At 48.0% G+C, this 72089-nt stretch overlaps 1 protein-coding gene across 3 annotated transcripts; it reads left to right on the top strand.

The window, feature by feature from the left end:
* The first annotated feature begins 16317 nt into the window (after positions 1-16317).
* On the top strand, positions 16318-35363 carry LOC138754836 (uncharacterized). Of its 3 annotated transcripts, none has more exons than XM_069919727.1 (3): positions 16318-16519; positions 25080-25205; positions 28661-35363. In XM_069919727.1, the coding sequence occupies exons 1-3, from the start codon at positions 16432-16434 to the stop codon at positions 32425-32427; spliced, it is 3981 nt and encodes a 1326-aa protein (XP_069775828.1). In that variant the 5' UTR covers positions 16318-16431; the 3' UTR covers positions 32428-35363. The 3 variants fall into 3 exon arrangements, with proteins under 3 accessions (XP_069775828.1, XP_069775830.1, XP_069775829.1); XM_069919729.1 differs by lacking the exon at positions 16318-16519 and adding an exon at positions 18962-21944; XM_069919728.1 differs by lacking the exon at positions 16318-16519 and adding an exon at positions 18962-24092.
* Positions 35364-72089: the final 36726 nt, after the last annotated feature.

Raw genomic sequence — 72089 nt, 5'->3', positions numbered from 1 at the left:
ACAGGGGGCTTGGAAATGAAAAGGGAATATGTCAGACAATCACTGAATCCCAGTGAATCGGCAGGCTTGGCAGGGAATTTACAAAAACAGACAGAGCCCTTCACATATTGGGAAACAATAAAATAGGGGGGTGTGATATTATGAGAGAAGGTAGAAATATGCCATCCTCGGAAAATACCCAAAATATCACTCAGATTAAAGAAACGAGCCTCCTCAGGCACAGGCTGATCAACATCAATGTAAACTCTGCCTTTGGAGGAGTCAAAATATTTCCAGGCAGCAACTTCCTTTTGGGTGAAAGGAATGGGGATCATGGGAATGCCTGTACCAGCATGCAAAGGGCCTACCTATAGTACAAACCCAAAAATTAGGAACATTTAATCGGTGAGCGTATGCATAGGAGACATGGAGAAAGGAATTGTCAGACAAATCTGAAGGACTGTTTGATGGCGAGGTAGACCACCAATCCTCCACAGAACTAGAATCCTTCTGCCACTTAGCAACAGGTGGAGCAGAGTTATTACAAGATACCAAGCGAGCTCAAAAACTACCATCACAGAAGTAGGGGGAAACCTCTTCAGTTGGTCCATCTACAAACAAAATATAAGACCCGACACTGGCAATAACATATCTATATAAGCTGCACTTGAGGCAGGTGACCGAGGACTTCCTTGATGTAATGCACCAGACTGTGTCTCCCACGGGCAACTCACTCGGAACGTCCTTGTTATTACAAATCCAATTGATGGCACCAAAGCAGCTGTTAAGCCAGATCACCAGGAGCGTAAAATGGAGAACCTGGAACAAAGAAGTCTGACACATGTCACTCACAATACCATAAGCGTTCAGTGTTTAAACAGACTAAATCATCCTGTCCCTCAATAGCTACCCATCGAGTGTTACCCTGGGCAGGTGTCACTATTTCTCCTTTAGCAGGAGGGCCACTACCTGGTGGTGCCACCCATACCTTTTGTCCAGCATTTTCTAGTTCAGGATTGGGGGGCAATGACTGTTTTTCCTCTGGAATAGGCTGTAGTTCAGAGGCGTGAGAAGTTGGTGGAAAGGTGTACCTCCTTTTAAAGGGCGATGATTTAAATTTTCGACTGCCTGCTGCAGCACATGACACCACCCCTTCAGGGTTCCCAGTGGTGTTAACAAACGAATTTGTTCCTTCAGTAAGTCATTCATTTGTTCAACTAACCCAGCAGCCTGTGGGTAATAAGGAATATGGTGAACCCATAAGATACCGTTGTCATTTGCCCAATCACATATTGCCTTCCTGGAGAAGTGCGAGCCATTATCAGACTGAATCTCTTCTGGAACATCATAACGAGAAATTAAATGATTTAGTCCTTGGATAGTACTAGCTTGGTCAGCCGTCTTGGTGGGAAAGGCAAAAACCAGGCCCGAAAAGGTGTCAACCATTACTAGGACGTAACGTTTACCCATACAGTCTGGCATGGGGCCTATGTAATCAATTTGCCAAACCGCAGCTGGGCGAGCACCCCGTTTTATTCGGCCATGAGGACCAGGAGGAACGACACGGGACTTCACAAGTTGACATTCTGGGCATGTACGCACGACCATGCGGACATCATCCTGATGGACGGGCAAAGCATGTGTTTGGGCCCACATAGCTGATCCCTTCTCCACAAATGACCACTCTGTTCATGTGCCCATCGAGCCAGGGGGACGGTATCAGCACGGCTGATGGTGGCAAGCTGATCTGCAACTGCATTATGTTGTGCCATGTTAGTCGCCACATTAGTATGGGCATCAACGTGATACACAGTTATCTCACGGTGGTGGGAAACATCCCACAACAGCTGCCACAACTCTTTGCCCCACACTGGGCGGTCATGTATCATCCAGTCATTCTTTTGCCAATCAGGCATCCATACTACAAGTCCATTAGCCACAGCCCAGGAATTAGTAAACAGACGAAGAGGGTGATCATGGGGATCTAATGGTAAAGTGACTGCCTTCAACTCAGCATACTGACTGGAGCCACCATCCCCCTCCTCTGATAAGTGTGTTCCTGACTTGGGGTGGTAAGCCACTGCCTTCCACTTTTGCTTTCCTTGCACCCACCGGCTGCTACCATCAGTAAACCAGGCATCCTCTTGTTCTGCTGGAGTGAGCAAATCATAGGGTTTACCCCACTGAACTGGTGAAGGGGGTAAAGGAGGGGGCAAGGCAGGTTCAACATCCTCATGACGAGACGGAAGATCAGCCACCTGTTCGTGCATGCGGCCCACCCCTTCAGGCCCTTTGGTTGCACGATTCTGAATATACCACTTCCATTTAACAATAGAAGACTGCTGCGCCCGCCCGATCTTTAGATTAGCATCATTAGCCAGAACCCAATTCATTATTGGAAGTGCAGGTCTCAATTGAACATCTGCATCTGCATTCTTTCAGTCTCCAGCAGGGCCCAGTAACAGGCTAGTAACTGTTGTTCAAAAGCAGAATAACGAGTGGCAGCCTCGGGCATGGTACGTGACCAGAATCCCAGCGGGACTCAGCGACCCTCTTGTTTCTGCCAGAGGCTCCAGCAGACCACATCATCAGTAACGGAGACCTGTAGTTCGTAGGGGGTATCTGGAATGTGGGGAGCAATGGGCAGGGCCTGAAGAATAGCCTGCTTGGCTGACTGGAATGCCCTTTCCTGATCGTCACCCCATACAAAGTCTGTTTTCTTTCGGGTAATCTTATACAGAGGACGTAAAAGCAATGCCAAGTGTGGAATATGGCGTCGCCAGTATCCCAATAACCCCAGGAAACGCTGGGTCTCTTGTTGTTAGTAGGAGTGGCCAAGTCTGCGATTTTATTGCGAACTTTATCGGGAACCACTTGTTCCCAGCCTGCCACTGAATTCCAAGGAAAATAACTGTCTGGGACGGGCCCTGTACCTTGGCGGGGTTAATGGCCCACCCTCTTTGCATCAGGGTATCTTGGACACTCTCCAAACCTTCCTGTACCATCTCTTCTGTGGCCCCTTGGATCATCACATCATCAATATAATGGTGAATTGGGGAACAACAATTCATGCAATCTGGACATGTGAGAGAGTAGAAAAATTTTGGGATGATCTCAATCAGATATTAAATAAAATAACAGAAAACAATATACCAAAGAATCCAGAGATCTTTCTCCTAAGTAACATAAAAAATAAAGAATTTGGAATTGACTTGGAGGATGCACAAAAAAGATTTGTTAAGATAGCCCTAGCTGTAGCAAAAAAATGTATTATGTCAACCTGGAAATTGGAAGATAATTTGAAAATACAACAATGGTATATAGAAATGAATAAATGTATTCCATTAGAAAAAATAACATATAGTTTAAGAAATAATATTGAAATATTCGAACAAGTATGGGAGCCTTACATTAAATACAATAGCGAAAACCTACCGGGAACAAACATTACCTAAGTTGATGGAAGGAGAAGAGAAGAAAAAAATGGACTCAGTAGAATTTCTGGTGTATTTTTGTTGAATGACAACATTGTCTAACTGAATTAATGCAACCTAGATTGTATAACTAAAATGGATGAGAGGGGGGAGGGATGGGGGGGTGGCTTGGGAGGAGGGAGGGGGGAGGGAGAAAAAGTCACTGTAAATGTGTGGAAAAGAAAAAGTGTATATCATGGCTATTGTGATTTATGGTGTGAAAAATAAAAAATTTAAAAAAAAAAAAAAAAAAATATAATGGTGAATTGAGAGGGAAGGCGATACTGGCACCGTCTCCAGGTCACGGGCAATTAGGCTGTGGCAAATAGTGGGAGAGTGTACATTACCCTGAGGGAGGCGAGTGAAGGTATACTGACGCCCCTTCCAGGTAAAGGCGAACTGATCCTGTGAGTCCTCAGCTATAAGGATACTGAAGAAGGCATTAGCAAGATCAATGACAGCATACCATGTTCCTGAGTTCCCAGTAGCAATGTTTTCAATAAGGGTAACAATGTCCGGAACTGCAGAAGCAAGTGGTGGGGCATGTTTGTTCAAAAAGCGATAATCAACTGTCATTCTCCAGGAGCCGTCCGGCTTCTGGACTGGCCAAACAGGGCTATTAAAGGGCGACGTTGCAGGCCTCACTACCCCTTCTTCTTGCAAAGCATCAATGGTGGCACTAATCTCTTCTTGCCCTCCAGGGAGGCGATATTGTGGAATGCACACTGGTTTCATGGGGGGTGGCACCATTACAGGATCCCACTTAGCCTGACCCACTACTAGTTGTTTTGTAATAGTCCGAATTCCAAATGCAAATCCCCCTTGGCTAGTATTAAGGGCCGTACCGGCCAACATATTAATACCCAGGATACACTCGTCAGTAGCAGCCACAAGGGCATGTAACCAGATAGGGGAAGGGCTATCACCCACCGTGGCATGGACTTTTATTTCCTTTACCAGGGTGTCTGCCCCTCCCAACCCCTCTATTCGAAAGGTCGGTCCAGTCCAGAGGTCAGGGTTACCCGGAATCACCGAGTGCTCCGCATCGGTATCGACCAAGGCCAAATATTGGCGGTCATTACCCCCACCCCAATGGATTGTTAACGGTATGTAGGGCCGTGGGTCCCCGTGTATCCGCTGTATCTCAATGGTGTAGGCACGGGAGCACTGCCCACACCTTCATGCTTTAGTAGGGTTCGGGGGCTTCCAGGCCCACATGCCACTATTATTCATTAGAGCCTTGTTAACCATTTGTTGTACCTCATCACAGGTAACTAGAGCAGGAAAAGCCAGCTCGATAGAAGCAGCAGGGGGAGCAGAGGGCACAACTGGACCAGGAGGACTCAGCAGCTGGGAATGATGTTCCCCTGCTTTTCTCTTATAAAGGGCATAAAGGACCGCAGTAGGTTTCCCATCAATATCACTTTTAGGTACGCCTAACTTTAACAAGGCTAGAAAAAGGTCCCTTCTTGTCGGTCCGTTATTAATAGCAGCCCCTCTCTTTTCATCCTGCTTGTCTGATTTAACCTGAGTGGATTTTACCTCCCAGTTCTAATTCTCTAAGCCCAGATAAGGCGTGCATCGCCTCAGACACAGGGTGCCCAATTAGTGGACTAGTTATAGACAGAACCAGCCCCCGTATAGTAGGTTGGGCAGAACGAACCAATCTGGTATGCATTCCAGCCGTGAATATCTCTTCATCAGGGCTCCCCCCATGTACCCACAGCCTCAAACACCCTGCATACAAGGCAGAGGCCAGGGCCTGTTGACGAATTACTGCTATTCCCTCCTCTGGGGTTCTCCAATTGTTCTGCAAATGTAAATCCCAATCTACTGGTGATGGGTATACTCGTAGCAGGGCGTCCCCTAGAGTAGTAAGTAAGTAATCCATCTCCCTCCCTCTACCCCGCAGCTCAGCAGTGACCCTGATATCAGTAGACAATGTTCCTAATCCCAATAATTCCTCAGGGGTTAAAAATACATTACCCCCTCCTTGTTCCCAGACGCGCAGAAGCCAGGCTGCCAGAGTTTCTCCTGCCTTTTGCTTAAATCGATCTCCAATGGCAGCCAGCTCTTTTACAGAGAAGTCATGTATCATTGAATGCTTCCGACCCCTGTTCCCACTTTGGCCCGCAGGGACCTCCACCCAGTCTAGGGGAAGATTCCGTGGCCATCCTGTAGAGGGAGTAGACCATAGAGCATAAGCAGGGGTTTGGGTATTTTCCCCTGGGTCCACTTGAGAGACCGGGGTATCTATCCCTTCAATCTCTACCCTTACATCATCTCCCCTTCTGTCTGTTTGGGAAGTCTGCTGCCTTATGGGGCGGGCGTGAATAGCAAGTGGTGGAGAGGGTAGTATGTTAGACACATGCTGAGGAGTATCTGCATTATTACTATTGTCATTCCAGATATTCCTATCCCAATCCTCAATTACATCAGGATCATTGCCATTCATTATCATGGCACGAATACGATATGGATCGGGTTCTACTCCTTGCCTTTCCTTATCTGCAAAGAGCTGCTGCTGGAGTTTAATATTACGGCAGACAGTTTGAACATGCTTATCTTCCAATTCTTTGGCTCTGTCCTGACTGGTGCAAACAATTTCACTCATCATGGAGCAGCGTTGTTGCATGGCTTCTAGCTCCTCCTCTAATTGCTTTCTCTTGCGCTGAGATTCGACTTCTCTTTGAACTGATTCTGCTTCACACTGAACGGAGTGGCGTAAGGCTGTGGCCAGCAACAAACAACCATCCGTCAGCGTCCCCTTTTTATCAGGAAATCTTTTTTCTCGGAGGAGAGTGGCAACCCGCTCCCCCAGAGGTGCACTTGATGAATCTAACTTCTCATCCCAACTAATAGGTGGTCCCAACAAAGCCAGGGTATTGGCCAACATGCCAAACCCATCGTCTTTGGAAGTCCATCCTGGAATCAAGAACTGCTCAGGGCTCACCTCTTTCTTTCGGCGAAACATCTTGAGACCAACCCTGCTCACTGCGCCAATTGTCTTGGGTAAACTTGTACCTCTCACTTTGTTCGTTTTAGATTGGTCACAGTGTTTGAACTACCGAAAGAAAATAGACACACACACCGAGAGCAGTTCAGATTATACAAATGTTTATTACAAATTCAAAAGCTGATTTCACACTACAATATGCAAGCCCTTCCCAACTATACTTATCAATGCTTGGTCTGGTCCCAACTGCCGAAGCGAGGCAACGACTGCACACTTGTAGTAGGTTGTCAGGGCGCCGGTAGCAGCTTCTCCACCTCCCCTGACCGGGACGTTGGCTGGACTTCAGAAGTTCTTCTTCTTCTTGCTGAGAGATGTTGCCACCTCTCAGAGAATCTCAAACTTCAGCAATGGGACCTTGCCTTTTATTACCCAAAAACTGCTTACCCAAGCACCTATTCCCAGCACAGCATGAAAGTTAAGCAAGCAAGCTAGCATGCTAGGTTAATTAACGAATAACATAATTTTCAGCTTATCATTTTTAATACAATGGTTTATTCTACATCAAGGCTAGGCTCTGACAGTCTGTCACCAAAACAAGCAGGAAGATTAAATGTTCTCGGTACATAGATGTCCTTTCTTCAGATAACAGCATCTCTGGCCCCTCGGTGAAATTTTGCTCATGTCTGCTGGGTCTAAAAACAATTAGGTTCTCAGCCTTGCAGAATCCAAAGCTGCAAGTTTAAACAAAAAGGGTTCTCAGCTCTACAGAACCAAGAACTGGAAATTAAGAAAAAAACAGGTTAACTAAAATAGGTTAAAATCTTCCATTACAGGAGGGGAAGGAAAAGGTGAGGTTACCCCCCCCCCTTCCCCCTCCAGTCTCCACTCCATCTACAAGAAAGCAGCTTCTATTCTCAAGGACCCCCACCACCCAGGCCACTCTTCTCACTGCTGCCGTCAGGAATGAGGTTCAGGAGCCTGAAGACGGAACATCCAGTGGCACAAGGACAGATTCTTCCCCTCCATCGTCAGATTTCTGAACGGACAATGACCCACAGACACTGCCTCACTTTTGCATTTTTAGTACTAATTTTCTTATATTTTTGATTTTTATACAATGTTTGCATAACAATGAATTTTGTGACATGTTCCTGCAATAAATTCTGACTCTGATATGGATGTAAATGAATAGAGGGTCATGGGTGAGAGGGAGGGAAAGGTTGGATTATTGTATACTATGTTGACATAGGTCAGCACACTATCATGGGCTGAAGGGCCTGCACTGTGCCAGAATGTTCCATGTTCTAATTCCAATGACAAAAAGGCACTTGGATCATTGGATAGCAGTAATGGTGGTGGGCACAATGCAGTCAAATGGGATTTGCGTCGTCTTCAGTCAGTCTGGGTGGAATGGGCAGGCCTCAAGATCAGTTCCTGCACTGAACAATTCAACTCACTCAGCAGCTATAAACAGAGAATGGGAACACACAGTAGGTACCTCTAAAACAGATGGGATTCAATTCAGATTATTGCCTCTCCAATGGGTTGCTTTTATTTTAGACGTACAGCATGGTAACTGGCCATTTCAGCCCATGAGTCCGTGCTGCCCAATAATACACCCAATTAACCTCCAATCATTGGGAGAAAACTGGAGCCCCCCCCCCCCCGCGGGGAAAACCCACACAGACACGGGGAGAATGTACAAACTCCTTACAGACAGTGCAGGATTCGAACCCCAGTCCCGATCGCTGGCGCTGTAAAGGCGTGGCGCTAACCACTATGCCAAATATGCCACCCTCTTTATTTGGGAAAGAAAGGGCTAATTTGAAAGGGTTTATTTCAATATGGTATACAGCTGGAACACAGAAATGGTTTTGGGGGGGAGGGTGTGGAGTTAAGAGGAAACTTGGAGGGCTTGTCTGCTCACTGCTAAACTGGATTTGGAGAACAAATAGAGAAGCAGCTGGAAAATACTGGCGTTTCTGGAGCTGCTGTAATGGTTGCGCTGCCTCTGGTGTGGGCCCAGGTGAACGGGGACTGGAGACACGGCACTGTTCACCCACCTGGTCCTTACTCCGGTGGCTTTAAACAGCCCGTTTGAAGAAGCCGAAGGTGTTTGAAAGTAAAAATCCTCCAACTGCAGACATCTGTCTCCAAGATGGCGGCACCGGTGCTTGACACTGGCCATGAGGTGTTGCAGACTCTGCGGGCAGCGCTGGACTAGGGCAGCAGAAACAGGGAGAACACCCCAACCCCCACTTTGACAAGATGACCTGACAGAACAGTGACCACAGCAGCAGTCTAGCCAAAGGCTGAGGGATTCCCCAGAGGCTGGGAACGACTTGCGATCAAGGGAACTACACAGGGTGCTGGAGACTGGCTTATAGGCACCAGGGCCAGGATTCGAGAGGGTGCTGAGGGCAAGAAAGGCTCCCGAAGGCCCTTGGGCATTGAAGGGTTGCTGATCATTCAAACAGGAGGCCTCATATGCACTGGAGGTGAATCCACGGGAAGGGTGTCTCAAGGGACTCTCCTTTGCTTTTCTTTCTCTTGTAATGTAAGAGGCATCAGGCAACACTAATGGTAACACTTTGTCTAACTTATGGTAGGGAAAAGGCAATTTTGTATAATGTTACACATTAGAACATAGAACATCTCAGTCTACACCACTCCTTAACGCTGATATCTGATAAAAGGTTAAAAAAAAGATGCTTAGCTATAATGGGACTGGCAAGAGGGAAACTATGAATTCCAAAAATATTTCTAAACTGTGCCCATCTTCTACACCTCATTTTCGGATTACTTGTTAATTTAGAAAAAGGGTTAAAAAGGACCCTAGGATTGCCAACACAGATGCATTTTCAGAAAAATTCAATTCCATTTCCCCCCAAGAAGGGCAGTCAACTAATTTATCAAATGTTACATATTTTGACTGCTCATCAGAATATGAAATTTGGAAGTGACGGTCCTCTACTCCTTTTATTTTTTTTAAGATGCGCTTTATTTAAACGAGGTTGTTTTCCTTACCATCTATACGTAGAAATAAGCAAATCCAGTGAAAACAGAAAGGATTTATGGATAAAGATTGGTATAGACTGGAAAAAATTATGGCAATGTCGGTAATGTATTCATTCCAATCATTGTGTTAATAGACAAAGGTGACCATCCCGATGATAATACTTTAACCTACTTAAATGTTGCAGGAAAATTTTCCTTCGATAAATTCTTATAACTTAAGATGTCTAAACTGATCACTCACTAATTTAAAAGGGAAATTGGAAGCCCCCTTTAGGGGTAATAATTCACTCTTATGCAGATTTAATTTATGGCCTGAAAACTGACCCATATGAGCAAATATGGTTAACACAGGTGGTATAGAAACCTCTGGATTTGAAATAAAAAGCAAAAGATCATCTGCTTTAAAGATCTTTTATGCAAAACCATTTTGCCTCTTTTGAACAATTGAGAGCAAAATTTAAATGACCTAATAGTCATTTTTTTCAGAAGTCCACAAGTCAGACATTTTGTTCTGTCTAAACTTTCTGATTTGCTACGGATTTCTGAAACAAACAATCTTGATTTACTTCTTGACTCTCAACTTTCTCATCAAGGCTCAATATCAATTATTTATAGTGATTTAATGGACTTAAGAATAGCTTCATTAGGTAAGATCAAGAGTGATTGGGAGCATGACTTGAACTCGTCACTTTCAGACAAGAACTGGGATACTGTTTTAAATTTGATTAATGAATCCTTCTGTGCTCAACATTGTTTGCTGCAGTCCAAAGTGTGCGTAGAGCACATATTTAAAAGTTCAATGATCTTGCTTTTATTCTGATATCGATTCATTATGTGATAAATACAAAATTTTCAAGGCTTCTTGATTTGGACCTTGGGAAATATTTTGGAAAAATTATTTTCAAGCACTATCATTTATTTTTAGGGTCACATTAGAACTGCGCCCCTTAATTGCTTGATTTTGGTTTTTCTCAAGAATGCAACTGACTTCATTTCAGAAGCGAACTTTAGCTTTTACCTCATTGATAGTTCAACAGGCTATTCTGATGAAATGGAAAGGCAGTACTTCACCTATTCTTGTTCAATGGCAACAGGAAGTCATATCTTTCCTAAGCTTAGAGAAAATATTAGATACAATGTTAAAGATGTAAAAGAGAATGTTACAAGACGTGGGGCCCATTCATGGAGTGTTAATTTAATGAATTAGGGTGCTTTGATGTTCCCAAACAGCGCTGTCTGGTTTCCGAATGTCATCTTTTATTTCCTAAGTATATTATACGTACAAGTAAATATTGTTTAGAGGGAGGGGTTTGATTAATAAGGGTGGGGGTCTTTTTTCCCCTTTTGGATTTTCTTTTCTTTTGAGATATTTTGTAAAATGGGTTTGAGTGAGAGGAGTACATACAATTTACACGTGTAAGATTTAAAAATTAATTTTTACTTCTGTCTTTTCTTATATTTCAAGCTATGCATTGGATTAATTGGTGTGTATTTTTTTATTAAACTCAATAAAAATATTTAAAAAAGGACATAGATTATTACAGCACAGTACAGGCCCTTTGCCCCTCGATGTTGTGTGGACCTATATATTCCTACCAAAAAACAAAGTACTAAACCCTTTCTTCTCATTATTTTTCTTTCATCCATGAGCCTCAAGAGTCTCTTAAATGTCACCAATGTTTCAGCCTCCACCACTGTTCCCAGCAAGGCATTCCAGGCCCCCACAACTCTCTGTGTAAAATACTTCCCCTGATGTCTCCCCTAAACTTCCCTCCCTTCACTTTGTACACATCCTCTGGGGTTTGCTGATTCTACCCTGGGAAACAGGTGCTGGCCGTCCACCCTAACTATGGCTCTCATAATCTTGCAGACCTCTATCAAGTCTCCTCCACAATTTAAAGTAGACCATAGGCTCACGTGTCCAAAGTCAAACAATCTTGTTTTTATGTGGATGTATCTCCTCGTTGTGACAAAGCACATTAATTAATTAGTTAATTAATTACTTAATTAGTTCACACTTCATTAATTCAAATGTTCTGGGCGTGTCAGAGTCTTGAGAAATATTGAATCGAGGTATTTCAAACTTTCTCTGCACTTTTTAAAGTTAATTTTAAACCAAATCCCTTAACTACTTTATTGGGCATTGTTGGAGAGTGAAGTGATAACTTTAATGGGATCTGAACTGCATGTATTAGCTTTTATTTCTGTTATGGCCAGGCAGGCGGTGTTGCTCAGATGAGGGATGTTACCCCGCCTCATCATGCTGAATGGCTACGTGGCGTAATGTTATGTTTAAATTCAGAGAAGATTAGAGGCTCAATTTCTGATTTGAATTTACATTTTCAAACTCTGTGGGGACCCTTTTATAATCTTTGATTTGTTATGAAGGTAGAAATGTTGACTAATTTCTCACTCTGATAAGAATTCCGTTTTCTTTTTTTGGCCAAGCAGCTTCTTTCTTGGTAATGGGTTTAGATTTTCCTTTTTTAAATACAATAGAATCTGTTTGATTAAAATGTGGGGAACCGTGGGTGAAATTATATGATTTAAGTGTAATGTATCCTTTTGACTTTTAACGTATGTCCACATGTACTCTGTATTTTTGGATGTGAAATTTCAATGTTAATAAAAATATTGAATAAGAGAAAGAAAATAAAACTGACTCGATGTCTTCCCTAAACTTTCCTCTCTTCACTTTGTACAGATGTCCCCTGGTATTTGCTACTCCTGCTTCTGCCTCTCAGAATCTTCTAAACCTCTATCAACTCTCCTCTCATTTCATCTTTCTGTACTCCAAAGAGAAAAGTCCCAGTTTTGCTCCATTCAAAGCAAAATCTTGGTAAATCTCCTCTGCACCCTCTCCATAGCTTCCACATCCTTCCTGTAATGAGGTGACCAGAACTGAATACAATTCTCTAAGTGTGGTCTCACCAGAGATTTGTAGAGTTGGAATATAACCTAATGACTGTTGAACTCAATCCCGTGACTAATGAAGCCCAATATCCCATAGGCCTTCTTAACTACCAACCTGCACAGAAACTTTGAGAGATGCATGGATTTGGACCCCAAGGTCCCTCGGTTTCGCCACACTGTTAGGTTAACCCTGTACTCAGCCTTCTGGTTTGACCTTTCAAAAATCCATCACCTCACACTTATCCAGACTGGAATTCTACCTGCCACTTTTCCACCTAACTTTGCATGACAATGAAGAATTTTGAATTGTTTTATGCAGAAACTGAAACTTCTCGAGAGTTCTAGGTGCTCATTATGGGAAGGAAATAAGATCAAGAGGCGACACTAAAACTGGATAACAGGTTCTTGATCTCTCCAATTCCTGTTCATTGAGTCGGCCCCTCGAGCTGAGGGCACAGTTGCCTGAAGAAATATGGAGAACCATGACTCAACATTGCGGGACCTGCTGAGTTTCTCCAGCATTTTTGTGTTTTAATTACAATCACACTGTCTGCAGACCTGCTTCACTCCATCTCCACACCCACTTGGTGCCAATTTCATAGGGTTTGAGAATAAACCAAGTCAAAGGATCATCAGGTAATCTGGAGAAAACACAAAGCACGGCCAACTAAAAACTGAAACAGACTCAACAGAGCTCCATATGACAACCTAATCATACCTCAGAGGCTGACGGATACACTGACCTTGCTGGGGCTCAGAACCCCTCTCTGCAACTGGGTCCTGGACTTCTTGATGGAAAGACCACAGTCTGTCCTGGGTTGGCAGCAAAACCTCAAGCTCCGTCACACTGAGAACCAGCCCAACTCAGGGCTGTGCCCTCAGCCTGCTGTTCACGCTGCAGACTCACGACTGCACTGTCTGGTTCAGCTCCAACAGAATCAAATTTGTGGATGGCTCCGCAGTCGTTGGCCTCATCAGCAACAATGATGAGTTGGCTTGCAGAGGGGAGGTTGAAAGGATTGTACTGTGGTACAAGAGTAACAACCCGAGTCTCAACGTGGACAAGACAAAGGAGATGACGGTGGACTTCAGGAGGATGAAGGACCACTCCCCACTACATGTCAATGATTCCATCTGGAAGTCCTAATCTAGAAGAGGTTTTCCATACCTTATCAAAAATTTTCAATCGATCTATACCATTCGTGAATTTGGACATGGAAGGCCATCGACCTGAAGCTCTGTAGATAGATCTCTGACCACGGATGCTCACCGGCCTAGCGAGGGTTCCCAACATTTTTAAAATTTATAATGACAAAATCTGCAGCATTTTGCAAATAAAATTCTTATTCTCTTCATTGTTTGGCTTCCAATACCTAGCAAATCGATTTGAAGAATTAAATTAAAAATACGTTAAAATATTGTTGGAGATTCCTAGCTGGGCCAGGTACACTCCAATCAACACCCCCCCCCCCAAAAATCAGGAAGAAGATTGGCCAGCACGAGATCACAACCTAATCAGGGAGAGTTTCTTTCCCCCTGAATCAACCTCACAATAGTAAAAATTAGACCATAAGACACAGGAGCAGAATTAGGCTATTCAGCCCATTGAGCCTGAACCGCCATTCAAATATCAGCTGATTCACTTTCTCACTCAGACCCCTTCTCCCCTCACTAAACAAGAAACTACCAATCTCACCCTTAAATGCACCCAATGGCCGGCCCATCCTCCACAACCACAGCAAATTCCGCAGATTCACCGCCCTCTGGCTCAGGAAATTCCTGCAAACTCTGTTTGAAGTGAATGCCCTTCAATCCTGCAATTGTGCCCTCTGGACCTAGACTCCTCCACCATGGGAAACAACCTTTCCACATCTACTCTGTCCATGCCTTTCAACATTCCAAATGTTTCAATGACATTCCCCCTGATTCTACTAAATTCAAAAGAATACAAGCCAAGAGCTGTCATACGCTCCTTGTGTGGTAACCGTTTTATTCCCTGAAATCATCCCAGCAAACCTCCTTCAAAACTTCTCCAATGTCAGCACATTCTTTCTTAAATGAGCCCAAGCACTCACAATACTCTCTGAGGGCTCACCATTGCCTTTCAGAGCCTCAAATTGAGTGGACTTTGCTCTGTATCAGCTGATCTGTCTGGAACTCTGCACTTTCATCGGACTGCAGCACCTGGTGATTTAGGTTGGCCAATTGTAAGGGTCACCTTGATGGCTTGGGGTGAGACTTTGACCTTGATTAGCAGGTAGTGTGTCCTCCGAACAGGAGCACAGCAGCGCCTCTCCATTACAATCATGTGGAGAACCCTGAGGGGGTAAGTTTAGTCAGCAAGACACTGAAGTGGCTGATGTCCTGGAACAACAAATATCTCTGAAAACTGACAAGAACCTTCCTGAGCAGTAACCATTTACCTTTCAAGCCTGGTGAACTTTATAAATGTTAAATTCTGTGCACAGTATAAGAATTGCCTGCAACCAATGAATTTGCAGGAATGAGAAGTGAGATTGGACTGTGAACCAAAGAACTTTTCTGAACTTACACATACATTACACAGAATTAGAAGGAGGTGAAGTTAGGTAAGTCAATAGTGATAAGTTAAAGTGTGATTCTGTTTTCATGTTTAAAGATAATTAAAAGCAGCTTTTAAGTAACCATTTGTCTTCGTGAATATCTATTGCTGCTGTGTTTATGGATCCTCTGGACTTGTAACAACACCAACACGATTGTTTGATGCCAAAATGATGGTCTGTAAAATTTTTGTGCAGTGCTTCAGCAGAAATTTATTATTTTTCATAAAAATATCCCTGTAGTTAGTTCTAACAACAAAAACATTTTCTGTTAACCCAGCTTACATGTATCAATACACCTACGAGGCTAAAACTCGATGGTCATTTACTTTTTGAAACTTCAATGTGCTCTGGTCAGAGCCGTCGTTATGACCCAACACTTTGAATCACAACACGAAAATCACATCACAGCTCGCGAAAACAAGCAAGCGCTGTTGTTTTTGTTGCTGCCAGTGTTTTTACAGTCGCTGATTTTGTTAAATTTTCTGGTGTTTTAGCTACAATCTTGTGGGAATTAGTAGTTAGGCCGTGTGCAGATACTGTAATTTACAGGTTTAATTTTAATGTTGCTGCTTGTTTATCTCACTACTATCGCCGTTACTTTCAGAGATCTACGCGAATACGATTTATGAGCAAATTAGTACAACAACCATTATCAAGGACCCTTCATGGTCTGGGAGGGCTCAGATCTCCTTTTACTTTCTCCACTGGGGCATTTATTCTGCGCCTAGATTTGCACAACTGGACTTCTTGGTGCAACAAAAGTGAAACTGACCGCTCAAATGGTGGCGAACTTCGGCGCGCTAAAATCCAGGCGAGAGGAAGCCGTGTGTCTGGGCTGGTGACCAGTGCGAATTAAATACCTCACAGGCTTCAGTAAGGACCCCAGGGTCAATGTCATGGGGGGTGGCATTCATGTACCCACCTACCTGCAACACGAGGGTCACCAAAGCAACCACACATTTTATGATGTTTTCGATTCCTGTCTCAAATTTAATGTCTCCATCAGGGGTGCGGTGCTGCCAGGGCTCGCCGGAGAGGAGCACCAGCACCTCACCGGGTTACTCCAGCTTCTCATTGGGGGCGACTACTTTGCCCACTAAAACCGGGCTGAGATGTGAGGGGCGGGGGGAGTGAAAGGGAAGGGAACTAACTGGGCTGAGATGGGGCTGGGCGTTGGAGCTGACTTGGGGGGGGGGGGGCTGACCGGACCTCCCAACTGTCGATCTGAACAGAGGAGCACAATTTATAAATCAATTCTGTGTTTTAATAAAACAAATATTTTACTCACAGATCTACCCTTTCGGTCGGGCCCTAACCCTCCTCTCCCGTCCCCCTCCCCCATGGACTCCTCCACTCCCCTATTCTCTCCCCCTTTCTCCCCCCACTGCTCCACGACTGTTCCGCTCAGTCCGGTAATGAATCAGGATTGTCGACTCTGGGTTTGGCTCCTGACTCAACCTCCGAATCTCTGATCCGCCAGGAATTGTCCTTAATTTCTTTTCCGTTGGGCATGAGGTCGATCTTTGTATTTCCCGGAAAGCAGCGATTCTACAACCGAAAACGAAACAGAAAAGGATATTTGGCAGAACCCACGCGGGGTGGGACCGGCGCCAGAATACACCCTCCCCGTGTTTTGTGAACAAGTGTGTGTGTGCTTGGGTGCACATGTGTGTGAAAGATTGTGTGTGTGATAGAGAGAGAGAGAGAGATTGTGTGTATGATAGAGAGAGAGAGAGATTATTGTTCAGTTTTCCACCCCTCTCTCTCGCTTCCTCTCTCTGTCCCTCCATCTCTATTTCACACGGCATGGTCTCATGTCCCCTCCCCCTCTCCCCTGTCCCGATCTCTCCCTCTCTACTCCTCTGTACCATTTTCTACTCTCCTTTCTCTCTCCGTCTCTCGTTCCCTCCCTTCCTCTCTCCCTCTTTATCTCCGCTTCTCTTTCCCTTAACCTCCCTCGTAAAATGTCTCTCTCTACCCTCGCAAACTCTTTCACCATCTCCCTCTCCCCCTTATCCCGCTCTCTTCCCCTCTCCTTTCTCTCTCCGTCTCTCACGCCCCCTCCATTAACCTCTTTCGTAAAATGCCACTCTACCCTCGCACCCTGTTTCACCATCTCTCCCCTCCTTTCCTCCACCATTCTCCTTTCCTCTCTCGCCCTCTTTGCTGCCTTATTCTCTCTTTCTCTCTTTCCCTTCCTCTCTCGCACCCCGTTTCCCCATTCACCCATCTCCTCTACCCTCTCACCACCACCCTCTCCCAAGCCAGAGACCCAGCTGGTGATTTCCTAGAAACTCCTCTCCATTCCCGAGCTCCGGCTCACCCCTTCTACTCAGCTCATTTAGTTGGGGTCATACTTCGTGCCATCGATGTGGGACAGTCTATTTCAGTTTCCTCGGAAAGGCTCCGACAATAGACCTGGGAGCGAAAGTGAAAGTCGATCTGACCCACAACCCACACCGCGGGGTGGGACCGGCGCCAGAAGCCCCCCTCCCCGTGGGCAGCTCCGCTTGCTTCGGGGTCAGTCGGACTTGTGAGGCTCAGAGTCTGGCATTCGTTCTGACCGTGCAGGACGGTTTCCTAGTGAGATCGCTCGTCCCATCACCCTTCAATCCCCCTTCACCTGTAAACCAACGCCACATCTCCCAGTAAGTGAAACAGTTTCATGTACCGACCATCGGTTGGGTGCAAGCATCGAAATAGCTGAGTGTGTGTGTTTTGTGAGCAAATGTGTGTGTGTGCATGCGGTTGTGCATGGGTGTACATGTGTGTGAAAGATTGCGTGTGTGATAGAGAGAAAGAGAGAGAGAGATTATTGTTCAGTTTTTCACCCCCCTCTCGCTTCCTCTCTCTGTCCCTCAATCTCTCTATTTCTCACGGCATGGTCTCATGTCCCCTCCCCCTCTCCCCTGTCCCGATCTCTTCCTCTCTACTCCTCTGTACCATTATCTACTCTCCTTTCTCTCTCCCTCTTTATCTCCGCCTCTCCCTCCCTTAACCTCCCTCATAAAAAGTCTCTCTCTACCCTCGCAACCTCTTTCACTATCTCCCTCCCCCTTATCCTGCTCTCTTCCCCTCCTCCTTTCTCTCTCCGTCTCTCACGCCCCCTCCATTAACCTCTCTCGTAAAATATCTCTCTCTCGCCTCGCACCCTCTTTCACCATCTCCCTCTCTCCCCTCCTTTTCTCCACCACTCTCCTTCCATCTCTCACCCCCTTTTCTCTCTATGCTGCCTTTTTCCCTCTTTCGATCTCTCCCTCCTTCACTTGCACCCCCTTTCCCCATTCACCCATCTCCTCTCCCCTCTCATCACCTCCCTCTCCCAAGCCAGAGACCCAGCTGGTGATTTCCCAGAAACTCCTCTCCATTCCCGAGCTCCGGCTCACCCCTTCTACTCAGTTCATTTAGTTGGGGTCATACTTCGTGCCATCGGTGTGGGACAGTCTATTTCAGTTTTCTCGGAAAGGCTCCGACAATAGACCTGGGAGCGAAATTGAAAGTCGATCTGACCCACAACCCACACCGCGGGGTGGGACCGGCGCCGGAAGCCCCCCTCCCCGTGGGCAGCTCCGCTTGCTTCGGGGTCAGTCGGACTTGTGAGGCTCAGAGTCTGGCATTCGTTCTGACCGTGCAGGACGATTTCCTAGTGAGACCGCTCGTCCCATCACCCTTCAATCCCCCTTCAACTGTAAACCAACGCCACATCTCCCAGTAAGTGAAACAGTTTCATGTACGGTCCATCGGTTGGATGCAAGCGTCGAAATAGCTGAGTGTATGTGTTTTGTGAGCAAGTGTGTGTGTTTTGTGAGCGTGTGTGTGTGCTTGGGTGCACATGTGTGTCAGAGATTGTGTGTGTGATAGAGAGAGAGAGAGAGAGAGAGAGATTGTTCAGTTTTACACCCCTCTCTCTCGCCTCCTCTCTCTGTCCCTCCATCTCTCTATTTCTCACGGCATGGTCTCATGTCCCCTCCCCCTCTCCCCTGTCCCGATCTCTTCCTCTCTACTCCTCTGTACCATTATCTACTCTCCTTTCTCTCTCCCTCTTTATCTCCGCCTCTCTCCCTTAACCTCCCTCGTAAAATGTCTCTCTATCCTCGCAACCTCTTTCACCATCTCCCTCCCCCTTATCCCGTTCTCTTCCCCTCCTCCTTTCTCTCCGTCACTCACACCCCCTCCATTAACCTCTCTCGTAAAATATCTCTCTCTCGCCTCGCACCCTCTTTCACCATCTCCCTCTCCCCCTTATCCCGCTCTCTTCCCCTCTCCTTTCTCTCTCCGTCTCTCACGCCCCCTCCATTAACCTCTTTCGTAAAATGCCTCTCTCTACCCTCGCACCCTGTTTCACAATCTCTCCCCTCCTTTCCTCCACCACTCTCCTTTCCTCTCTCGCCCTCTTTGCTGCCTTATTCTCTCTTTCCCTTCCTCTCTCGCACCCCGTTTCCCCATTCACCCATCTTCTCTCCCCTCTCATCACCTCCCTCTCCCAAGCCAGAGACCCAGCTGGTGATTTCCCAGAAACTCCTCTCCATTCCCGAGCTCCGGCTCACCCCTTCTACTCAGCTCATTTAGTTGGGGTCATACTTCGTGCCATCGGTGTGGGACAGTCTATTTCAGTTTTTCTCGGAAAGGCTCCGACAATAGACCTGGGAGCGAAAGTGAAAGTCGATCTGACCCACAACCCACACCGCGGGGTGGGACCGGCGCCAAAAGCCCCCCTCCCCGTGGGCAGCTCCGCTTGCTTTGGGGTCAGTCGGACTTGTGAGGATCAGAGTCTGTCATTCGTTCTGACCGTGCAGGACGGTTTCCTAGTGAGACCGCTCGTCCCATCACCCTTCAATCCCCCTTCACCTGTAAACCAACGCCACATCCCCCAGTAAGTGAAACAGTTTCTTGTAGCGACCATCGGTTGGGTGCAAGCGTTGAAATAGCTGAGTGTATGTGTTTTGTGAGCAAGTGTGTGTGTGCTTGGGTGCACATGTGTGCGAGAGATTGTGTTTGTGATAGAGAGAAAGAGCGAGTGAGATTATTGTTCAGTTTTTCACCCTCCTCTCGCTTCCTCTCTCTGTCCCTCCATCTCTCTCTATTTCTAACGGCATGGTCTCATGTCCCCTCCCCCTCTCCCCTGTCCCGATCTCTCCCTCTCTACTCCTCTGTACCATTATCTACTATCCTTTCTCTCTCCCTCTTTATCTCCGCCTCTCCCTCCCTTAACCTCCCTCGTAAAATGTCTCTCTCTACCCTCGCAACCTCTTTCACCATCTCCCTCCCCCTTATCCCGCTCTCTTCCCCTACTCCTTTCTCTCTCCGTCTCTCACGCCCCCTCCATTAACCTCTCTAGTAAAATATCTCTCTCTCGCCTCGCACCCTCTTTCACCATCTCCCTCTCTCCCCTCCTTTTCTCCACCACTCTCCTTCCCTCTCTCACCCCCTTTTCTCTCTATGCTGCCTTTTTCCCTCTTTCGATCTCTCCCTCCTTCACTTGCACCCCCTTTCCCCATTCATCCATCTCCTCTCCCCTCTCATCACCTCCCTCTCCCAAGCCAGAGACCCAGCTGGTGATTTCCCAGAAACTCCTCTCCATTCCCGAGCTCCGGCTCACCCCTTCTACTCAGCTCATTTAGTTGGGGTCATACTTCGTGCCATTGGTGTGGGACAGTCTATTTCAGTTTTCTCGGAAAGGCTCCGACAATAGACCTGGGAGCGAAAGTGAAAGTCGATCTGACCCACAACCCACACCGCAGGGGTGGGACCGGCGCCAGAAGCCCCCCTCCCCGTGGGCAGCTCCGCTTGCTTTGGGGTCAGTCGGACTTGTGAGGATCAGTCTGTCATTCGTTCTGACCGTGCAGGACGATTTCCTAGTGAGACCGCTTGTCCCATCACCCTTCAATCCCCCTTCACCTGTAAACCAACGCCACATCTCCCAGTAAGTGAAACAGTTTCTTGTACCGACCATCGGTTGGGTGCAAGCGTCGAAATAGCTGAGTGTATGTGTTTTGTGAGCTAGTGTGTGTGTTTTGTGAGCGTGTGTGTGTGCTTGGGTGCACATGTGTGTCAGAGATTGTGTGTGTGATAGAGAGAGAGAGAGAGAGATTGTGTGTATGATAGAGAGAGAGAGAGATTATTGTTCAGTTTTCCACCCCTCTCTCTCGCTTTCTCTCTCTGTCCCTCCATCTCTCTATTTCTCACGGCATGGTCTCATGTCCCCTCCCCCTCTCCCCTGTCCCGATCTCTCCCTCTCTACTCCTCTGTACCATTTTCTACTCTCCTTTCTCTCTCCGTCTCTCATTCCCTCCCTTCCTCTCTCCCTCTGTTTCTCCGCCTCTCTTTCCCTTAACCTCCCTCGTAAAATGTCTCTCTCTACCCTCGCAACCTCTTTCACCATCTCCCTCTCCCCCTTATCCCGCTCTCTTCCCCTCTCCGTCTCTCACGCCCCCTCCATTAACCTCTTTCGTAAAATGCCTCTCTCTACCCTCGCACCCTGTTTCACCATCTCTCCCCTCCTTTCCTCCACCATTCTCCTTTCCTCTCTCGCCCTCTTTGCTGCCTTATTCTCTCTTTCTCTCTTTCCCTTCCTCTCTCGCACCCCGTTTCCCCATTCACCCATCTCCTCTCCCCTCTCATCACCTCCCTCTCCCAAGCCAGAGACCCAGCTGGTGATTTCCCAGAAACTCCTCTCCATTCCCGAGCTCCGGCTCACCCCTTCTACTCAGCTCATTTACTTGGGGTCATACTTTGCGCCATCGGTGTGGGACAGTCTATTTCAGTTTTTCTCGGAAAGGCTCCGACAATAGACCTGGGAGCGAAAGTGAAAGTCGATCTGACCCACAACCCACACCGCGGGGTGGGACCAGCGCCAGAAGCCCCCCTCCCCGTGGGCAGCTCCGCTTGCTTTGGGGTCAGTCGGACTTGTGAGGATCAGAGTCTGGCATTCGTTCTGACCGTGCAGGACGGTTTCCTAGTGAGACCGCTCGTCCCATCACCCTTCAATCCCCCTTCACCTGTAAACCAACGCCACATCCCCCAGTAAGTGAAACAGTTTCTTGTAGCGACCATCGGTTGGGTGCAAGCGTTGAAATAGCTGAGTGTATGTGTTTTGTGAGCAAGTGTGTGTGTGCTTGGGTGCACATGTGTGCGAGAGATTGTGTTTGTGATAGAGAGAAAGAGCGAGTGAGATTATTGTTCAGTTTTTCACCCTCCTCTCGCTTCCTCTCTCTGTCCCTCCATCTCTCTCTATTTCTAACGGCATGGTCTCATGTCCCCTCCCCCTCTCCCCTGTCCCGATCTCTCCCTCTCTACTCCTCTGTACCATTATCTACTATCCTTTCTCTCTCCCTCTTTATCTCCGCCTCTCCCTCCCTTAACCTCCCTCGTAAAATGTCTCTCTCTACCCTCGCAACCTCTTTCACCATCTCCCTCCCCCTTATCCCGCTCTCTTCCCCTACTCCTTTCTCTCTCCGTCTCTCACGCCCCCTCCATTAACCTCTCTAGTAAAATATCTCTCTCTCGCCTCGCACCCTCTTTCACCATCTCCCTCTCTCCCCTCCTTTTCTCCACCACTCTCCTTCCCTCTCTCACCCCCTTTTCTCTCTATGCTGCCTTTTTCCCTCTTTCGATCTCTCCCTCCTTCACTTGCACCCCCTTTCCCCATTCATCCATCTCCTCTCCCCTCTCATCACCTCCCTCTCCCAAGCCAGAGACCCAGCTGGTGATTTCCCAGAAACTCCTCTCCATTCCCGAGCTCCGGCTCACCCCTTCTACTCAGCTCATTTAGTTGGGGTCATACTTCGTGCCATTGGTGTGGGACAGTCTATTTCAGTTTTCTCGGAAAGGCTCCGACAATAGACCTGGGAGCGAAAGTGAAAGTCGATCTGACCCACAACCCACACCGCAGGGGTGGGACCGGCGCCAGAAGCCCCCCTCCCCGTGGGCAGCTCCGCTTGCTTTGGGGTCAGTCGGACTTGTGAGGATCAGTCTGTCATTCGTTCTGACCGTGCAGGACGATTTCCTAGTGAGACCGCTTGTCCCATCACCCTTCAATCCCCCTTCACCTGTAAACCAACGCCACATCTCCCAGTAAGTGAAACAGTTTCTTGTACCGACCATCGGTTGGGTGCAAGCGTCGAAATAGCTGAGTGTATGTGTTTTGTGAGCTAGTGTGTGTGTTTTGTGAGCGTGTGTGTGTGCTTGGGTGCACATGTGTGTCAGAGATTGTGTGTGTGATAGAGAGAGAGAGAGAGAGATTGTGTGTATGATAGAGAGAGAGAGAGATTATTGTTCAGTTTTCCACCCCTCTCTCTCGCTTTCTCTCTCTGTCCCTCCATCTCTCTATTTCTCACGGCATGGTCTCATGTCCCCTCCCCCTCTCCCCTGTCCCGATCTCTCCCTCTCTACTCCTCTGTACCATTTTCTACTCTCCTTTCTCTCTCCGTCTCTCATTCCCTCCCTTCCTCTCTCCCTCTGTTTCTCCGCCTCTCTTTCCCTTAACCTCCCTCGTAAAATGTCTCTCTCTACCCTCGCAACCTCTTTCACCATCTCCCTCTCCCCCTTATCCCGCTCTCTTCCCCTCTCCGTCTCTCACGCCCCCTCCATTAACCTCTTTCGTAAAATGCCTCTCTCTACCCTCGCACCCTGTTTCACCATCTCTCCCCTCCTTTCCTCCACCATTCTCCTTTCCTCTCTCGCCCTCTTTGCTGCCTTATTCTCTCTTTCTCTCTTTCCCTTCCTCTCTCGCACCCCGTTTCCCCATTCACCCATCTCCTCTCCCCTCTCATCACCTCCCTCTCCCAAGCCAGAGACCCAGCTGGTGATTTCCCAGAAACTCCTCTCCATTCCCGAGCTCCGGCTCACCCCTTCTACTCAGCTCATTTACTTGGGGTCATACTTTGCGCCATCGGTGTGGGACAGTCTATTTCAGTTTTTCTCGGAAAGGCTCCGACAATAGACCTGGGAGCGAAAGTGAAAGTCGATCTGACCCACAACCCACACCGCGGGGTGGGACCAGCGCCAGAAGCCCCCCTCCCCGTGGGCAGCTCCGCTTGCTTTGGGGTCAGTCGGACTTGTGAGGATCAGTCTGTCATTCGTTCTGACCGTGCAGGACGATTTCCTCGAGAGACCGCTTGTCCCATCACCCTTCAATCCCCCTTCACCTGTAAACCAACGCCACATCTCCCAGTAAGTGAAACAGTTTCATGTACGGTCCATCGGTTGGGTGCAAAAGTCGAAACAGCTGAGTGCGTGTGTGTTGTGAACAAGTGTGTGAGGGTGTGTGTACATACAGTTGTGCATGCGTGTATGTGTGTATGAGAGATTGTGTATGTTTTCCACCCCTCTCTCTATCCCTCCATCTCTCCCATTCTTTCTCTCACTCACCCATTACATGGTCTCATGTCCCCTCTCACTCTCTCCTCCCTCTTTACTCTCCCGCTCTCTCCTCCTCTGTACCGTTATCTACTCTCTTTTCTCTCTCTCCCTTCCTTCCTCTCTCTCTTAATGTCTCATAAAATATCTCTCTCTCGCCTCACACCCTCTTTCACCATCTCCCTCTCTCCCCTCCTTTTCTCCACCACTCTCCTTGCCTCTCTCACCCGCTTTTCTCTCTATGCTGCCTTTTTCCCTCTTTCAATCTCTCCCTCCCTCACTTGCACCCCCTTTCCCCATTCACTCATCTCCTCTCCCCTCTCACTACCTCCCTCTCCTTATCTCTTGCCAGAGACCCAGACTGGTGATTTCCGGAAACTCCTCTCCACTTCCTCGCTCCGGCTCACCCCTTCTATTCAGCTCATTTATTTGGAGTCCTTCTTCATGCCGGTTTGTTGAGGCTGTCTGAGAGTATAGGTGTGAGTGTATCTTTGTGTGTGGATGAGTGGATAGGTGAGTGTGCATTTTTGTGCACGTCTGGTGTGTGTGTGAGAGTGTGTGTGCATGTATCTGTGTGTGTGTGTGTATCTACGTGTATATATCTGTATCTGTGTGTGCACGAGTGCATCCATCCATCTTAATTCTCTCTGTCCCTTCCCTCCCCTCTCTCTTTCTCTAATTCCATCCCCTCCCCTCCCACTTTCCCCCTCCCCTCCCACTTTCCCCCTCATTGCTACTCTCCCTCTCTCTCACCTATCTCACCTTACAGTTAATGTTCTAATTCCACATCTTCATTTTCAGGACACTGGTGTTCCCTGTTCTCCACTCTCGGGGCAACAATGAATGATGTCCTGCATCTGTCCGCGCTGGGCCGCCCTTTCCAGTTGGGAATTTTGTACGACTGTCGGTCGGACTCTCTGATCCCAGGTAGGGGAATGTCATGTGGTGGATGTGTGGCGTTAAGTGCAGGTTCCCAAACTGAATCCAAGGAGGGCAACCCAAGGGTTGCCTGGGAAGAAGCTGAGGACTTGACCAGCAGTTGCACTGATGCCAGTTCCTCAAAGGGAATGGGCCAACAGGCCAACTACCCTCTAAGATCTGGGTGCTATAATGATGCCAGTGGCATGGTTTGGAATCTGACACTGTCTGTAAGGAGTTTGTACATTCTCCCATGTGGGTTTCCTCTGGTCAGTGGATTAATTGACATCACAACCGAGGTGCTTTGTCTACATTGGAGAGGCTGAATGCAGACCCAGAGATCGCTTGGTTGAGCATCTTCGCTCTCTCCACTACAATAGCATGGATCTCCCAAAGGCCACCCATTTCAGTTCCCCATCCTATTGCCCCAGCAAATGTCACAAGACATCACAAGATCTAGGAGCAGAAGTCAGGGTGCAAAAAGCACGTCGTTGATTATTGCTCAGGAGTTGAAACTTATGAAGATAAAAGTGTCGATGAGAAAAACTGAGGTCCAAAGAATAATAGGTGAACAATAGGTGAAAGAAGCTGCAAAACAAAGAGGAGAAGGAGAAAAACAGGGAAGAAGAAGAAGAAATGAAGCTGAAACACAGAGACAGTTTGAGAGAGAACAAAAGAAAGGAGAGCTAGAATTGGAAGCACGTAGAGCTGAGGAAGCAGCAAAACAAAGGGAGATTGAAAGGATGAGAGTTGAAGGAATTTAATCTCTCGGTCTTTGTGAGAGTTTTATGTTTAGATGAGAGGTGAAGTTAGCTCTCCATTCAATGAGGCTGACATCGATAAACATTTTCAGCACTTTGAGAAAGTTGCTGAGAGTCTGAAATGGCCAAGAAACCATTGGTCCCTCGGGTTAGAGAATGTAATTAAAGGGAAGGCTCAGCAGGCGGACTCCACCCTTACAGTTCAACAAGCCACTGAAGATGAGACTCTAAAGCAAGCTGTGCTGAAGGCTTGTGAATTGGTACCAGGTTTAACAACAAAAATTCAGGAATGTAAACAAATTGGTGGATCAGTCTTCTATGGATTATGTCTGTGATAAGTTGTGTGTTTTGATCAATGGTGCACATCAAAAGAAATAAATGGTGACTATAAGAGACTAAAAGGGTTGAGAAATTAAAAGTTGTGTTCCTAATGACATAAAAGCATATTTAGATGAAAGGGAGTGACAACTTGGCAAGAGGCTGCTAAATTAGCAGATGAGTATGCGTTATCTCACAAGGTTAGATTTGTACCCAATAAAACATTCCAAAAGGGTAATTATGACATAGGGTAGAAAATAAATGGGGAAGTGGTGCTAGAGGTAAAGAAGAAGGGGGGCAAGAGAAGGAAACATTTTTGCGTAAGAAACCAGTCACATAATAACAAACTGTCCTGTGTTAAAGAGAAAGAAAGAAAGGAAGTAGGACCAGATGCTTGTATTCAAAGAGATGAAAAATGTGGAAGTAAAAGAAGGTCAGGTGCTGCTGGTAAAATCAGAAAGGAATTCAAACCTTCCATGTTAAAAGGATAAGGTTTAATTAAAGGAAGCGTCACCAGTGTCAGTAAAAATCTTTTAGCACACTGGAGCCGCCCTGTCACTATGCTTGACAGTGTTTTGGAGTTTGGTGATAAGATTGCCGCGGGTGAAATGAATTTGATTCGAGGTTTGGGGCGTGATTCGGAGTCGATATCTTTGCACAAGATAACGTTGAAATCAGAATTAGTTAATGGACTTGATAGGATAGGAATCAGATCAAGTTTAGCAGATGATGGGATTTTGTGGTTATTAGACAATGATTTAGCAGAGGATAAAGTTGTTCCTTCAGTGAAGTTATCAGATAAGCCAGTCATTGGTGAGACAGAGACAGATTTGGAAATACATCCAGTGTGTGCAGTACTGTGGGCAATGGTGAAAAAAGCGATGTGCAAAATGATTTTAAAGGGTCAGAGTTCTGTGCCAGTGAGCAGCAGAAATTAGGTTGTAGTGACCTGCCAATAGATTGGTCGTTATCTCGAAAGGAGCTTCTAGAGAGGCAGAAAAGAGATCCTGATCTTACTAAAGTGAGGGATAAAGCTCTCTTGGCCAACAAAATGGCCAGTTGGATATTATTTCAAGGAAGGCGTGTTGATGAGGAAGTGGAGATCACCTGATATCCCTGCCAATGAAGATGGAGCAGTTGTTCACCAGGTTGTAGTTCCAAAAGCCTATAGCAATGAGATTTTAACCTTGGCCCACAGTACACCTTTAGGTGGTAATTTTGGAGTAAACAAAACTATCTATAAAATTATGAAACAATTTTATTGGCCTCGCTTAAGAAAAGATGTTGGGACATTTTGTTGGACCTGTCACACTGGTCAGGTTGCTGGGAAATTTAATCAAGGTCCCTCAGTGGCTCCTTTAAAACCTATTCCTGCTTCTGGAGAAACTTTTTCTAAAGTTATTGTGGATGGTGTTGGCCCTCTGCCCAAGATGAAAGCTGGAAATGAATATGTTAACTACCATTTGTACAGCTTCCAGGATTCCATAAGCCGTAACACTTAAAAATATTAAAGTTAAGACGGTGTCAAGTGCTTGGTGAAATTTTTCACTTTAGTTTTGAGGATAGTGCGGATAAGTTTAGAGTCAAGTAAGATTTTATGTTATAGTTTGTTGTCGCACCAGGCAAGCAGCGAGCGAAACAACCATGCTGAGTGGAAAGTGAGTTGAACCAACTGACTTTACTAGAACTCTCGTACGCGCTTAAATCCCGCGGAACCACATAATGCTTGCGACTCCTGGGACCTTTATGACATCAGCCGCCAGGCTGTGGGCTTGTCCCACACCCAGACCCCTCACAGTTAGATCTTCCGAGGCTTGCCCGCGGTTCAGTGTGCTCGTTCGCCCGTTGCGAATTTAATACAAATTATTGTTCTGAAGATACTATTGTCTTGGTGATGTTTTATTGCTGCTGGTCTAGGTCGTAACAGTATGTTTTCCCGGTGGCTCTGGTTTCTTCCCACCCTTCAAAATGGACTGGGGGTGTAGGTTAATTGGGTGTAATTTGAACGGCATGGACTCGTAGGCGGAAATGGCCTGTAGCCATGCTGTATATCTACATTTAAATTTTAAAAAATACAATTTCATTCATAACTCAGCACAGACCTGATGATCAGTGGCAAATTTTGTTCATGCCACAGATATCGATCCAGCTTTACACTGGGACCAGGCGGGTGAGCAATTCGAGGGTCTGCCAGCTGAGCGTTGATAAGGAAAGTTCGGGATATGAAAGGAACCTGTCCCAAAGCAGAGAAATCATGAGTCCAGTGGGGCTTGTGTTTCTACTTTCAGTCCAAAACACAGCCTGTATTGAAAATGATTCTGCAGAGAAGCTATTCACTTGGATTATGCAATTTACCTCAACATTTGTTCCTATCTTATTCTACAGGCATCACCTTGTGGGACTTACAAACCCTACAGAGCAACCTCAATAGTCAAGATCAGCCCAGCACAGAGATGCACGTCATTGCATCTGACTCCATGGAGGAGAAAGCCAATGCGCTCAGCGTGTCGGGATCGTTGAAAGCGAGTTTCCTGGGTGGGTTAGTGGAGGTGAAAGGATCCGCAAAATATCTCAGTGACACAAAGGGCTCAATTCAACAGGCCCGAGTTACCCTTCAGTACAAAGCGACAACCAGGTTTGACCAACTGACCATGAGTCACTTAGGGAGGCAGAATATCACCTACCCGAGTGTGTTTGATGAGGGGTCGGCAACTCATGTGGTTACAGCCGTGTTGTACGGGGCGCATGCGTTCTTTGTGTTTGATCAAATGACTTCTTCAACGGAGAACCTACGGGATATTCAGGGTAATATGGAGGCAATGGTTAAATGTCTCCCAATGATTGCGATTCAGGGAGAGGCCTCCTTAAAAATGACAGATGTGCAAAAGTCTAAGGCCGAGAAATTTAGTTGTACCTTTTATGGGGATTTCTCACTGAAGAGCAATCCCACCACATTCCAAGAGGCCATCAATATATACACAAGCCTCCCAAGTTTACTGGGGTCAGATGGAGAGCATTCAGTGCCCATAACAGTCTGGCTCTATCCTCTCAATAAACTGGACTCGAAAGCCGTCCAGTTGGTGAGGGAGATAAGTGTGGGATTGGTCAATCGCTGCCAGGACGTCCTGGAACAACTCAGCGAGGCAGTGATGAGGAGCAACAATCTGATGAAAGACAACGTCGCCATTCAGTTTCCTGAGATCAGGGACAGGATACTGCAGTTCCAAGAGATGTGTCTGGAATACAAACTGGTTTTCCAGAAGACTTTAGCCAGAGTTTTGCCATCCATTCGGGGAGGTGGGTGTGAAGAAGGGTCACTGGTGGATATATTGAAGAACAAGGAACAGTCACCGTTCAGACAGCAGTCCCTGACCACATGGCTGGATGACAAGGAACGGGAGATGAGGATAGTGGGGTATTATCTCCAGACCCTGAAAGATATACCAATAATGCACTCAACAAGTGAGTTGGATAAGGAGCTGTTAGATCCAGGTTTAGACTACGTGGTGTACTTCACATTTACAACCTTGCAACAGGAGGATTTCTATCTGTCAGAGGCAGTTACCTACCTCCAATCTCACACAGCTCAGACAATGCAGGCACCAAAGCCGGCTGAAGGAACCCATGCAACAGGACCCAGCGAGCAGTGGTTTCACTCACCATCTGTAACCCAGAAGATGAGGGAGCAGGCTCGACTGTTCCTGGACTTTGCAACAGCGAACAGAGAAGGTGGGAAACTGAAATTCCTTGTTGCTTCTGTGCAGGGTGAGAGCAACACGGGAGCTTCTATTTACCTGTGGGAAGGAAGTTGTGTGAGGAGCCGATGCTTTGAACCCCCGTCACAGCCGGAGAGACCTAAGGCTGTTGGAATAACCCACGACTCCGTGACACTGCAGTTGCAGCCTCCCAGATATGGTGCTGGCGAGATTGTGGGTTACAAGGTGGAGTACCGCAGTAGGCAGCAGGAGGAATGGACATCTCTCTGTACACCTGAGCTATCCCAGACCTTTACAGTATCTGGGTTACAGCCACACCAGGAGTATCAATTCCAATACAGAGCAGTCACTAAGGTCGGGGTCAGCAAGGCGAGTGGTAGTAACAGTGTTGTCACACGTCCTACAAGCCCACCTGGTAAACCTATCTTCCAGGATTGTGCATCCATTGTTATACTTTCCTGGGTCATCCCAAGTCAGATTGGAGCTGATGTTAAAATAATTCAGTATAAGATTAAATGGAGAGAGGAAACAACAGCTTCATCCCACACGGAGGGTGGATTGTGTGAGGTGGTATGGACAACAGGCAGCCAATGTCAGTATAATTTAAAGGGACTGAAGCCGGATGTAATGTACAGAGTCCGAGTGTCTGCTCACTGTGGAAAAGCAGGGTCCAGTGAAGCAAGTGAAGAGGTTTTAATAAAATTAGATTATGATCCAAAGAGACTAGCAGTGAAACTTCTCATCAATTCTCAACTGGATTTCAAGGCCAATCCTTCCATTTTCCAACTCAAACTACAGAGGTCCATGATGTTAGATCAGTCCAAGCAGTTGGTGAAATGCTCCTTTGGAAATCCATCCAAAACAAAGAGAATGAAGTCAATTATGGTTCTGGGAGCTACAGGGTCAGGAAAGACGACCCTCATCAATGGGATGGTCAACTACATCTTGGGCGTGGAATGGGGAGACAACTTTAGATACAAATTAATACAGGAAGCGACGGGAAAATCGCAGGCTGAAAGTCAGACATCCTCAGTCACTGCCTACGAACTCCACCATCAAGTAGGATTTAACATTGAATACTCTCTGACCATCATTGACACGCCAGGGTTCGGAGACACCAGAGGGATAAGCCGAGATCAGTTCATTACTAAACAGATCCAAGAGTTCTTCACCTCCCCAAAGGGTATCGATCAGATCGACGCCGTGTGTTTTGTGGCTCAAGCCTCACTACCCCGCCTGACTCCCACACAGAAGTATGTCTTCGATGCGATTCTTTCTATTTTCGGCAAAGATATCGCCCAGAACATTCTCATCCTGGTGACATTCGCAGACGGGCAGAGTCCCCCCGTTCTGGAGGCCTTGAAGGTGGCCAACGTTCCCTGTCCCATGGACAAAAATGGTTCGCCTCTGCACTTCAAGTTCAACAATTCTGCCATTTATGCCCAGCGTCCAGGCTCTGGAAACTCTGCCGACCAGGACAACTCGGATGACAGTGAGGGAGAGGATGACGATAACTTTGATGCAATGTTCTGGAAGATGGGAACAAGCAGCATGAAGAAATTCTTCAGTGCTCTGAACAAAATGGAATCGAGAAGTTTATGTCTGACGAAAGAGGTTCTGAGGGAACGTCAGCAGCTGGAGGCTGCAGTGGAGGGGTTGCAGATGAAAATCCGAGTCGGGTTGAGCAAATTAGAGGGACTCCGGAAAACTCAAGAGGCCCTGAAGCAACACCAGACAGAGCTGGATGCAAATAAAGACTTTGAGTATGAAATTGAAATCACAGTTCCAGTGAAGGTCGACATCAGCAGGAGCGGTCATTACATCACCAACTGTCAGAAATGTCATTTCACCTGCCACGATGTCTGCTGTATTGCGAATGATGCAGACAAACATCAATGTGTGGCCATGGACTGTAAGGGGTACTGTACAGTGTGTCCCCAAAAATGTATCTGGAATGTTCACTTCAACCAAAAGTACAAATTTTCCTATGAAACGAAGAAGGAGAAGAGGACGTACGATGAGCTGAAGAGAAAGTACGAGAAGGCTTGTGGTGAGAAGATGACACAGCAGAAGTTCCTGGAAACCCTTCGGGAGGAGTTCGATGAGGTTCAGGAAGCAGTGCTGCAGTTCATCGATCAATTATCCCAGAGCATTCAAAGACTGGAGGAAATTGCTCTGAGACCAAACCCATTATCGACACCGGCTTACATCGACATCTTGATTCAGTCTGAGAAAGACGAGGCAAAGCCTGGCTTCATAGAGCGAATTGAAACACTGAGAAGAGTCAAGGATCAGGCAGAACTCATAGAAAATGTCTCCAAAAATCCAAATTGGGTTCCAGAGAAGTTAAACCAAGATCACACTCGGGGAAAGAAAGGTGCTGGTAAAAAAAACAAAGGGTTCTTTTCAAACTTTATGAATTGGATCAAACAATAACTTTGGACTCTGGGAAGCAAACTGCATCACTCAGACAATAACAAGTTACTTGTTCTATTCCACATCCTCTCCTCCCTCTGTGTGTGGGTGTTACCACATCTTCTGTCCTCTTTGCTACCTTCCTTCACCCAGTTGTTTTGAAATCCCCTCTCATCGGTGGAGTCACCACCACTGGTTCATGTAAATGTCTTTGTGCTCCAGTCCCATGCTGGCACCTCTCGACAACCCCGAGAATCTATTCTCTTGTGTTTCACAAATATAAGGCATCCCCCGGAAACACAATTTGAATGGAGTATCTGTTCACTCCATTAACTGTCTACCACCTTCCCCTCCTCCCCACCTTCCCCTCGAAAACCACTTTCTCCATACTTCAATCCACACCCTTCCCCATCCAGTGCCGGATGAGGAATCGTGTTCACCATTTCTGTGCTTCTCCCTGGTCCTTGCCTGATCCTCTGGCCAGTGGGAATTCATGGATGTATTTCCAGGACATCGAGTCACATCATGTCAAAACAAGTCCCTCAGCTCAAATTGCTCATGCTGACCAAACTGTCCCACACACACAACATGCACCTGCCTACGTTTGGCCAATATCTGTTTAAACCCAATCTAACCATTTATCTCTTCATCAGTCCCACATATACATGCCCCACCTGCCTGCGTTAGGTCCATATCTCTTGAAACCCAACATATCCGTATATCTGTACAATTGGCCCATCCTCACTAGTCCCACCTCCCTGCATTTGGTCCATAAAAATCTACATTCTATCCATGCATTTGCCAGTTATTTTCTGGAACATTGTCATAGTATCTGCTACAACCACCTCCTCTGGTTGCCAGATGAATATTCAATGTCGTCAGTTTCCCCAGCATGTTTGTGCGCTGTGCTCCATCCTACACTTTCTTGGTTAACTCCACTTTACTGATGACCTGGTTCATCCCGGCTCCCTCTCTTGAATGAAGCCAGCACACTTGCTCTCTTTGTATCATCCTCAGTATCTTCACAATGGAGATTGAATTAAAAAAATCTTCTGGCGATCCAGCAAACTCTTTCCTTACCTCCCACAATATCCAGAGATTGAACTCATAGAGATCTACAGACATCCTTCCTTAATACTGCAAAGCTATTTAATGCCTCCTTCCTCTTTTCGAGAACATGTGCTGTGACAAATTGTGCTCAGAGAAACTGTACAAGACAAATTCTGCAACAATCCTTTTCCATTTTGAACCCATATACTCATTTCAGACATCACTTCCACTGACACGATAATGGTCTTTACCCTTCTCCTGGTTACCCTCTGTTGTGTTGAGAAAGTATCAGGTGGATTTACAGAGAGAAGAATCTGGACACAAGGGCTTGCAACCACATGTGGCTTTTATAGGAGAGCATGGGAAATGTTACGGGAAAATGCAACACATTGATTCAAACAGGCAGAGTTGACATTCGCAAACTATAGCAGGGGTAATACGCACCCTTCCTGGAATCCTGGTCATCGGGAGGCACCCTTGGGACAAGTGGTCCCCAGGGGTATATGCATTCTCTCGGACCCTGATCATAAGGAGGTGTGGCTCTACTGCAGGTATCGATCCACAGCAGTTTCAACTATAGCGATACTATGGATCAACTTCAGTGCAATGCACATCTTATACTCGAACCTTCCAAGTGACGTCCACCGTAGCGAACGTGGCATTGGACAGTGTACGTGTCTATCATCACATGGAGAGAGAGAGAAAGAGCAATGTGCCCTGTTCTGATGCTAAATACTGCGCTCTAGCCAATAGTGACATTGAGTGATTTGAATTAGCCAATGGCAAGGTGTGCACTAATTAGTGGCCGGAGCCCAACTTTGATTGACAGGTGATGTGACTTCCAAATAAGTTCCAGACGAGGAGGATACATTACCACCTTCAATACACACATTCCAAAAAGGCAGGGGGCCATATTTCCTCCACACTCATTTCACCCTCTGAAGCCACATCCCTCTGAGATTAATATGACAATCAATGACTTAATGTGGATGTAATATCTATATAAAAAAATGATGTGCTCTTAAAAATAGATAAAAATGATACTAATATCCAAGTGCTCTCCGTTTGCTGGAGAAGCACAATCAAATTGAATGACGGCACCTCACCCGCACCCCCCTCCCTTGACCAAACAGAGTTGCTGTGTTAACGATGGAGCAGGATGCTGTGGAACCTGCCACAAGTGCCTGTGTTGGATCCCTGTAATGATAGCCAGGAGTCGGGACAGAAAGTGGGCCAATCTAGTGTTTTTAAATAATAGTTTGTTTTGTGGTAACAAACATTAGTTTTAATCTTGGAGTCCTTCCAATTTGAGATGTGGGTTAAAGTAGTTTCAGAATTGGTGGGGGGGGGGGGGGCTATTTAGAGATTTCATTTCGCTGGGCAATCTTGACAAAATCTCACTGCTGTTTCAATGTTCTGGTCTAAGCCAGTTCCTGTCTCCTTTCGAATGAAGTCTCACATGCGCAATACATGTTTTTAAAGCTATTAAAATAATTTTAAATTATGCATGCAAAGACTTATAATTTGGTTTCTTTTACTATTAACTGCTATAATCTAGAAGATTATAAAAAAAGTTTGTAAAATATTCCATGCTGATATTACTTCTGCGCAAGAGACTCGCATTCATAAGGAAGATGAGCGCGGGTTTTTAAAGTTTTGGATGGTTTTGCAATTCCATCACAGTCTAAAATGAAAGAGGTATTATCTATTTTTCTTGGCTTTTATGTTCCCTTTCTACATTTTAATGCGATCACAGATCTGACTGGAAAAATTTTAATAGTTACGGGTGCACTTTGTAATTAGAAAGTTGTTCTAATTAATATGTAAGCTCCGAATGTCAATGACCCATTAATTGACAGAATCTCTTCAAATCTGATGCTGCCCAATAAACTTGCTTCCTTCATCAATTTTTTGTTAATTATGGACTTGTTGATATATAGTGTTTTCTACACCTTAATGATAAAGTTTTTCCCCCCACATATTCAGCATCAATATTGATTATATTTTGTTCATAATCAATTAGTTCCCTTGGTAACAGATTGTACTTGCAGCATAATTACTCTTTCTGATCACGTGCCTTTGAAAGTGGGGGGGGGCAAACCAGGGGTGGGTGGAGGTGACCGGGTGGGCTAACCAGGGGTGGGTGGTGACCGGGTGGCGGGGGCTAACAGGGGTGGGCGGTGACAGGGTGGGGGGGGACTAACAGGGGTGGGCAGTGACCGGGTGGGGGGGGACTAACAGGGGTGGGTGGCGACCGGGTGGGGGGGTGGGTGGCGACCGGGTGGGGGGGTGGGTGGCGACCGGGTGGGGGGGGTGGGTGGCGACCGGGTGGGGGGGGTGGGTGGCGACCGGGTGAGGGGGGTGGTTGGCGACCGGGTGGGGGTGTGGGTGGCGACCGGGGGGGGGGGGGGTGGCGACCGGTGGGGGGGGGGTGGGTGGCGACCGGGTGGGGGGGTGGGTGGCGACCGGGTGGGGGGGGTGGGTGGCGACCGGGTGGGGGGGTGGGTGGCGACCGGGTGGGGGGGTGGGTGGTGACCGGGTGGGGGGGTGGGTGCTGATCGGGTGGAGGGGATGGGTGGTGACCGGGTGGGTGTGTGGTGACCGGGGGTAGGGGGGGTGGGTGGTGACTGAGTGTGGGGGGGACTAAAAGTGGTGGGTGGTGTCTGGGTGGGGCTTACAGGGGTGGGTAGGGCTAACAGGGGTGGGTGGGGCTAACAGGGGTGGGTGGGGCTAACAGGGGTGGGTGGGGCTAACAGGGGTGGGTGGGGCTAACAGGGGTGGGTGGTGACCGGGTGGGGGGGCTAACGGGTGGGTGGTGACCTGGTGGGGGGGGCTAACAGGAGTGAGTGGGGCTAAAAGGGGTGAGTGGTGACCGGGTGTAGGGGGGGTTAACAGGGGTGGGTAGTGACCGGGTGGGGGGGGCTAACAGGGGTGGGTGGTGACCGGGTGGGTGGGGGGGGGCTAACAGGGGTGGGTGGTGACCGGGTGGGGGGGGGGGCTAACAGGAGTGGGTGGTGACCGGGTGGGGGGGGCTAACAGGTGTGGGTGGGGCTAACAGGTGTGGGTTGTGACCTGGTGAGGGGGGGCTAACAGGGGTGGGTGGTGACCGGGTGGGGGGAGGCTAACAGGGGTGGGTGGGGCTAACAGGGGTGGGTGGTGACCGGGTGGGGTGGGGCTTACGGGTGGGTGGTGACCGGGTGTGGTGGGGCTAACAGGGGTGAGTGGTGACCGGGTGGGGGGGGCTAACAGGGGTGGGTGGTGACCGGGTGCGGGGGTGCTAACAGGGGTCGGTGGTGTCCGGGTGGGGGGGGCTGACAGGGGTGGGGGGGATTGACAGGGGTGGGGGGGATTGACAGGGGTGGGGCTTACAGGGGTGGTGGGTGGGGCTTACAGGGGTGGTGGTGGGGCTTACAGGGGTGGTGGTGGGGCTTACAGGGGTGGTGGGTGGGGCTTACAGGGGTGGGGGTGGGGCTAACAGGGGTGGGGGGGCTAACAGGGGTGGGTGGTGATCGGGTGGGGGGGGCTAACAGGGGTGGGTGGTGTCCGGGTGGGGGGGTGCTAACAGGGGTGGGGGGGCTAACAGGTGTGGGGGGTGATCGGGTTGGGGGGGCTAACAGGGGTGGGTGGTGACCGGGTTGGTAGGGGCTAACAGGGGTGGGTGGTGACTGGGAAGGGGGGCTAACAGGGGTGGGTGGGGCTAACAGGGATGGGTGGTGACTGGCTGGGGGGCGTGGGTGGTGACCGGGTGGGGGGTTGGGTGGTGACCGAGTGGGGGGTTGGGTGGTGACCGGGTGGAGGGTGGGTGGTGACCGGGTGGGTGGGTGGGAGGTGACCGGGTGGGGGGGTGGGTGGTGACCGGGTGGGGGGGGTGGGTGGCGACCGGGCGAGTGGGTGGGGGGGGGTAGTGGCGACCGGGTGGGGGGGATGAGTGGCAACCGGGTGGGTGGGTTGGTGGCAACCGGGTGGGGGGGTAGGTGGCAACCGGGTGGTGGGGGTGGGTGGCGACCGGGTGGGGGGGTAGGTGGTGACCGGGTGGGGGGGTGGGTGGTGACCGAGTGTGGGGGTGGCTAAAATCGGTGGGTGGTGTCCGGGTGGGGGGCGGGGGCTAACAGGGGTGGGTGGGGCTAACAGGGGTGGGTGGGGCTAACAGGGGTGGGTGGGGCTAACAGGGGTGGGTGGGGCTAACAGGGGTGGGTGGGGCTAACAGGGGTGGGTGGGGCTAACAGGGGTGGGTGGTGACCGGGTGGGGGGGCTAACGGGTGGGTGGTGACCTGGTGGGGGGCGGCTAACAGGAGTGAGTTGGGCTAACAGGGGTGAGTGGTGACCGGTGTGGGGGGGTTAACAGGGGTGGGGGTGGGCTGACCGGGGTGGGGGGGCTGACCGGGGTGGGGGGGCTGACCGGGGTGGGGGGGCTGACCGGGGTGGGGGGGCTGACCGGGGTGGGGGGGCTGACCGGGGTGGGGGGGCTGACCGGGGTGGGGGGGCTGACCGGGGTGGGGGGGCTGACCGGGGTGGGGGGGCTGACCGGGGTGGGGGGGCTGACCGGGGTGGGGGGGCTGACCGGGGTGGGGGGTGCTGACCGGGGTGGGGGGGCTGACCGGGGAGGGGGGGCTGACAGGGGTGGGGGGGCTGACAGGGGTGGGGGGCTGACAGGGGTGGGGTGGCTGACAGGGGTGGGGGGGCTGACAGCGGTGGGGGGACTGACAGGGGTGGGGGGGCTGACAGGGGTGGGGGGCTGACAGGGGTGGGTGGCTGACGGGTGGGGGGGCTGACGGGTGGGGGGCTGACAGGGGTGGGGGGGCTGACAGGAGTGGGGGGGCTGACAGGGGTGGGGGGGCTGACAGGGGTGGGGGGGCTCAGGGGTGGGGGGCTGACAGGGGTGGGGGGGCTGACAGGGGTGGGGGGGCTGACAGGGGTGGGGGGTGGGGGGCTGACAGGGGTGGGGGGGCTGACAGGGGTGGGGGGGCTGACAGGGGTGGGGGGGGCTGACAGGGGTGGGGGGGCTAACAGGTGTGGGTTGTGACCTGGTGAGGGGGGGCTAACAGAGGTGGGTGGTGACCGGGTGGGGGGAGGCTAACAGGGGTGGGTGGGGCTAACAGGGGTGGGTGGTGACCGGGTGGGGTGGGGCTAACGGGTGGGTGGTGACCGGGTGGGGTGGGGCTAACAGGGGTGAGTGGTGACCGGGTGGGGGGGGCTAACAGGGGTGGGTGGTGTCCGGGGGTGGGGGGGGTGGGTGGTGACCAGCTGTGGGGGGTGGCCGGGTGGGGGCCGGGGGCTAACACGGGTGGGTGGTGACCGGGTGGGGGGTGGGCTAACAGGAGTGGGAGGTGACCGGGTGGTGGGGGGTGACCGGGTGGTGGGGGGGTGGGGGGTGACCGGGAGGTGGGGGGGTGGGGGGTGACCGGGGGGGGTGGGGGGTGACCGGGGGGGGTGGGGGGTGACCGGGTGGGGGGGGGGGGTGGGGGGTGACCGGGTGGGGGGGGGGTGGGGGGTGACCGGGTGGGGGGGGGGGTGGGGGGTGACCGGGTGGGGGGGGGGTGGGGGGTGACCGGGTGGGGGGGGGTGGGGGGTGACCGGGTGGGGGGGGGTGGGGGGTGACCGGGTGGGGGGGTGCTAACAGGGGTGGGTGGTGACCAGGTGGGGGGGGCTAACAGGGGTGGGTGGGGCTAACAGGTGTGGGTGGTGACCGGGTGAGGGGGGGGCTAACAGAGGTGGGTGGTGACCGGGTGGGGGGTGGCTAACAGGGGTGGGTGGTGATGGGGTTTGTGTGCAGGTGTCTGGGGGGATGTGGAGCTGGGGGGAAGAGGGGGTGGTGGGGCTGGCTTGAGGTAGTGTGGAGCTGACCGGGGAATGGGTTGGGGTGAGCGGATGGCGGTAGGGGAATGGGTGGGGTGAGCGGAAGCGGTGGGGAACTGATATCGCATCCGTCTCCCACCCCCACGAAATCACCAAACTCTTTTCAAACGCCCCAGCCCAGCTCAGCACCCGATCAGCGAGGAGCCGGGCACATCAGAGGCGCCTGGTTTTGAACGGGGAGGACGGTCGATCCCTGAGTTCCGACCCTGCCTTGCCGGCGTCCGCAGGGCAAAGGGAATGTGGTTGAGTCCGGGACTGTGGATTTTGCCTGGTGCCGCCCAGCAGACGCGGGCGACGGAGCCAGTGAGCGCCAATTGTGTGCGGAGTCTCCGGCCCCACTGGCGGTCTGATGCACCGCACATGGGTTTCGGAGCACCCATCGCCAGCAGAGGAAGACGGGCCAGTGACAGCCCTGCCGCTTACTTGGGTCTCTCGCAGTCTGGCAAGTTTACGAGCCCCCCGGGGAAAATTGACACGGACCAGGACAGGCAGCGCGGGTTCCCGGAGGGGGTTCGAGAAGGCTGAAGCGTAGGGGCTTGGGCGCCCTTCTCCTCCGGGCCCCCAGGCTCCGCCTTCTGGTCAATGAACCACTGCCGGTGACCAGAGACTGCGGTCGCAATGTCCGCATCGAGCAGCGCTGTAGGTCGGAGAGAGGCGCGGCCACTTGCCCTCAGTGCCGAACGCGCCTGCCCCGCAACTCGGCCAGACCCAACCGCTTCGTGGTGTAGAACGTCTGGAAGCTGTCGCTGGACGTGCGGGAGCCGGAGCTCCACTGCCCGGTGCTCGTCGAGGGGCTGAAGGTCTTCTGCATCGACGACAGGGCACCGATCTGCGGGATGTGCGCGACCACCGGGGACCCTCCACCAGCCCCGTGAGACCATCCAGGTAAGAGGTTGAGGACGACCCTGATATTTTTTAAAAGGTGACATTTCACATCGTCCTGGACAACGCATATATCTTTATCTTTGCGACAGAAAGGACACTGACCTGCTGACTCTCTCCAGCGTTGCGTGTTTACTTTAACTCAGGTCTGCAGATTTTACTCCTTCAATTTCTGTCTCCACAGCATCTGGTCGCAAGGTGAGGTTTTCCAGTCCAGCACATCTGAAATGTCCACCTTCTTCCACAAACGTGGCTTCCCCTCCACCACCACTGACTCACCCCTCACCCACATCTCCTCCATTTCCCGTTCGTCTGCCCTGGCCCCCTCTGCCCCCCGCCCCCCCCCCCCCCCACGCAACAATCACAGGATTCCCCTCATCCTCACCTACTACCCCATCGGCCTCCAACGCACTGTAATTTCCACCAACTTCAACACCATCCCACCTCCAGGCACATATTTCTCTCTACTCCCCTCTCTGCCTTCCGTAGGGACTGCTCCCTCCGTGAATCATTTCTACCCCTTTCCGTTGAATGACATCTTTCCGTCAGCAGGGTGAACAGAACTGTGCACGGTACTCCAAGTGCAGTCTCACCATCATCTTCTACAGTCGAACAGCCGGGCCTGGAAGAAGTATTGATTTTAAATTTAGACACACAGCACAGTAACAGGCCCTTCTGTCCCACAAGCTCGTGCTGCTCAAATACTCCAAGTCACCTACAGCCCCGTATGTTTTGGAGGGTGGGAAGGAATCGGAGCGCCCGGAGGAAACCCACACAGACATGGAGAGAACGTGCAAACTCCTCACAGACAAACGTACAAACTCCTTACAGGATGTGAACCCCGGTCGTTGGCACTGTCACAGCGCTGTACTAACAGCTACGTAAACCATGCTGCCTGTGATTCGTTTATTGCCATATACATCATACAATGACCCTATGCACCAAAATATTTACTGGCTGCAGCCAAGCATGTAGTATATATGTAAAAAGATAACAATCGTGTACACAATATGTATTAAATGGAGACAATTCTGACAGAATTATAGATAGTGCAGATTTGGGCTTCTCATCTCAGGAAAGATGTGTTAACATTGGAGAAGGTCCAGATGAGGTTCACCAGAATGATCCCTGGAATGAGAGGATGATCACAAGAGGAGTGTTTGATGGATCTGGAGCTATTCTCCATACTCTCCACTATTTAGAAGAATGGGTGGGTGGGGGGGGGGAGGCGGTGGGGGGGGGGGGGGGTGATGGGAAATCTCATGAAAACCTACTGAACATTGAAATATGGGGAAGTCTGGGTCCAGAACACAATAATGTGCCTTTCGGACACTGATGAGGAGAAATTTCTTTACCGAGAGTGGGTTGAATCTATGGAATTTGATGCCGTTGGCGGCTGTGGAGGCCAAGTCCTTTAAGGCAGAGGCAGGGAAGGGAATCAAGGGTTATGGAGAGAATGGGGTTGAAAAGGATAATAAATTAGCCATGATGGAATGACAGGGTGGATTCGATGGGCTGAATGGCCTAATTCTATTCGTGTGTCCTCTGGTCTTATTCCGTCCAGGGGCCTGTTAAGGAGTTGTAATGCTCTGCTGTCATTCATGATGATTTTATTCCTTAATTATTTTATGTCATTCCCTTTTCAGGGCCTGTATCTATGTTGCAATGTGGAGTGTCCCTTTAGAACAGAGATGAGGAGGAATTACTTTACCCAGAGGGGGTTGAATCTTTGGAATTTGTTGGAACGGACAGCTGTGGAGGCCAAGTTACTGACTATATTTAAGAGAGAGGTTCTTGATTAGGAAGGGAATCGAGGGTTACGGAGACCTATGTCCTATGGTTGTACATTAAATATTGCGGGCTACCTGATTCAGCAAAAATAAAGTGATGTGCAGTAATGCAGACAGTTATCTTGTGGTGTCAGGATCAGTGTAACAAGGGGACGTTCAAGAACCTGAGAGCTGTTGGACAGAAACTGTTCTCGAACCTAGAGGTGCATCTTGGTACTTTAACGTGGAAGGAAAATACAGCAGTTGTTTGAAATCTGAATAAACATGAGGATGTCTCATCAGCATAATGGGTGTCCACTCTATTTATTGGACAAAAGGATTAAAATCTCTCCCCAAACCTGAAACTGGGGCTGCTAGACATTTCCAGATTTTTTTTTCTCAAAATCATCCGCTGCTTTTTAACCTTGGCTGCAATTTATTATTTATTGATGAATGTTTGGGTTATTTTATGTTGATTTTGCACAAAATCTGCCCAATGTATATATTTCGCACTTTTCTTTCTTTTTAAAATATTTTTTATTGATTTTCATACAGAACTTATACAGATAATATAATTCAATAAAATGGTACAGGTAATGTACATTAAACATTCAGTATAACAAAAACATACACAGGCTGTAAATCATATCCATGAAATGTATTCCAAATGTGGCACCATCTTGGGGTCCAGAAAAATCTCATCGCCCGGGAGCCCCAGGTCCCCGCATCTTCCTGGGAGTCTGATACCCGAGTCTAATGATTCATCGCATTATATCCGAATTTGTATTAACTTGGGGCACGTGAAATCGGGATTTCTCTGTATTTATTAAAAAGGAAGTAATGACAAACAAAATTGAGAGAGAAAGGAACAAACAAAAAAAAGAAAATAGTAAAATGGAAAAAAACTCCAATCCCCCACCTAACAGTGATGCCAGGTGTTGAGTAGGATTAATGTGAAAGAAAAATGAAGGTTTAAAAAATGTGAAAAATATTGGAAAAGATACGTGTCAGACAATTTATTGACATTAAGATGAAATGATAAAACAAGGAAATGAGTCATGATGTCCCCCGTAAAGTCTAAAATCTTATATCATTTGAATAATGAATGTTTTCTATATTAAAACAGGACGCGATGTCTCGCTACCACTGACCAGGAGTAAGCGGGACAGGATCCTGCTATTTAAGTAAGATTGCACTCCTCGCCAAAAGAGAGGCAAAGGTAAGGGTTCCATTATTGCCACCTAATGCTACATTTAGAATGTAACATGCGTGGAAAAGAGATTGCACATCTCTGAGCCAGAGATAGAGAAGAATCATTCCCTCCCATTGTGCCAAAGAGGGCCACCAGAGGATTCGGTATTAAATCTATGTTAAAGTATGGAAAATCTCTCTCCAGTATTTTTCAAGACTAGGTCAATTCCAGAACATATGAATTAATGATGTTTCTCCACTCTTACACCTGTCACAATAAGAACTCGTATCTGAATAGAAATGAGATAATTTAGCTTGAGACATGTGTGAACCACTTTAAATTGTAATAAACAATGAGAAGCACATAGTGAAGAGCGATTGACCATCTTAAGAATTGTGTCCCAATCCACATCCAATATAGTCAATTTTAAATCCTGTTCTCAAGCATTTTTAATTCTAACTAACAAAATCCGATTTTAAAAATATTTTCCACTTTTTAGACTGTTTACATACTGATAGTTCTGTGCAGAGTCTGAATATCCAAGAAACAAAAAAAAACCTAGGATAGTTAATAAAAGTCACAAAGGAAAGGGTTCAGAGAGTGAAACACGAAAGTCTGGAGCTGTCTATAAGGAGACAGAGATATTGCCGAGTATTAAGACTAGTTGAGCTCTTCCGGCATTTCGTTGAGTTCCCCTCCCCGGTACTAATTCTCTCTCTTTTGGCTTGGCTTCGCAGACGAAGATTTATGGAGGGTATGTCCACGTCAGCTGCAGACTCGTTTGTGACTGACAAGTCCGATGCGGGACAGGCAGGCTCAGTTGCAAGGGAAAATTGGTTGGTTGGGTTTTTTCTCCTTTGTCTTTTGTCAGTGAGGTGGGCTCTGCGGTCTTCTTCAAAGGAGGTTGCTGCCCGCCCAACTGTGAGACGCCAAGAAGCACGGTTTGAGGCAATATCATCCCACTGGCAGTGATCAATATGGCAGGCACCAAGAGATTTCTTTAAGCAGTCCTTGTACCTCTTCTTTGCTGCACCTCTGTCTTGGTGGCCAGTGGAGATCTCACCATATAACTTGCCATTCTACCCCTCCCACTAAACACGGTCAACAGCAAATTTTTTTTAAAATGGGGAGATAAGCCAGGGATTGAGTTTTGCCTCTGCACATCGAGCACTCAAGCCTATGTAATCGTATTGTGTTAGTAATCCATGAATGGGGCACATACGTTGTCGAATTCAATCATCATTTCTTTCATAGTTTATCTGATTTTCTCCAAGCTCAAACAAGACATGATATCTGTATCTGACATATGTGTGTTAGTGTTAGACCACCCTTACATTTAATCAAAGTTGTTCATCTGGTTATCAACGAGGTAAAGGCTACAACTCCTCTCTGAGTTCGGTTCAAGGAAATATTTTTCTGTTGTGAATAACCAATACAGGGTCAGGGATCTACCACGATCCTAAGGATCTACCGCGATCCCAAGGATCTACTGCGATCCCAGGGATCTACCGCGATCCCAGGGATCTACCGCGATCCCAGGGATCTACCGCGATCCCAGGGATCTACCGCGATCCCAGGGATCTACCGCGATCCCAAGGATCTCTGAAATGGGCTGAAAAATTCATCTCCAAATCTCTCTCAGTTTTGGACACTCCCAAACCTATGAACCAGTGATCCCTCATGAATTCTACATTTGTCACATGTTGGATCCATGTCAGAATAAATACCTTAGACCAGTGTATTCTATAAACCACTTGCAATTACAATAGACAATGTCATGCACAAAATGAGATATTCTTGATCAAGTCGAGCGTAGCTAAAATAGAGAGATTTAAATCTCTTTCCCATTCCCTTCTAATTGCATTGCCAGAACCCATTTTTAGATCCAACAGATGTTTAGAAATGGTAGCCGCCTTGAGGAAATTTTATAAAAAGTAAATCCAGAACATTGGTTTTGGGAACTCAGGGAATATTAGAAAGTTTAGATTGGGCAAAGTGCCTAATTTGTAAATATCTAAAAAAAAATGCCTATTGGGAAGACTAAATTTAACTGTTAACTGTTCAAATGATGCAAAGTTACCTCTGATATACAAATCCCTAAAACTCTTAAAACCCAGTCCAACCCATTCTCTAAAACCAGCATGCAGTATAAAGAAGGCTGACAAAGATGAATGTTAATCATAGGGCTGCATATGGAAATATTAAGAAGACCAAAAAATCTTCTAAATTGTGCCCATATCCTGAATCTATGTCTCATGATTGGATTGTCTGTTAATCTCAAAAGTGAAAAGGGGTAAGGAAGAACGTAAGACTGCCAACATAGCTAACGTTTTTGAAAAGTTCAATTCCGTTTCCACCAATCATCTAAAGTATCAAAATGTAATCATGTGGCGAGTGGTGCAGTGAATAAACCATCCCAGAAGTTGCCTGTGAGCTGAAGCAATGGAACTCTTTGATGGAATCTTCGCAGGAGTGTAAATAATTACATTTGGCGCCATCACCCAACCTCTGTACTCACGCACCTCCCAAAGTTCTTTATGCCCCCGGCCATCCAGCAGGGTCCCGCAACTACGGATGCCAGTTCGATAATGGAGTGGTGAGGTTCGCCACCATAACAATGACTGTCCAATAATAATAGCTAAAGTTTGGGAGAGAACGTTGACTTCTTCAAAGATGTTTTGTTTATAGCAGGTTGTTCGTCCTGCCAAATATAAGACAAAATAGTAAAATCTGACGTGTCAAAATAAATTTTAAGAACGAAATTAGATAAAAAATATACAAAAATGTAGGTAAAATGTTTTCTAATTGCATTGATACATCCAATCATTGAATTGCATCCCGACAACCCGTTCTTTAGTCTGTGTACGTAGGCCTGAAAAGTTTTAATAAATTCTTGTAACTCTTTGTCATTGTAATTCCCAAATATTTAAACTGGTTTTTAACTAGTTTGAAAGGGAAATTGGCATAAAACGTTAAAGATCCATTAATGGGTAATAATTCACTCATGAAAAATTATTTTATACCCCAAAAATGTACTAAATAAAACGAACAATGATAATATTATCAGTAATGAAGTCCTGGGGTTAGAAAGAAAGAATGAAAGATCATCTGCATATTGGAAAACTTTATGTTCAAATCCCTTTCTGAAAGTACCAATTTTTATTAAGTGGATTAAACAAATGTATTTATGCCCAATGGCTTCAATACGCTCAAATGTGCAGCAATCAAAAATTAGGCGAGCTCGGCAAGTCTGCCCGCTAAGCCCCTTTGCCTTTTGATCTTCGCCTGGAACCTCTAGCGGCAGCTTTGCGGGATAGTAGAGAATTCAGTGCTATTTTCAGAAAGTGATTTGAGCAGAGCCTGAACACCCAATGCTTTTGAGGAACCACACATCTTGAGGATTTTGTGCAACACTCAAAAGGGCTGAGGAAATTCAGCAGGTCACGCAGAGGACAGAAAGGGTAGCCAACATTTCGGGCCTGAGCCCTTTGGCCAGGTAGACAGCATTTCCTGTTTAACTCGGAGATTTACTGTCACTTTAATTCAAACCTGAGCCTTTTTATTAAGGTTCATCAATCCATTTTTGCATCTTAATATTCTTTTATTTCTAAAGCGAGGTGCAAATTTTCACAAACCCACAGCCATAGCTGATTAATCAAGGTAAAATGATCTTCCTGTTAAACAGGAAAGTCTGCAGATGCTGGGGTCAGGTGGAACACACTAATGTGCTGGAGAAACTCAGCAGGTGGCAAAGGAAGTAAGGGTTTGAGCCCGGGCCCTTTGTCAGGTATAAGCAAAAAACAGGCAGGAGCTTGAATAAAAAGGTGGGGTGGGAGGGGGCAGGAGGAGAGGGAGGGGCAGGGGGACAAGAACAGGGAAGAGGTTGGAATAAAACACGAGTCTGCGGACTCCGCGGTTGAAGCAAAAACACAACCCAGAGAAACTCAGCAGGTCAAATAGTGTCCTTTATGTAGCAAAGGTAAAGATACAGAACCAACTATTCAGGCTTGAACCCTTTGTCAAAATGTAGACAGGTGCCCGAACAAAATGGTGGGGGGAAGGGCAGGGGGAGGAGCACAGTCTCGAGGGCAGGAGGTAATAGGTGGGAAAGGGAAGGAGGGCACAACAGCCAACGGGGAGGAGGAATGGCTTCTATGAATAGAGAAGGAAAGGGGGTGGGGAGAGCTGAGAGAAGAAGACAAACGGAAAGGGGAGGGAGGGAGAATGAAGAATGGTCTAGCAGAAACTGGAGAAGACAATTAATGGTGTCTGGTTGGAGAGGGCCCAGATGGAAATTAAGTGTTGCTCCTCCTCTTTACAGGTGGTCTTGGTTGTCCATGAGGCCATGGACAGACATGTCAGTATGGGAACGGAGTTCAGAATTGAAATGGTTGGCCACTGGGAGTTCCCTGTCACTGATGCGGACAGAGCGAAGGTGCTCAGTGAGGTATCTCCCAGTTGGTGCCCAGTCTCTCTGATGTAGAGGAGGCCACAACGGGAGCCCAGGGTGCAGTAGACGTCTCTTGTGGGTACACCAGTGAAGTGTTGCTTCACTTGAAAGGCCTGTTTGGGGCCTAAATGGTGGTGAGGGAGGAGGTGTAGGTGCAAATGTGGCACTCTCTTTGGCCGGAGGGGAAGGTGCCGAGGGGGCAATTAATGGGAGGGGATGGTGGACAAGGGAGTGTTTTGTTAAGAATATCAGGGTTGGGAGATTCACAGAGAGACGAGTCTGGACTCAAGTGTTAGAATCACATGTAACTTTTATTAACACGAGAAACAAACAGGGGAGAACATCAACTGGTACACAATTACTAATTCATGTAAGCGACGATACAGACACTCACCTTGGACATCAGTTGGACTCTGACAACGGTAAACCTATATTCGATCCCGCTCACCTACTAGAAACAGGGACTCCTACACACAGTCTCGGTTCCCTGATCCACAGGGATACAGATGCACTGCAAGTATTGATCTAGCACAATACTCAGCTTCAGTGCAGTGCACGCCTTTCCCACGACATCCACGGTAGCGATCTAGCATGGAGCAGCGTCTGGGGCTTGGACATGAGGCAGAGAGAAAGAAAATGTGCTGTGTACTGGGACTATATAGAGTGCTAATCTATGCTGCAAGCCAATAATGACCCTAGGTGATTTAAATTGGCCAATGGCAAGATGTGCACTAACGGGTGGCCAAGTCCAACCCTCAGCACCTAATAGCCTGAATACACCTGGGATTGTCTGAACTCGGAAGCAGGACTGGTCAGTGCCTGGAGGGGAGACTACCAGGTGCTGTAGGTTTCCGTGAGGGGCGCTTGGACAAAATGGCCACACTGTCTGCCTGATGGTAGACAAAAGTTAAAGAATTTCATGTATGTTACATTCTTAAAAAAAATGTAGTGTTACATGACAATAATGGAACTTTACCTTTTACCTTTACCTTGATTGACAGGTGATGTCTGGAACTTATTTGGAAGTTACATGTGACCACCTGCAATACACACATTCCAGGTGTGCAGGAAGGCCACGTTTCCTCCATACATAACAGGTTGTATGTGGCAGAAATTACAGAGGATAATGTGTAGGATGAGGAGGCTGATAGGGTGGTAGGTGAGGACAAGGAGAATCCTGTATTTATTCCATCTGAGGGCAGAGGGGGCCAGAGAAGATGAGCTGGAAATGGACGAGATACGGCTAAGGGCTGAGTTGATGGTGGCGAAGGGGAAGCCATGTTGTTACATCTGAAGGGAAAGAATGAAGGTGGGAGGTAGAAGCGAGAAAAGGTGAGAAGTGATGGGGAAGGGTAGCTCTCTAATGGGAGGGGGAAACAGAGGGACAGGGAAAGATAGGCTTGGGGATGGAAGGGTTAACGGAAATTGGATGTTGATGTTAATTCCGTCTGGTTGGAGAGTGCCCAGACAGAATAGAGTAATAACCCCTATTATCTGGAATTCAAGCAGCCGACAAAAAAAATCACAGAAAATACATTGATAAAATATACAGGTTTAAAATTGGTGAGACTCACTGTGAATTCGCCAATCCACACAATCACGAACAACTGGAAAATTCACTGATCAGGCATCTACCAATTCCCACAGGTGCCGGATACCTGGGGTATTGCAGCAGACGGAGCGAAGGTGCTCAGTGAAGCAGTCTCCCAGTCTGCGTCCAGTCTCCCTGATGTCGAGGAGACTACAACGGGAGCACCAGATGCAGTAGGTGACACCCACAGATTCACAAGTGAAGTGTTGCATCTACTCTCTCCCTGCCTTTCAACATTTGAAATGCTTCAAGGAGATCCTCATTTTCCTAAATTCTACCGAGTACAGGCCAAGACCTGTCAAACGGTCCTTGTACGATAACCTTTTCACTCCTGGAATCTCTGACCCCTCTCCAGCTTCAGCACATATAAATGAGGAGCCCAGAACTGCTCACAATCCTCCACGTGAAGTCTCACCAGTACCTGATGAAGCCTCACCATCACATCCCTGCTCTTGTGTTCCTCTTGAAATGGACGCCAGCTTTGCATCTGCCTTCTTCACCACCAACTCAACCTGCAAGTTTACCTTCCGACTATCCTATAAAAGAATTCCCAGTTCCCTTTGCATCTGGATATTGTCAATTTTCTCCCCAATTAGAAATAGTCTGGCCGATAATTTTTTTTCTCAACCAAAACGCACGACTGTACACATTCCAACGCAGATCTGGCCATAACCCTCAGTTTCTCTGACAAAAATCTCTTCATCTGTGTCTTAAATACATTAATTGAGCCAGCCTCTACTGATTCCTCGGGTAGAGAGTTCCAAAAATTCACTACACTGTGGGAGAAGCAGTTCCTCCTCAGCTCCATCCAAAATCTACTGATTGAGGCCATGTCCCCTAATTCTAGTCTCACTTGCCACTTTAAACAACTGCCCTGCTTCCATCTTGTCTACTCCTTCCATAACGTTTGATGTCTCTGTGAGATCCCTCCAAGTCCTGTCGTATTTTTCACTTACTAATAGTCCGAGAGAATCTGTTCTACCCTGATCCTGAGCAACCACTGAATCTATCAAACTGTTTGAATTTCAAATCTGTTCTCACCTTCCACCCCATCAGCCCCCGGGTCCAACATATCCTCCTCCGGCACCTACACCACCAGATCCCATCAGTAGACACACATTTCCCTCTACCTACGTGACTTTCTCGTCCACTCCTCACTCCTTGCCTATCTCCCCCTTGGCACCTAGCCCTGTGAGTGCAGGAGATGTGCCCACACCTCCTCCCTCATCATCATGTGAATCTACAGGAGTCACCTCCTGCATCCCACTGTGGTCTCCACTATGTCGGAGACACTGGACACAGACTAGGAGATGGCTTCATTGAGCGCCTCTGCTCTGTCCATGCAATAGTGCAGTTGTCCCTGTGGCCACCCATTTCAATTCCCCATCCCATTCCCTTGCTGACATGTCTCTGTGGCCTCATGCTCTGCCAGACTGAGACCACCTGCAAATTGGAGGGACAGCACCTCATCTTCCATCTGGGCCCCCTCCAACCGGATGGCATTAACGTCGACTTCTCCGGTTTCTGTTAGAAACCCACCTTCAATTTCCCCCATGTCTTCTTTCCTCCAGCTCTCTCCCTCTCTCCCCCCTACTTTCTGTCTTCTTTCATAGAGCCAAAATTAATTCTCACCTTTCCTCTCTCTTGTCCACTGACCAGATCCAATTAACTCCCTTTGTCTGTTGGTCTGCACTCCTCCCCCTCACATTCTTCCCCTTTCCCCCCTCAGCCTTCAACACAGCCGCCCGTATTCGTATTTTGCTCATTCCTTGACCTGCCGAGTTTCTCCAGCACTTTTGTGTATTGCAATAACTTTGACTTCAGTTTTCATGAAACCCTCCTCCCGAGCCTCTCCTTCCCTGTCCCCTCTATCTCCATTCCTCCAGTTCATCGCTCCCCTCCCTCTCCATTCAGAGCTACCTCCTCCCCATCACTCCTCAGCTTTTTTTTTCTTCTCTTCCTCCCTCTCTCCTGTGACCTGGTCTTCAACCTTTTTTTATTCGGCCGTCTGCCTGCTTTGTGCTCACACCTCGACAAAAAGGCTCAGTCCCCGCAACACGGGTTACCCTTTTCTTTTTGCTTTTACCTTGAAGAAGGGCTTAGGTCCGAAATATCGGTAACATAGACGCCATAGACGGGGGTGCGAGACCGGCTGAGTTCCTCCAGCTTCTCTGTGTTTTGAATATTAAATTCTATCCGGTCACATTTTTCCTCCACTTGTAGTGGGTGTAGGACAGTAATAACGGGAATGAAAGAACACACAAAATTTATAGCGGGCGTGGGAATTGGGTACATATAAAAAGAAAATATTAAAGTTTTGATATTGGTCTCTGCCCTGAGTGCCATGGTATTCCGAGAAACAGGATATTCTGGCGAAGGCACTGCACAATTATGGTTTTTAAATAGTCGCTGCGTAACGGGAAATTATAGCAAAGTTCCCACAACGCAGGCTGTGTAAAAAGTTCAGAACGGAATGAGTGACTCATTCCCATTCCGAAATGTTTTCCTGAGGCAGCCTAGGCATGATTGCAGACTGCCTGCTGTCTAAACTAGGAATGGGCTGTATGTCGCACGCAGAGTCAACGTTATGGTCAACATCGACCCATGTCCAGCCTATGAAATTACTGCAACTTGGATATTTAGTGGGAACGTCCTTCCAGTGTGAATGGCCACTCTGGAAGGTAAGTGAAAACTGTGGATGGGAAATTATCACAGAGGTTGTATATAAATGTTAATTGCCCAGGCCTGTGCCCTGAGGGCATCAGTTGAATCATCTTCATTGCATCAAATCAATCCATTCATCTCTCAATTGCATGCATTTTTTAACAAGCTATGTTTCTTTTCAAGAAAGGCTTTTTAAATCACGATGGAATTAAAATCCTGCTCAACTCTGAAGCTTGTCTTCGATCAATTTAACTGAATCTTTTCCAACGTGTGTTGCTGGAGGATATCATCCATATAATGGGCAATTGACACCTCTGAATGGGTGTAAATCGTGGAAGATTAACTGTGGCAGATAGTGTCTCATGTCCTAAGCAAATGCAAATTGCTCTTATGGGTCAGAATGTAAAGTATTACACCCACGTGGTATATGCATGTGACACTATTTGAGTATATTTTTACATAATTTATGATTTTTCTGCATGTTGTATGCGCGTGCACGTTTTATATATGGTAATGGCAAAATTTAGGGGGGGGGGGGGGCGACCATTTCATGCATTTCTACTTTTGACCACAGTAAGTACCTGTGTCGTTCTAGGCATTGCGAGCTTTGATGAGTGGGTGCCCAGGAAAATGATCTGCAGTCGGGGCGGTGGGAGTCCTCAGATGGGTGTGCGGTCAAGGCATAGGGAGCTCTGGTGGCTGGGGGGGGGGGGGAGGATTCGTGGTTGGGGCATCAGTAGTTTGGTTGGGGGAGCAGCTGAGGCGAGGATCCGCAGTCGGGTCGACAGGAGCTCCAGTGAGTGGGCAGCTGAGGCGAGGATCCACAGTCCAGCTGTCAGGAGCTCTGGTGAAAAGGGCGGCAGCTGAGCGAGGGTCTGTGGATGGCTTAGGTGAGAATTGGTGGTTGACTTTACACAGTATCATTATACTTGTATATATGGTAGTTGGTAGCTGGTTACATGGGGCTGTCATGAGAAAAATAGTTGAAGCATTGTGAGGCTGGGAAGGATTGATCATGGTATGGAGTTCAGCACGTCATTGTGGGCCGAATGGCCCCTACTGCATTGTGCTGTTCTATTTTCTAACCTTGTCATTACAGGTATCCGAATTATAGCAATTCGCCCTAACAGGATTATAAACGACTACCCAAAAATATGAGACGCAGAATAAAATTCATTCCCCCTCAGTTTGGGGGTGGGGAAGGTAAATAAACCAACACTTTTTTTTCCACTTTGTGTTTCCTTGTGCCTGTGCAGGTGATGTGTCTCAGTATTATTGGAAATTGTATTGTGGCATTTTTCTCTGAGCACCCCCCCCCCCCCCAACCCGTGACATAATGAGAAACCGCTGCTTTTCCAAGAAGAATTTCTGCAGTGATCAGACTCCCATGTCATCTGTACCTGCGAGCTGGGGAAACCACAGGGATATGCAATGTTTTTTTGATGGTGAGGTTCTAACCTTAGAAATTCCTGTGTTTTTCTACTTTAAAATCAGCCTTCTCACTCAGATTTTTGATTAACACCAATTTGTGTACCTTCTGTTCTCTTCTACTCGTTAAATGTGCACCAAAAAAAAGGAAGGGGGCTGCGTCGACCATGACTAAGGATAGATGGAAAAATATACAAATTTTGGGCCAAGAAAAAGCTGGGGGGGTGGGGTCAAGTGTATATGAGTACATATGGTAAGAACCTTGTCCAGGCACTAATTCTCTCAGTCAGAAAAATCTGAATTTTTGACATTCAGCACTGAAAAAGGAGACTTTAATAAGTTCAATCCCAGCACTATTTGTAAGGAATTTGTACGTTCTCCCTGTGATCTGCGTGGATTTTCTGTAGGGGCTTCAAGTTCAAGTTCATTGTCACCTGATTGTACAGGTACAACCCAAGGACACAGCGTTCTCCGGTGTTCGGGGCAAAACACGCGAACTCACAACCAGAAATGTACGGGGTCAGTAGGTTAATTGGGTGGCATAGGGTTCGTGGGCCAGAAGGGCTTTCTACCATGCTGTATCATTAAAAAAAACAAATGGAGGACACAAAATGATGACCACATTTATCGAAAACTAGCATTAATATTTGCTGGATTTGTTACCTTATATTTTGCAAATGTTTACATGTCCACACCATTTAAAATTTATGCTTCTATTTTCTTTCGCTTAAATCAATTGATACCTTCCATGATTCGCTTGATCAATAACTCCAAAGACTGAGAGGGAGACGATAGGCTTTAATGCACTTTAGACTGGAACTGGCCCCAACTCCACATGCTCGAATGAATGGATGGGGGGCGGGGGGGGGGGAGGGAGGTCGACCTTTATGGCCAGGCCACAAGGGGAGGAGCCACTGGGGAGCAAGTCATCGGGGGCGGGCCAGCCACTCAGACACAGCAATATACACAGTGCACCAATTTGTTGTTACCTTTTTGTGCTAATTTAAAATAGTAATTATGATCAGCAAATCTTCATCTCCATCATGCAGAAGGTCTGTAAATGAGAGAAAGTCTACAGGTTTTAAGCTAATTTAATAATAATTTACAGGCCTGTTTTTTAATTTTAATTTTGGAAGATAAACTTATTGAATACTGAAAGGCCTGGATAAAGTGCATGTGTGAGAGGATGTTTCCTGTGGTGGGGGAGTCTGGGACCAGAGGGCACAGGCTCAGAATACAAAAAGGTCCCTTTAGAGCTGAGATGAGGAAGAATTTCTTCAAGAGGATGGTGAATCTGTGGAATTCTCCGCCACAGAAATCTGTGGAGTCCGTCATTAGGGATATTTAAGGCAGAGGTAGACATCTTCCTGATCAGTAAGGGAATCAAGGGTTTTGGAGAGAAGGCAGGAGAATGGGGTTGAAAAATAGAGTAAATCAAGCAAAATGGAATGGTGGGGAGGACTTGATGGGGCGAATGGCCTCATTCTGCTCCAATGATTTCTGGTCTAAGGCACCCACATAGGACTCTGCTTAAAGTTTATGGGCCCCTTCGCAGAGAAGCAGTCAAGTTTTGGTTTCTTCTGCACTTCTCTCGTACCAACGACACAAAAAAAACCATTGACAAATTTGTGTAACAGGAGGTGAAAAGAAAACAAGACTTTAACTTGAATGTGTGGTGGCCCTCAGGAGGGGTCGTAGGTCCCCCTTTGTGAATGGTTGGTCTAAGGCATTAGAAAAGACTCTCAATAATCTGTCAGAGAACACACAAGTACTCCTGACTATGGGAGTTGTGGTGTAAAACTGAGATCCAAAATCTGACAGAGGAGTTGTGGTGTTATACTGGTGAATTGTGGTCAGTTCTGGTCATTACAGGAAGGATGTAGATGCTTTGGAGAGCACACGAAGGAGATTTTCCAGGGTATTTCCCAGATTGGAGAACATGTCACATGACCCAAGGTTGACAGAGCTCGTGCTTTTCTCTTTGCAGCGATGGGGGTATAGAGGTGTATAGGATTATGAGGGACTGGACATCCAGCACATTTTCCCAGGGGCGACAATAGCAAATACTAGACTCCCTCTGTTTAAGGTGAGTGGATGCAAGTTCTGGGGAGATGTTAGAGGTAAGCTTACTTTTATTCACAGAGTGGTGGGTGTCTGGAAAGCATTGCAGGGGGGGAGGGGGGTTGTTGAAGGCAGGTACAGTGGGGACATTCAAAAGACTCTGGTTGGCACATGAATGCAAGAAGAATGGGTGTGAAGTGGGAAAGATTTAGATGGTTGTGGAATAAGTAGACTCCAACATCCTATGACAAAGACCCATTGCTCACTGCTTTAGTTCTGCCATGTCTGCCCTCCTCCCTCTCCCATTACTAATTTATATTTTGACTGATTCTATGAGGTTGTATGTCTACCAACCATTAGTTTCGGTGACTTCTACCTGGCCACCACTGGCCCAGATGTTGGTGACCGCTGTCATGACCGTCAAGCACCTGTCAAACTCCTCATCCAGGCACCAGGCAGCGAGAGAGAAGAGTCGGTGAGCCACCTTGTAGGCTTGTCGGTATCGTTCCTGCTGCTGCCTCACCTGTTGCTTGGGCGACGCAGCTGCTGGTGAAGGGAGCCAGCGGCGGGCAGGCAACTGCTCGAGGGGGCCGGGTGGTGGATGAGGAGGTACTTCCGGGTCCAGCAGCCAGCGCAGAGCCAGGGCTGGAAAAGGTCAGACTCCTTCAGCTGGCAGAAGGCCAGGATGTGACGGCAGGGCAGCTTCATGGAGGTGCGGAAGGCGCACTGGCAGTCGGCCAGGCCTGTGACGATCGCCCGCCTCCTAGCGACAGGCCACGCTCTCTCGGCGAGGCACACTCCCTCCGCCGCTTCCAGCTCCTTCTGCACCTGGCAGAGGGCAAAGTGAGTGAGTAGCGGGCGGTAGGCCGCAGAGACGGGGTCGGGTTCCAGATCGTCGATCGTCGTGCTCGGCCCACAGAGAGTCGAGGGCTTTCAGGAGACCCCGGGTGAAGGAGGTGGAGTCAGAGAATTCGCCGACCCCATCCCTCAGCCTCCGACTCAGGGCCTGAACCCAGTGGACAGTACTGGTCAGGTAGCTCTCGTTCTCGTGCTTCAGGCCCTCCACCCACTGGAGACGGGAGCCGTGCCAGGTCGTGTTGAAGTCATCGACAGCTTCCTGCACCTTGGTGTCCAGCAGCTGGCGGTACAGAAGGTCGTACTCCTCGGCCAAGCTTGCATAGCACATGCTGTGGAGGGTCTGTAGGATCTGGTCCCTGCGGAGGGAAAAAAGGAAACCGGGCTCAGAACAAGGACACGGATAAACGGGGCCAGAACGTATGAGCGAAGAAACAAGCTTTAACATGGGAGAAAAGGTCTTCAGTGGTGATGTGGGGGTTCAGTGAAATGTGGTGGGGAGGATTCAGTCAGGGGGCGATGAAGGGGTCTTCAGCGAGGGGGCAGAGAGGGGGTCTTCAGTGTGGGGGTGATCTTAGGAGGAGGGGATAAAGGTCTTCAGTGAAGGGAGTTGTGTGGGGGGGGGTGACCAGTGGATGGGGGTTGAAGGAATCCAGTGGGGAGGGGTAGGTGAAGAGGAATTTATTAGGTAGGTGGAGGGGCCTTCAGTAGCTGGATGGAGAGGGGGTTTAGTTGGGCCTTCAGTGGGGAGCGAAGGGATCTTCAGTGGGTGGGAGGAGAAGGGGACATGGGGGAGTGGTAGATTATGCATTCCCTCATCCCCTCCCACTACCTGCACTGGTATCTTCTCCTCCCACCCACTCCTAAAACCCCCAACCCCCTCACTTTCCACTGTCGCCTCCCCCTCCAAACATCTCTCCTGTACCCCTTCTCCCCCACACCATCTATTCCCCTTTCCCCCCAATATATGCCCACCACCCTCCAAAATCTCCCCACACACTATCCCACGTTTCCCCACGCATCCTCCTCCCCACCCTGTCCCTTCACCCCTTCAACCCCTCTCCCCATACACTCTCTCCTGTCCCTTCACCCTCACCCACCCCTACCCCATTCCTCCTCCACCCATAACCGTGTCCCTTCACCCCCTGCCCTACCCTCATCCTGTTTTCCCATACCCCTTCCTCTCACCCCCTTTCATGCTCCCTCCCATACCTCGTCCCTCATCCTGCTCTTCTGTACCCTGCTTCTCCATACCCCATGACGCCCTCCCCCCATACACCCACTCCCCTCACCCCCAACCCCTATCCTCACTCTCCCCTCCAATCTTAAGCCCCATCCATCTCCATCCCACCCCCTCCCAGACTGGAGACAGGATCGGTGGCAGAACTGACCGTTACCCATCGCTGATTTGTAGCTTCTCAGTGGTCACATCCCATTGGAAGATGCGCAGGGTGTGGGCAAGGCAGGTGAGCAACTTGGTATCGGGCAAGGCATAGGACTCCAGTTCCCCGCCACAAGCCTCGTTGCTGCTCACCACCACCCGTGTCTGCTTGGAGGCCGGATTATTCCGTGCAAACAGGCGCAACAGGTGCCGGAAGGTCTCGTAGTGCAGTTTCTGCAGGAACCACAGACACACCATCTCACTCTCCCCATTGCTGTTGATCGCCAGTAGCAGGTAGCTATGCAGCCGCAGATCCTCCCAACTGCAGGCAGTGTCCAGCAGCAGCATCTCGGGGAAACTCTCGAAGGCCTGCTTCATGCCGCAGTCCTGGTAGTAGATGGCCTGCAGCATGTTGACATTGCTGACCACCACCACTCCTATGCTATCTGCAAACAAACGTGGGAAACACGGTCAAGACTCTTCCGTGGAGTTACAGCCACTTCCTCAAGCATCAGGAGACTCAAATCCCAACAGACGGGTGGGAATTGCACAGCATCCAGGGAACCATGGGTGGGGGGTGGGGTGGTGCTTATCACGGGAAAGAGCAGCAGCGTATTTCCTGGAGAGAAAACACCACAGGCTGGTCTCTTGGTTCTGTCTCGTAACCCACGGCCCAAGGAAGGGACGGTATGAGTTGGATAGGGAGTATGGCTCTCTTGAGAGTGCCACTCTCAGGACAGGGGCAATGTGGATTAGATACAGGGTGAAGCTCCCTCTACAGTCTACACTGTCCCATCACGCACTCCCAGGGCAGGGACAGCATGGGTTAGATACAGAGTGAAGCTCCCTTTACACTGTCACATTCTCCCAGATTAGACATAACACAGGTCAAATTCAGAGTAGAGATCCCTCTACATTACCTGTCACACATTCCCAGGGTAGAGGGAAAATGGGTTTTACCTAGAGTAAAACTCCATCTGCCTTCTACCTGCCTAGGACACAGCCAGCACAGGTTACGCACTGAGTGTACCTCCCCCTGCACTGCCTGTCGCATACGTCCAGGGTAGAGACAGAGATGTGAGTAAAACTCCCTCTGCCCTGCCCCAAAACAGGGAGTCAGGATAAGACTCAGAGTAAAGCTGCAAAGACATGAAACCATTGCACACGAGTTACAGTCGAAAGATCAGTAGGGCCTGTACCCAGACTGGTGACACGTGGACAACACCAGACAGGGCCATGGCCATGGGGGTGGGGTAGGGGTGCCAAGGAGGTCAGGCAGTGGAGTGATCGAGGGGTGGTGGGGCGGTAACCGATTGCATGACCTGGTTGGTTGGTGGGGGAATTAATCCATTGCCAGTGGCTGCCGCTGTCTCTGGGATGGTGGGCAGTGGTAGGGAGACAGTGGTGGAATTGATCCAATGACGAAGTGATTGATGTGATGACTGGAGAAAGGAATCTCAGGGTTGTATGTGATGTCATGTACGCACTGAAAATAAATCTGAAAAAAATGGCTCGTTCTTGAAGGTGAGGGGAGGCAATGGTGAAAAGTGTGCTCTCCCTGCCATGGGGAGGGAAGGTGGATGGTGGTGAGGGAGGTAGGATGACAGGTGCAGGATCAGGGGAGAATATTATCTGGCAACGGGTAGCACTCAATCCCTACAGTATTGGAGGCAGCGATCTGATGGTCAGACAGTGTAGATTTCAACAGTGGGGGGAGGGAAGGAATGTTCCAGTGACAAGGTGGTACACTATCTCAGGGTGGGGGAAGAGTGATCCAATGTGAGATCAGAACACTATTAGAAAGTTCAGTTGGGGAGTGTGTGGTGGGAGGGAAGAGGGGGGGGGGGAAGAATGATCTAAAGAGAGACCAGCACATTACATGAAGGTGGGGGAAGAGTGATTCAATGAGACCAGCACATGATCCCAGGGTGGGGGTTGGAAGAGTGATCTAATGAAGCAGAAACATGCTCTCCTGTAGTGGACAAACAAATTATCTTGATCTAGAATGCTATACTGTCCGAGGGTGGGGAAGAGGGAGGGGTTATCCATTTAGCCCCATGAGTGAGAAAGGCTGGTCCACACCATCCAGGGACAGGAGAAGTGGGATAGGGTCCGAAGCGAGCTCATTGACCCTCAAGCAGAGAGAGGCCACACACCTACCCTTAACAGCAGCCAACGCAGGGACCATCATCTCCAGGTCAGTCCTCTGGACCTTGACATTGCTACATTTGACTGTACGCCCTTTGCTCTGGACGTCCTCCTGGTTGGGAACTTTGATGGTGACCTTCTGCACCTCCTCCTTCACACACCCTCCGTTACTCTGCTTTGAGGCATCTGAAGCAACGTCCCCACACAGCACTTTGACAGAGCGCCTTTGTCATGGTATCTTCATCTGTGTTGGCTGTGAGGGAGAAAGAAGGTCCTTTGACATTTCACCAACAACCACTGCGTAAACAACTTTATATCAACCAACGTATCAAAATTATAATGCAGCTCTTATTCCCTACCCCAAGAATTAGACAGTGAATATTTTCCTTCTTCAGCCCCTCAGGGGACCTTCATGGTTTATATAAATGACAGGCATAGATAGGGAGGCACAATTAGTGCAGAGCTTAGCTCAATGCAATTACAGCATTTGAATTTGGTGCTTTCTGTAAGGAGTTTCTACATCCCCCCCCCCCCCCCGTGTCTGCGTGGGTTTGCTCAGGGTCCTCTGGTTTTCTCCCACGTTCCAAAGATATGTTGGGTTAGTAGGTTAATCATAGGTATATTTGGGCAGCGCGGGCCCATGGGTCAGAAGGGCCTGATACCATTATCTTGAAATTATTCCCAGGGGAAGGGGGCTCTAAAACTTGCGGGCTTGGACATCAGATTTCTGAACAATGAACCTATGGGCACAACCTCACTTTCTGTCTTTTTTTGTACTTTTAGAAAAAATCTTGTATTTACGAAATGACTGTATAAACCCATGAAATCATCAAAATCACGTAATAGGCAAACCAACCCCCACCTTTTTTGGCCCAAAAATCCAGTGTCAACCACCCCCGCCATTTTCAGCCCTGACTGCCCGCCCACTGCAGTTTCAAAACAAGAGTTTGATCACCTTCAACACTCCAAGTGCTGGGAGTAGAATTTTGTGGGTACGGAATAGAATTGACGCTCACTGCAAAAGAAAGGTGAGAAGACACACACGATGAGAGACTGACCTGGCACTTGGAAGCAACAGCAGGTTTGAAGTTTCCACCTGGCATGGATCTGTTCCCTGCTTTTACCTGCTTCGTGGTGTGGTTATGTGATTCGTTCATCTCTTTAACTACAAACTTGTTTCCGTTTGCAGAGAGGCGGACTTTAATAACGCAGGGGCACTTCATCTTGTTGGTCCTTAAACAAACAATGGGCAGCAGAACTTAAGGCAACAGGAGAAAGATTGGGTGACTGCTTTGCCAAACCATTTCAGCTCCCCCAACCATTCCTTACAGAGACACTTCTATTCCTCTTGTATAGCCTGGGGCGGCAGGGTTAGCACGACACTGTAACAGCACCGGAAACTCAGCTTCAAATCAGGTGCTGTGTGGAGTTTGTACTTTCTCCCCGCGTCTGCATGGGTTTTCCCCGGGGGCTCTGGTTTCCCTCCTCCCTTTAAAACATAGGTTAATTGGGGTGTAATTGGGCAGCACAAGTTTAAATGGACGGAATATTCTTCTACCGTATGGTAAATAAATGTTTTTTTCAACATTTAAAAAAATTGTCAGGAACTTGAGTTTTCCTCCTGGAAAACCTGAACATCACAGCGACTTTGCTGTTTAACAGTGTGAATATTGAGATTTCTAACGAGGTAACCCCCAATTTCAATGTTTCCATTCTCTTCTTTACCTGCACTCAATTCTTTCCTCACTCTTTAACATTCCCTCCTCCCTGCCAATTATTTCTCCCTCACGCCTTGTGTCCTGTACAAGACCAGGAACGACCATCCTCCACTACACATCAATAACTCGGTAGAGGAGAGAATAGGGAGCACCAAGTTCCTTGGAGGTGCGCACACAACATCTCCTCACTTGTCAGGTGACCATACTTCCTGAGAAGACTGAAGCAGGCAAGGCTACCAGCCACCATCATGTCGACGTTCTACAAGAGCATCCTGGCCGACTGCATCACAGCGTGATACGGTTGCTGCAGAGAAATGGGTCGGAGGTCAATATGCAGGACCATAAGTGTGGCAAAGAGGATGTCTGGAGTCTCCCTCTGAGTATGAGTAAGGGAAAAACCTTTATTATTTGCCAGTTGTTCCAGAGTTGCTGCTGTAAGGTGAATGATTTCTCATGAATTTTGGGCAGCTCCATAAGGGGAAAAAGCAATCACCTAAAACCTTTCGCTTTCAGAGATTCCACGCTGATGATTTCCCCAGTGGGAATGACCCTGCAAGTGGAACAAGATTCGTAAATGGGGCCAGATAACCCTGTCCATTGTTTGTAGCTTGACTGGGGGCTTCCACCGATTAACGATCTCCCTGGGAGCCAGGTATAGGCTCGAGTTCCACATACCCACTGGTCTTGGAAGCGAGTTTACAAATGTAGAACTTTCAATGCAACTGCTATTCTAAAAGTTATGGTAGATCAGGGCATTTGCTACCCTGCGACCAGAATTGGAGGGTACGGGTATGCAAGGCCAAGGAAGTTTGGGTGCTTTAAACTTGTTATAGTCCACATAAGGGCGTAAATATCAGCCCTCAAAGTACTGGCAAAGGCAATTATCTGAAGTTCTTTTACAGTTAAGAGCCTCACTAGCCTTCTTCCATATTGCGCGGGCTGGGCATCTTTCATTGGCGTTAAGGGGAGCACTGGAAATCAGGACATACTGCTACCATGAGGCGGCACTTTAGTCTTCTTTGGCTTGGCTTCGCGGATGAAAATTTATGGAGGGGTAATGTCCACGTCAGCTGCAGGCTCGTTTGTGGATGACAAGTCCGATGCGGGACAGGCAGACACGGTTGCAGCGGTTGCAAGGGAAAATTGGTTGGTTGGGGTTGGGTGTTGGGTTTTTCCTCCTTTGTCTTTTGTCAGTGAGGTGGGCTCTGCGGTCTTCTTCAAAGGAGGTTGCTGCCCGCCGAACTGTGAGGCGCCAAGATGCACGGTTTGAGGCGATATCAGCCCACTGGCGGTGGTCAATGTGGCAGGCACCAAGAGCTTTCTTTAGGCAGTCCTTGTACCTCTTCTTTGGTGCACCTCTGTCTCGGTGGCCAGTGGAGAGCTCGCCATATAACACGATCTTGGGAAGGCGATGGTCCTCCATTCTGGAGACGTGACCTACCCAGCACAGTTTGATCTTCAGCAGCGTGGATTCGATGCTGTCGGCCTCTGCCATCTCGAGTACTTCGATGTTGGAGATTAAGTCGCTCCAATTAATGTTGAGGATGGAGCTGAGACAACGCTGGTGGAAGCGTTCTAGGAGCCGTAGGTGATGCCAGTAGAGGACCCATGATTCGGAGCCGAACAGGAGCGTGGGTATGACAACGGCTCTGTATATGCTAATCTTTGTGAGGTTTTTCAGTTGGTTGTTTTTCCAGACTCTTTTGTGTAGTCTTCCAAAGGCGCTATTTGCCTTGGCAAGTCTGTTGTCTATCTCGTTGTCGATCCTTGCATCCGATGAAATGGTGCAGCCGAGATAGGTAAACTGGTTGACCATTTTGAGTTTTGTGTGCCCGATGGAGATGTTGGGGGGGGGGGGGGGGTGCTGGTAGTCATGGTGGAGAGTTGACTGATGGAGGACCTCAGTTTTCTTCTGGCTGACTTCCAGGCCAAACATTTTGGCAGTTTCCGCAAAACAGGATATCAAGCGCTGAAGAGCTGGCTCTGAATGGTACACACCCAACAATGGTCCTTACTTACTCTCTTGGCATAATGATAAAAAAGTATTTCTCTCCCCTTCATCACTTTTGTCATCATGGGGGGGGTTAGTGGTTCTGGTAGGACATTGGTATTTTGATGGTTAGGCTTAACTATTTTTACAGCACCAAGGATCAAGACCGGACCAGGGTTCGAATCCTGCAACATCTGTAAGGAGTTTGTATGTTCTCCCAAAGTCCGCATGGGTTTCCACTAGGGGCTCCTGTTTCCTCGCACTGTTCAAATATGTTCTGGGGCTGTAGGTTAATGGGGTGTAAATTGGGCGGCACGGACTCGTGGGCCGAAATGGCATGTTACCATGCTGTATAACAAAAAGAGATAAACAAGAGTAAGTGGCAGTCTTCATAAAGCTTTCTTAGTTAGAATCTTTATTCCAATTCACTTACAGAAATGGTTTTCAAACATCTCCCCCCCCACCCCCAAACTCACATCCACCTTCAGTAATCCCTATGTCATCGGTGCTCTGTGATTAGTAAGGGATTGCTGAAGGTGGTATGTGAGTGGAAAGAAAAAGGTTTGAAAACCACTGTTTTAATCATATCTAACTGACTCATTATGTCCACGTTTTCTTAACTCCAAAGGAAATGGGCCAATGGCAATTTTTCTCAAGCAAAATATTTCAGAGAGCAGTGATTCTCAACCTTCCCTTCCCACTCACGTACCACCTTAAGCAATCCCTTACTACTCATGGAGCACTTATGGCATAGGGATTGCTTAAAGTGAAATGTGAATTGGTGGGGGGGGGGCAGTTTGAAAATCACTAGTTTACAGTCCAAGTCATGTATCTACTGCATGTCCTTCAACCTTTACTGCCGTAGGAGTGGTCAGCAACACTTGAACAGGGCCTTCCCAGCATGGTCCTAATTCCTTCCGATCCCAAGTTCGAATCAGCACGCAGTCACCAGGTCGGTGGTTGCCGTCACTGCACTCCTCACAATACCTCTGAGTTTCTTTCACCTGTGAGTGCCGGACTGACAGTGCCTTGGTTAGTTGCAGTACATAGGTGACCATTTTTTCACTTAACACATGCAAGTCTTAGGATTTACTCCCCAAGGCATTTGGAGTGGTATCCCTTATGTAACCTCAGCTGGTGTTACCCCGTACTACCATGCGGGGTTAGACGCATTTTAAATCAAGCCAACAGCAATACTTTTACCCAATTCCATCCAGTTTCTGCTGACAATTTAGTCAACTTATTCTTTAAATCCCATAATAAGACAATTCTTATAGCTACATACTCTAAATAATTCTATAAAATCAATCTATATACACTCAAAGGGTAGGCATTCATAAGTCCAGAAAAGCTTGACATTTTTTTGGGTTAATTGTGCTGTATTCCAAAAATAAAATCAATCTATACACTCAAAGGGTAGACATTCATGTCCTTCCCAGAGGGCACTTAATTGTTTCACCAGGATTATTTTGCTGGCAGATAACACATTCCTGTGCCTTATTTTGTTTCTCTTTTCTCAATTTAGTGTGCCACTCCTACCATCCCATCTTTCGCCAAATATATAATTAAGCAGGACAGGTAAAAAAGGCATTAGGTACAGAAATTACAGCGTGGATGGTGCGGAGGGTCCTGCGATGTGGCAGGTGTGTGGGGGGGTGGGGGGCGGAACAAAAGCGTGGGGCAAACAGGGAGCTAGCCTGTGGCAGGCAGGGAGTCGCCCAATGCATGCAGGGAACACGGCACGTGACAGGCAGGGGGATGTAGTGCCTCATCACGTTAAAACAATTACACATCTGGGGACTCTCAATCCCAATGAATCTCCACAGCCCGCCGCCATCTCAAGCTCCCTCATCCTGATCCTTGCTGACTGCTGTGTGTCAGCAATTAAATCAAATTTTCTTCCACACAGACAAAACCCTACTCACCGCCAAGAACATCTGCGGGAATGCTGCCGTTAGGGAGTAGCAGCAATCATCCAGTGTCCACACCACCCATCACACCCTCTGTTAGCCCCATAGAATATTACAGCACAGAAATAGGCCCCTTTGACCCTTCTAAGTCTGTGCCCAACCATTTTCTTTGCCTAGTCCCACTAAACTGCACCCAGTCCATTGCCCTCCGTACCTCTCCCATCCATGTATCTGTCCAAACTCCAAATGATAAAATTGAGCATGCATTCATCTCCTTAGCTAACTACACTCCCACCACTCTCTGTGTGAAGAAGTTCACTCTCATGTTCCCCCTAAACCCTTAACCCATGCCCCCTGGCTTGTATCGTACCTACCCTCAGTGGAAAAAGTCTATCTACATTTACCCCTCATAATTTTAAATACTCTCTCAAATCACCCCTCATTCTTCTACACTCCAGTAACAGTCCTAACCTGTTTAACATTTCCCTTTACTCAGTTCCTGAAGTCCAGCCTACATCCTAGTAAATCTTCTCTGCTCTTTTTCCTGTAATTAGGTGACCAAAACTGCACACAATACTCCAAAATTTGGTCTCACCAAGGTCTTACACAACTTTTCCATAATATCCCAACTCCTAGATTTCTGAAGGCCAATATGCCAAAAGCTCTCTTTACAACCCTATCCACCTGTGATGCCACGTTCAGAGAATTATGTTCTCGCTGCTGCCATCAGAAAAGAGGTGTAGGTGCCACAAGACTCACCCCAGCAGGTTCAGGAACAGCTGCTCCCCCTCCACCTTCAGACTCCTCAACAACACGCTCAATCAGGGACTCAGACAAGGACTTGTACTTTACACGTTATTTATTATTGAATATGTATTTTGTACATTGCACAGTTTGTCTGTATTTCCTTCTTCTTTACCTGCCTCTCTTTTGTTTACGTATATTAAGTGGAATTTATTTTTACACTGCTGATAAGTAGAAGTTCTGTCTGGTGCGGGAAAAAGAATCTCAGGGTTGTATGTGTTACCATGTACAAGAATGGGCTCTGACAATAAAACTGAACTTGGCTCAATCAGAACGAGAGAGTCCATTAATCTCATGATCGTGTCTCACGCACTGACCATTTCCTGAAATTTGGGCTTTTCATCTGGGATTTTTGACATTCCTACTTTCTTTCAAGCTACTCAGGAAATACTAGAATTCAGGTTACCTTACGACAGCATCAGCGACGAGCAGATATCTATTTTGCAGTTGAATCTGTTCTGATCAGGCATTCACGAGGATGTCTCAGGAGCTAGCAACACCTAGGGTAATTAAGAGAGTCGTTACCAGTCAAAAGTCGAGATTATAAAAATCATTTAATTTCCGTACACTATGCATGAAATATGCCTGCAAACACTTTGCTGTCAGACAGAATCAGGCTCCCCAGGGACTGGAGATACAAAATGAGGGAGAAACCCAAGGATCCGCATCACCCAGGACATGCTCTGTTCTTACTGTCAAGAAGCAGGTAACACAGGACTCACACCTGAAGGTTCAGGTGCTACCCCTCCACCTACAGACGCTAAGACAAACAACTCATTCAGAGACTCAAGGACTTTGCTCATTATTTTTTAACTGAATATTTGTGTTTCTATATTTGCAGTTGGTTTACATTTCTTTCTTCTTCAGTGCAATTTGCAGCTACCGGTAATTAGAAATTCTGCCTGACCCACAGGAAACAGAATCTCAGGCTTGTGAGGTTGAGTGTGCACTCTTACAATGGACTTTGATATAGCCAAAGTCAAGTCTGGAAAGAGAGAGAGTCCTTCAACTGAAAGGTTTCTCTCTCCAAGGCAGCTGTCCAACCTGTTCGATGCTTCCAGCATTTTTTTTCATTTCAGATTTAATTTCATTTTTTTTAATTTAAAGGTACATGACGGTGTTCAGGCCCTTCTGGGCCACGAGCATGTGTGGCCCTAATCCACCCATTGTAACCAAATAACCTGCTACCCCATTCGTCTTCGGAACGTGGGAGGAAACCAAAGCACCTGGAGGAAACCCATGCAGGTCATGGTAAAGTCGTGCAAACTCCTTACAGACAGCGATGGATTTGAACCCAGGTTGCCAGCGCGGTAATAGCACTGCACTAACCACTGCATGGACCCTGCCAGTTTTTTTCATCTAATATTCCAGAATTTGGAACACAATGTCACGTCTTGCGGTGCAATGTGACAGCAGCAGACCAGCGAGGGGCTCGGCGGCTAAAGGACCCACCCACACAGGCTGTGGCCCACTGGCAACTTGCAGTCAGGGGACCCGCATGGACCACGGGCTGTTGGAGACTGGCTCATGGTAATCAGGTATTGGAACCGGGATTTAAGAGAGCACTGAGGGCTCCTGGGGGGGCCTCGAGCACTGAAGGCTTCCTGATCTTGTCAGTTTGGACCTGGAACTGAACTGGAGACTGTGTGGCTGCAGGAGTGCTGGCGGCAAATCCAGGGACACTCAGTGTCTCCGAAAGGACTCTCTTATTGTTGGGGCACCGGGCAATGCTCATGGTGACTCTGTTTGCCTTACAGCAGAGAGAAGTCAAATTACATCACATTTATTATATTTATTTGAATTATTACATGACAATAAAAGGAACCTTGAATTTCAATGAAATAGCATAGACCATTTGGAATCGTAGACTATTTTCATTTACTGTTATCCTTGCACCTGACCCATTTAAGCACAAGCTACCAGCCACACGTGGTACCCTCCTATCGACAGTTATTCCCCCTCACAGGAGTTTCAAAGCAATGCCCATCTTCTCTCCCTGCAGGCGGAGGTAGGAACAGGCCTCCACAGGGACTGTAGAAACACAATGCTGGAGAAACTCAGCAGGTCACACAGCCTGCACCAGATAGCAAAAAAAGATACATAACCAGTGCTTCAGGCCTGAACCCTTCATCAAGGTACGATCACAATAGAGGCAGGCGCCCAAACAATATGGTGGGGCAGGGGGAGGAGCAGGATCACATTGGAGGTTTGGATCTGGAGCTCAGGATGCCGATGAATCAAGCAGGAGTCTGAGTGGCTACAGAGGCTGCAGGAACGCTGGAGACGAATCCACGGACACTCGGTGTCTCTGAAGGGACTCTGCTTTGCTTCTCTATCTCTTGTACTGTGAGGGGTGCTGAGTAATACTAATGGTGATTCTTTACGGGAGGCAAAAGGTTTTAATATATCATGTATGTTACATTTTTTAATGTATTATTACGAGACAATAAAAGGAATTTTGACTCTTGAACCTTAGTAAAGATGGAATTGATGGCAGAAGTGGCGAGGCCACGATTACTAGAAGACAGGGACATGGCAAGGGTTGAATTGACAGCAGTGGAGGGGAGACCACCTGGGGGACATGAGAAGGATTGAGTTGATGGCAGTGGTGGGAGGTCACATTTCCTAGAGGAAGGAGGATATGTGAAGGGCTAAGAGGACGACACTTGGGGTAAAGCAGCAATTTTTGAAGGAGAACAACCTGGTAAGGATTGAGTTGTGGAGGTGGACGTTTCCTTGGGGAAAGGAGATGGGAAGGGCTGAGTTTGGGGCAGTAGAGGAGGTGCACGTTTCCTCAGGGAAGGGAGACAGGGGAAGGGCTGAGTAGGGGGCAGTGGAGGTGGTGTGGATGTTTCCTAGAGGAAGGGAGATGGGAAGGGCTGAGTTTCAGGCAGTAGAGGGGGTGCACGTTTCCTTGGGGTAGGGAGTCAGGGGAAGGACTGAGTAGGGGGAAGTAGAGGGGGTGTGGACGTTTCCTAGAGGAAGGAAGATGGGAAGGGCTAAGTTTGGGGCGATGGAATGGGAGCACATTTCCCAGAGGAAAGGGGAACAACCAAACCATAGAATGCTACAGCACAGAAAACAGGCCATTCGATCCTTCTAGTCTGTGCTGACCATTATATTTACTAGTCCTATTGACCTGCTCCCATTCTATAACCCTCCAGACCTCTCCCAATCATGTATCTATCCAATTTATTCTTAAAACTCAAGATCGAGCCTCCATTCATCAGATCAGATGGCAACTCATTCCACACTCTCACCACTCTCTGAGTGAAGAACGTTTCCCCTAATGTTCCCTCTAAACCTTTCCCCTTTCATCTTAAAACTACATTGTGTCATGTTTATCTCCCCCAATCTAAGTGGAAACAGTCAACTCACATCCACTGTCTCTACCTCTCATAATCTTGTAAACAAACTTCTATCAAATCTCCTCTCATTTTTCTTCACTGCAAGGAATAAAGTCCTAACCTTTTTAATTTTTCCCTGTAACTCAACTCTTAAAGACCCGGCAACATTCTAGTAAAGCTTCTCTGCCCTCTTTCAATCTTATTGATATCCTTCCTGTAGTTTGGCAACCAAAACTGCACACAATATTCCAAATTTGGCCTCACCAATGTCTTAAGCAACTTCAACATAACATCCCAACTCCTATACTCAAAACTTTGATTTATAAAGGCTTAGATGCCAAAAGCTTTCTTTACAACCCTATCCACCTGCAACGCCACCTACAGAGAACAATGATTCCGTATTCTCAGATCCATTTGTTACTCTGCTCTCCTCAGGGCCCTATCATTTACGGTCTCTGTCCTACCTTGGTTTGTCCTTTCAAAATGCAACACCTCATACTTGTCTGCATTAAACTCCATCTGCCACTTTCTGGCCCATTCTCCCAGTTGGTCCAGATCCCTCTGTAAGCTTTGAAAATCTTCCTCGCTGTCAACAACGCCACCTGTCTTTGTGTCATCAGCAAACGTCCTGATCCAATTCACCACATTATCATCCAGATCATTGATATAGACAACAACAATCCCAGCACTGATCCCTGGGGGACACTAATCCCAGGCCTCCAGATGAGAGCAACCATCCACTACCACTCTCTGTGTTCTCCCACACTCCCCATTTCAAATCCAGTTTACAACCTCTCTTTGGATATCTAGTGTCTTAACCTTCTGAACTAACTGCCCCTGTGGGACCTTGTCAAAGGCTTTACTAGTCCATGTAGATAACATCCACAGCCTTTCCTTCATCTATTTTCTTAGTAACATACTCAAAAAATAAGATTAGTTAAACATGACCTACCATGCACAAAGTCATATTGACAGTCCTTCATCAGCCCATGGCTGTCCAAATAACTATATATCCTATCTCTCAGAACTCCTTCCAATAATTTACCTACCATTGACGTCAGACTCACCAGCCAAAATTTACCTGGTTTATTTTTGGAGCCCTTTTCAAACAGCGGTACCTCACCCGTGGCTAAGGGCATTTTGGATATATCTGCCAGGGCCCCTGCAATTTCTACACTAGTCCCCCTTAAGGTCCGAGGGAACATCATATCCAATCCGGGGTATTTATTTACCTTTATTCACTGTAAGGCAGCAAGCATCTCCTCCTCCTTAATCTCCTATGCTCCATGACACTTCTGCTATTTCCCTTCCTTCCTTATGCGCGGTCAGTTTCCAGAATTAATACTGCTAAGGGCTGAGTTGGAGACAGTAGAGGGGGTGCACATTTCCCACAGGAAGGGGGACATGGGAGTGGCTGAGTTTTAAGCAGTAGTGGGGAGTGCACGTTTCCTAGACTAAGGGGAACATGGGAACGGCTGAGATGGGGCAGGGGGAGGTGCATGTTTTCTAGAGAAACGAGTGCATGGGAAGGACTTAGATGGGGCAATAGGGGTAAGCCCATGTTTTCACAATCACAAGAGCAGAAGTAGGCCAATCGGCCCATAAGGTCCTGCTCAGCCATTTAATCATTAGCTGGTCTTTATCTCTCAGTTCCCCTCCCTCCCCTTCTCCCTGTAACCCTTGCCCTAACTAATCAAATACCTGCCCGTTTTTGTCTTAAATACACCCAACTGTTACGAGCCCAGAGGACCCATAACCCAGCAGCAATAGATATTCACCAAGACAAATGGTTACTTAAACAAAAGTTGCTTATCATTATCTTTAAACATGAAATAGAATCAAACTTTAACTTATCATTATTAACTTACTTTACCTCACTTAGCCCCCTTCTAATTCTAAGCGCATGTGTGTGTAATGTGTGCGTAAGTTCATTAAAGTTCTTTATTTTACAGTCCAATATCACTTCTCATTCCTCCAAGTGTGCTGGTTGCAGGCAATTCTTATACTGTGCCACAGAATTTAACCTTCTGAACTAACTGCCCCTGTGGGACCTTGTCAAAGGTAAATAAATACCCCGGATTGGATATGATGTTCCCTCGGACCTTAAGGGGGACTAGTGTAGAAATTGCAGGGGCCCTGGCAGATATATTCAAAATGCCCTTAACCACGGGTGAGTTACCGGAGGATTGTTGTACCGCTGTTTGAAAAGGGCTCCAAAAATAAACCAGGTAAATTTTGGCTGGTGAGTCTGACGTCAATGGTAGGTAAATTATTGGAAGGAGTTCTGAGAGATAGGATATATAGTTATTTGGACAGCCATGGGCTGATGAAGGACTGTCAATATTACTTTGTGCATGGTAGGTCGTGTTTAACTAATCTTATTTTTTGAGGATGTTACTAAGAAAATAGATGAAGGAAAGGCTGTGGATGTTATCTACATGGACTAGTAAAGTTCACCAGGCTTTGGTGCTCGAAAGGTAAATGGTTACCACTCAGGAAGGTTCTTTTTTTTTAAAATTTTTTTATTTTTCACACCATAAATCACATTAGCCATGATATACACAATTTCTTTTTCACACATATACAG

The sequence above is a fragment of the Narcine bancroftii genome, chromosome 2 (assembly GCF_036971445.1).
Source record: "Narcine bancroftii isolate sNarBan1 chromosome 2, sNarBan1.hap1, whole genome shotgun sequence".
NCBI lineage: Eukaryota > Metazoa > Chordata > Chondrichthyes > Torpediniformes > Narcinidae > Narcine > Narcine bancroftii.
Note: the sequence above shows the minus strand (reverse complement) of the source record. Positions and strands in the feature narration are given on the sequence as shown.

What these genes read in the sequence shown, in the direction of transcription:
- LOC138754836 (XM_069919727.1), top strand. Translation starts at nt 16,432, where the DNA reads ATGAGGTCGATCTTTGTATTTCCCGGAAAGCAGCGATTCTACAACCGA. An exon ending in TTTGGCAGAACCCACGCGGG is followed by an intron (nt 16,520 to 25,079) that starts GTGGGACCGGCG and finishes CTTCATTTTCAG; the next exon opens with GACACTGGTGTTCCCTGTTC. An exon ending in GTCGGACTCTCTGATCCCAG is followed by an intron (nt 25,206 to 28,660) that starts GTAGGGGAATGT and finishes CTTATTCTACAG; the next exon opens with GCATCACCTTGTGGGACTTA.